Source organism: Lathyrus oleraceus, chromosome 2, assembly GCF_024323335.1.
Source record: "Lathyrus oleraceus cultivar Zhongwan6 chromosome 2, CAAS_Psat_ZW6_1.0, whole genome shotgun sequence".
NCBI lineage: Eukaryota > Viridiplantae > Streptophyta > Magnoliopsida > Fabales > Fabaceae > Lathyrus > Lathyrus oleraceus.
The window spans coordinates 398,990,418-399,062,506 of record NC_066580.1 but is presented as its reverse complement, the minus strand read 5'-3'; the positions used below and the strand labels follow the sequence as shown (position 1 = coordinate 399,062,506).

General features: G+C 38.3%; 1 protein-coding gene across 1 annotated transcript; it reads left to right on the top strand.

Annotated features, from left to right (window-relative positions):
• The first annotated feature begins 45,049 nt into the window (after positions 1 to 45,049).
• Positions 45,050 to 46,321, top strand: LOC127123423 (uncharacterized). Its single transcript, XM_051053642.1, has 3 exons — positions 45,050 to 45,600; positions 45,697 to 45,994; positions 46,250 to 46,321. Exons 1-3 carry the CDS (start codon positions 45,050 to 45,052, stop codon positions 46,319 to 46,321), a joined length of 921 nt encoding a protein of 306 aa, XP_050909599.1.
• The last annotated feature ends 25,768 nt before the right edge of the window (positions 46,322 to 72,089 follow it).

Genomic DNA, 72,089 nt, shown 5'->3' with positions numbered 1-72,089 from the left:
CCACTGTGCTCTTGGCATCGACTGGGAATGATGAATTAGAATCACACGTTGTGCTCAAGAAAGTCTTCAAAACTGAAGATCAACAGGATATAGCTACTTGCCATAATCCCTATTTTTGCATAAATTTCCCCAAGGTGGGGTACTCAATTTATCGGGATGATTCTTTCTATTTTTATGTCTCTAATTTTTGCCTGGATCGCCCTTTCAGGTTCAATCCACCGAGACGCTCATTTTTGCCTAAGCCGCCCTTTCAGGTTTTCAACTTAGCGAGCTATTCTTTTCTTTTTAGGCGAAGTATTTCTTGACTGCATATGTGTTCACAGGACGAGTGAACTCTTCACCATCCATAGTTGTAAGAATCAAAGCACCTCCTAAAAAGACTCTCTTAACAACATATGAGCCTTCATAATTAGGAGTCCATTTGCCCCTAGAATCTGGTTTGAAAGATAGAATCTTCTTGAGCACAAGGTCACCTTCTCTGAACACACGAGGTCTGACCTTCTTATCAAAAGCTTTCTTCATTCTCTGCTGATATAACTTACCATGACACATGGCAGTCAATCTCTTCTCTTCAATTAAATTCAAATGGTCATATCTGGTCTGACACCATTCAGCTTCTATCAACTTGGCTTCCATCAGCACACGTAGTGATGGGATCTCAACCTCTACCAGGAGCACTTCTTCCATACCATAAACAAGTGAGAAAGGGGTTGCCCCTGTTGAAGTATAGATGGATGTACGATACCCATGCAAGGCAAATGGGGACATCTCATGCCAATCTTTGTACGTCACAACCATCTTCTGGATGATCTTCTTGATGTTCTTGTTTGCAACTTCAACAACCTCATTCATCTAAGGTCTGTAGGGAGAAGAATTATGATGTGAGATCTTGAAGTCTTCGCAAAGAGCTTCCACTATATTGTTGTTCAAGTTTGATCCATTATCAGTAATGATCTTACTTGGCACACCATATCGGCATATAATCTGATTCTTGATAAACCTCACAAGAACTTGCTTGGTTACATTCGCAGACGATGCCACTTCAACCCATTTTATGAAGTAGTCAATTGCGACCAAAATGAAACGATGTCCGTTCGAAGCTTTAGGCTCAATCATGCCAATCATATCAATCTCCCACATGGAGAAAGGCCATGGACAGGAAATGACGTTCAACAGTGTCGGAGGAACATGAATCTTATCTGCATAAATTTGACACTTGTGGCATTTCTTCACAAATTTACAACAGTCAGATTCCATTGTCAGCCAATAGTAACATGCTCTCAACATCTTCTTTACCATAACATGTCTATTGGAATGGGTACCAAAGGAACCTTCATGTACTTCAGTCATCAATAGGGATGCTTCGTGTCTATCCACGCATCTGAGCAGAACCATATCGAAGTTTCTCTTGTAAAGCACATCCCCATTCAGGTAGAAATTGCAGGCTAATCTTCTCAAAGTCTTCTTATCTTTCCAAGATGCCCCTGACGGATAAATCTGTCTTTGGAGAAAACATTTGATATCAAAATACCACGGCTTCTCATCTTTGACCTCTTCAACAACAAATACATGAGTTGGCCTATCAAGACGCATCACAGTCAAATTGAGAACTTCATTCCAATATTTTACCACAATCATCGAAGCCAATGTTGCAAAAGCATCTGCCATCCGGTTTTCATCTCGAGGGATATGATGAAACTCAACCTTTGTAAAGAAAGTTGAAATCCTCCTCGAATAATCTCTATATGGTATCAAGCTAGGTTGATTCGTCTCCCATTCACCTTTGATTTGATTCACAACCAAAGCTGAATCTCCATAGACGTCCAAATACTTGATTCTGAGACCAATGGCCTCTTCAAGCCCCATAATGAATGCTTCATACTCAGCCATCTTGTTTGTGCACTTGAAAGTCAATATAGTTGTAAACGGAAAATGCATGCCTTGAGGAGTAATAATCATTGCCCCAATGCCATTACCATATTGATTAACAGCTCCATCAAATACCATGCCCCAACTGAAACCAGGTTCTGCCCCTTCTTCAAGCAATGGTTCATCACAATCTTTCATTTTCAAGTACAAAATTTCTTCATCGAGAAAATCATAATGTACTGACTGATAATCTTCAATAGGTTGGTGAGCCAAACGGTCAACCAAGACACTACCCTTGATTGCTTTTTGAGATCAGTATTCAATATCATACTCTAATAACAACATCTGTCAACGGACAATCCTCCCAATTAAAGCAGGCTTCTCAAAGATATACTTGATTGGATCCATTATGGATATCAACCAAGTGGTATGTTTCAACATATATTGACGCGGACGCTTAGCAGCCCAAGCCAATGCGCAACAAGTCTTTTCAAGCATAGAATACCGAGTCTCCCAATCGGTGAATTTCTTACTGAGGTAGTAAATTGCATATTCTGTCTTTTCAGTCTTATCTTGCTGACCAAGAACACAACCCATACTTTCATCAAGCACAATCAAATACATGATCAATGGTCTTCCTTCCATAGGTGAAGACAGAATCGAAGGCTCAAGCAAATACTCTTTGATACTATCAAAAGATTTTTGGAAGTCTTCAATCCAATCACAAGACTGATCTTTCCGAAGAAGCTTGAATATAGGAGCACATGTGGCAGTCATGTTTGAAATGAATCTTAAGATATAATTCAAGCGGCCAAAAAAACCTTTGGTTTGCTTCTTAGTTTTGGGCGCATGCATCTCTTGTATTGCTTTGACCTTGGTAGGATCAACTTCAATACCCTTCTCGCTGACAATAAAGCCCAACAACTTAACAGAACGAACACCAAACGTACACTTATTGGGATTCAAGCAGATTTTATACTTCCTCAAATGCTAGAATAACTTCAATAAATGCTCAACATGTTCCTCTTCATTAATGGATTTGGAAATCTTATCATCAACATAGACTTCGATCTCTTTATGCATCATATCATGAAAAAGAGTAGTCATTATCATTTGGTAAGTTGCATAAGCATTCTTTAAACTGAAAGGCATCACTCTATAACAGAATGTTCCCTAGGGTGTAATGAACATGGTCTTCTCCATATCTTCGGGTGCCATCTTGATCTGATTATAACCGGAAAATCCGTCCATAAACCAAAATACTTTAAACTTAGTTGTATTGTCTACCAACATATCAATGTCTGGCAGAGGGAAATCATCTTTCGGACTGGCTTTATTCAAATCTCTATAGTCGACACACATACGTACTTTTCCATCCTTCTTCGGAACAGGTACAATATTAGCCACCCATTACGAATACTCAACAGTAACAAGGAAACCGACATCGATTTGCTTCAGCACTTCCTCTTTGATCTTCACTCTCATATCAAGATAAGTTCTCCTCAACTATTGCTTGATGGGCAGACATTCTGGCTTCAACGACAATCTATGCTCCACAATCTCATTATCTAAACCAGACATGTCTTGATAGGACCAAGCAAACACATCTGAATACTCTCGGAGAAGATCAATCAACCCCTTCTTAACCTCTGGGCACAGTCGAGACCCAATCTTGACTTCCTTCACATCATCTTCGGAACCCAAGTTGACTAGCTCAATCTGCTATTCGAATGGCTAAATGGATTTTTCCTCATGCTGAAGTAGACGAGACAGTTCATCAGATACTTCTTCATCACTTTCTTCCTCAGCCTCAAACACAGGGAATTCCAAATTTGGCGAAGGAGTAGGATCATTGTATTCAATGGGTTTAGAAACCAACCTGCATAATGATTTGATATTTTTATTTTAGAGAATTGAATTGGTGACCAAATATTATGCAGATGGAAAAATTATATTTATTGATTTATGTTTTTTTGTTATTACCATTTTCAGAAAAGCAAAAAGTAAAAATAAAACATCATAGATGTGGATGAATAGGATTAAATTTTATTGATGATCAAATTTGAAAATGCCCAAACAATTTTCACTTCTCCCTTAGGCATAGGAGAAGGATTTTCAAAAAACAAATTAAAGAAATTACTTAGATTGATGCACAATAATAGGAACATCAACAGCAGTCCAATTGTCGCAAGCTTTTCCATGCGTCACAAAATTGGTGCAGTCTTCGTTTTCATCACCCTCGATCACAGCAGCTAAGTGTTTTTCATTACCATGAATAAACCCTCCACTACGGAAACTGGGTTGCACATTTTCATCTCTAACCACAGATGAACCTCGTTGGAAACCCAAACCAACTCTGCTCTTATTATCGGTGACCTCTACCATATGTCCCCATTGGTCATAATACCATCTTCAACAATCATATGAGCATCTTTGAATGAGGACATAGGTGCCCCAACTCACTTTTCCTCAGCAATAGATAGAGCTTAGAAAGGAGTTCCAATCTCATCCTTAGCTTCTACATAAGAGAAATACGACAGGTGGCTTACCAATAAAGCCTTCTCCCCACCGAAAATAACCAGCTTACCATTCTTGACAAACTTCAGTTTCTGATGTAGCATTGAATTAACGGCTCCTGCCTCATATATCCATGGCCTTCATAACAAGCAGCTATAGGCCGGGTGGATATCCATTACCTGGAAAATAATTTAGAAATCACTCAGACCTATCTTCATAGGAAGGTCCACTTCACCAATCACCGTCTTGCGAGAACCGTCAAAAGCTTTGACGATCACACCACTATATCTCATCGGAGCTCCTTGATATGACAATCTTGACAAGGTTGATTTCGGGAGTACATTTAATGAAGAACCGGTGTCAACCAATACATTTGACAGAGCATCCTCCTTGCAGTTCATTGAAATATGTAGAGCCAAATTGTGATTTCTGCCCTCCTCGGGGAGTTCTTTATCACAAAAGCTAATATTGTTGTAGGAAGTGATGTTAGCCATAATATGATCGAACTGATCCACCATAACATCATGCTCCATGTAAGCTTGTTCTAAAACTTTTTACAATGCTTCTCTGTGCGTTTTAGAGTTCATAAGCAGAGACAACACTGAAATCTTGGAGGGAGTTTGGAGCAACTGCTCCACCACATTAAATTCTCTCTTTTTAATCAAACAAAGCACCTCATCATCATCGTTAGGCTTCAAACCGATGGATTCACCAGACTAACATCTTGGAGCACTAACAGGATCTACTGTAGGCACTTCAACCTTTTTGTTGACTGAACCATCTTCCACATTCTTTGGGAACACCGGTCCAAAAACTCGACCGCTACGGGTCACCTTCGTAACATCATCAATGCTTACAACAGAACTGGTCGTAGGCAAAGGAACCTCTCGACCATTCTCTAACATGGTAGCATTATTCTGATACGGAACAGCTTTATCGAATGCATACGGGACGGGGCCCGCTAACCGTATAACCAACAACGATACCGATCTATTGCTGACATTGTTATTGCTGCTGCTGTTGAACTGGATTATTACCCTCTCTGACGTCTTGAATACTGGAACTATAACAATCACATCATCATCCACGTGACAGGACTGGAGAATATGAATCATACCCTCATCCATCAACCTTTGGATGTCTCTCTTCACAACCACACAACCTCGGGGGTTAACACTGCAAATTGCACAACCATCATGGTCATGCTCACAATCACTCACCAAACAGATATCCTTGTGCATCGTGACCAAGGACCTTCTAATGAAGTGGACATCAAATACCTTGAACTCCCTAGGACAGCCATCTACCATGTTGACAAAAGGGTTACCATGAGCAGGTAGTGGATTAGCTTTGACATTAGGCGCACGATCCTCAAAGGACACCATTCCACTCTTTACCAGCTTTTGGACTTCATACTTCAGGGGGTAGCAATTCTCGATATCATGGCCATGAGCCCCTTGGTGAAAGGCATAGTGAAGCTCTGGCTTGTACCACCTTGGAAGTTGTTCAAGAATCTGTGGCGGATTTATAGGTTGCAAAAGGTTCTTGAGAACCAATGATGGATACAATTCAACATAAGACATAGGAATTAGGTCGAAAGAGACCTTATTCCTCTCAAAGTTTTATTGTTGTTGATGATTGTCGATGTTGTTGTTGTAGGTGTTTGTTCGTTGCGGTGGTTGTTGTTGACGTTGTTGCTGAATTGGTGTTGACTGATTATTAGAAAATACCAGAATGACAGATGATACTTGATGATGGTGTAGACGGGATTGTGGATTCCTTCTATTTATAGCAAAACCAATTGATATTTGCACACTTGAAATGAAATCCAAAAATAGCATTGTACATTGCATGGGTGCATGGGCGTGTAACAAGCCCATGAAATCACTTATTCTGATCCATAATTGAGTACAAGCCTTACTGAGATCATGTTGGAATGTTATGCGTTGGTGTATGGAATGTTTAAGTTCAATTTGTGCCAAATGATCATTCATATTCAAGCCATGTGCAACCCATTCAAATCTTGTCCAAAATGGATGAAATTGGACTTTTTGGAAAGGTTAGATTAAGAGGAACAAATTTTATGGTGAACACCTTTTCATTTGAATCTTGGATCATGATGAAGTTTGAGGTGGAAGTTGGGAAAATCAAACATGTTAAAAAAAATTCTAAGTGTCAAGCCATATGTTCGCTTATTCCACCTTGGCTAACTTTTTATGTGAACTTCAAATGAGAAAGGTTCCTTCATCAAAATTGTAGCTCTCTCAATGTCCTTCAAAATGGTAACAAATGTGACCTTATTTGGATTTGATATGGAGGAGTTATGCATTTTTAAAGTTGAGGAAAATCATTTGTTCAATGGCATTGGTCCAAAATGACCTATAATGTATCCTCATATCACATGCACATAAAAGTTGAATTTGTTCTTCCTACAAACATCAAAATTTAAGTATACATCTTAAATTTGATTGTGCAACTTTGAAATCTTTCATATAATAAAAAATGAGCAAGTTATGGTCTTGGGAAGTTGACCTCCAAATTAGGGTTTAGACAAAATGACCTATAATCTTTCACCATAAAAAATGACTTTCCAAGCAAAACTAGCTCTAGACCTCAACATGAAAGTTGTTTTGTAATGTCATTTATAGTAACTTTTCTCTGGGAATCATTTTCATATGACAAAAATTATAGGAGATAGGGTCTAGGGAACCCAGTTTTGATCATATGAATTCCTCTGGTCAACCAACTTGCTAACTTGCAATTCTCTTGACTTTTGGGGACTCATGGGAGATCATATATGCATAAAATGACGAATTTTGAAGTATCCTTTAATTATTTTATCAATTGTTGAAGAATCTTGTTAAAGAAGTTACACCAGATACCCAGATGAATTAGGGTTTCCAAGGAAAACCATCTCCAAACTCTTGATGATTACTTTGATCAAACTAACATGTGAAGCTCATAGGGATTCATATATGATGCCTAGAGGAATATTAGACCACTTCTTGATTGAGCTCCTTGCATTTAGGGTCTTAAACCTTATATATGAGCTTGATGAATCAAATGTGAGCATGTGCACTACCTACAAAAGAGTTAGACAAATACAAAGACATATTTTTGGTATTTTGGTTAGTAAATGATAAAGATGAAAAGTATGATACAATCAAATAGTGCTTGGTGATCTCTCCCAATACAAACCCAATGAATGAGGGGTAAGGAGAATGCCAAGTTGTGATCCCAATGCCAATGCACATGATGAGAAAGCATGAGGGATCTTAGGGTCAAAATTGGGGTCTTACAGATACAAGAAGTGTTTATTTGTTGAGTGGAGGAAATTAGGGGGGGAATCTCAATTTAGGGGGGGGGGAGAATGTAATATCCCATATTCCCTTAAATGCTCAATTAGTTGTCAGTTGAGACCAATTGAGTTCCTATGTACTCTATCTTTTGTCAGTTGGAACAATTATAACTCCTATGTGCTCTAAATGTTGTCTGTTGGGACCAATAGATTAACCAGTCAACTCTGAAGAGATTAATTATTAATAAAAGAGACAGACCAATATTAATAAGTACAAGGGAGGATAGCTTAGTAGCATTAATAACTGGTCAATTGATACTAGAAGACAAAATATCAATGGAGATATTTTGTATTACTACCTAATATTATAATAATATAATATATATATATATATATATATATATATATATATATATATAATATATATATATATATATATAATATATATATATATATATATATATACATATATATATATATATATACATATATATATATATATATATATATATATATATATATTAGTTATATATTATAAATTTGTATGGTATAGAAAGAAAGAGGAAAGGAAGAGATAAGAATAAGAAGGAAGAGAAAGAGAGATATCAGAAAGAAAAAAGAAAGAAGAGAGAAAGGGGAAAAGAAGAGAAAAGGAGAAGAAGGGAGAAGAGAAGGAAAAAAGAAGAACTTATGGAGTAACAAATAATATTAAAATCATATTCATCCCCACCACCATCTTCTCATCTTCATCATCATCATCATCACCAACTTCGTCTATATTTCATCATCTTCATCATCAAACCAATGTGAGTTCCTAGATAGTTGTAGCTTGGGGGAAGGAACTTCATGGAAGTGGGATTAGGTTTTGTGAATTTGTTGTTATTCATGATTCTATATCTCATACCATGATTCCTACATGCTTTTGAGTGAGCTATGTTGTGTTGTTGTGTTGTTGTGTTATTGTGTTTGAACCATGATGTTGTGTTTGGTTGTTGTTAATTATTGTTGGATAGTGATTAAAATTCATGAATTTATGCTAGAAAATATATAGACATGAATGGGTATAAGTTAGGATGGTTTTGGGATGTTAAATATAGAAGAAAGAGTGTTTATAAGAGGTATTTTTGGAATTTTTGCAGGTGTCAATCGATTGGTTGCATAACCAATCGATTGGTCCTGTCTATTTTGTGAAAAATACTTTACAGAAACTTCATGCAATCGATTGGTTCAGCCTTGTTTTGCCAAAAACCACTTATTTCATGTTTCTAAACCACCTTGGATGTATTATAACTTATACCACGATGTGAATTCATTAGATTAACATTAATCGGTCAATTTATATGAGTTTGTGTATGTTTTAACCTAGAATTCCGACTAGGTTAGAATGATCGATTAATGAGTTTGATAATTTATATTGATGAATGAATGGATGCGTTAGGAAGCTAACATAGAGGCCTATTATAGGGAGAGATGTCCATATGACTTATTCCACTAAACTTTCCCTTTTTGTCTGATGAACCTCCATCTTAGGGTGGTCAGACATACGTTGTTTGAAACTTGGAAGTGGCATGAGTTAGATTGCGACGGGTTGAGTGGTAACCTTGCATATGGACCTGGTAGAATGTCATGTCATATTGTGGACTTTAATTTATGCTATATATGTTGTTGGTTGTGATACTTGTGTGTATGCATGAATGATTATGAGCTTATGATTTGTTGATTATATTGGTTACACAATAAAATAACTAAAACTTATGAGTGAGGTAAACCTAGAAGAATGCTAGGTAAATGAATTAGAAAGATAACTTAAGTCATGAAATGATTTAGATAGTGATGCTTGAACATAATCATAATGTGGTGTGTACAATGAACAAGTAGTCACAGAATGATACGTTAGCATGATTTGTATGGAACATGTGGTTTATGTATGAGAATGAATCATGTTATGATGCCATGAGAATTGATATGATATCATGAGAATTATTTGATATTTGGTAAGGAACATTTGTTCAAAAAGTCCTATTTACTGTTGAGAATTGATCATGTATTCGAAATTAGTTGTGATTGTACACATACCACTTCAAGAGCTTAGGTAAAGTGATAAGTGGGGATGTGGCACCAATGATTTGTGCCTCAATTGGGTTTGAGCCCCAACCATGGCGGACATGGGGGAAAGGTGGACACCTAAGTGGGTTAGAGGCCCATACGGTGAAAGATACCCTAAGTGGGTTAGAGTCCCATACGGGTGACGGTCGCTTGAACTGGTGATTAAGCCTCATAAAGGACCCGATATCCACCGTGAAAGTCGAATCATACGAGCATGCATGAACCGGGCCTGGCTTAGACGTACGTCCGTTCGGGAATTGACGTTTCGTAAATCCGAATAGTGATTTGTTGAGTGGGTGCACTCAAGTGACATGTTTACATACATTGCGATTATACCTTAGTTACTCAAGTTCTAGTTACAAGGTGTGAGTGATGTACAAGTAACAGAAGGTGAATACTTGAGTTAGAATCGAGTAGAAACCCTGTAGAGCCGAGTGGAACCATAGGATATGGGAACTCACTGAGATTATTATCTCATCCCATTATTGTTGTTATTTTTCAGGTATTCCTTGCAGGTTGAATTCAAGAGAAGCTGTCTACTGATGTTTCAAGGGATGCAGTTATTGTGATCTTCCGCTGTGGAGTTGTGTACAATGAAGATATTGTACATAGTTCTTAGATTTTTATTATTTAGGCTTTATTGTATGACATGTGTCATTCATGTTTTTGTTTGGAAATATGTATATAATGGCGCCTTTAGGCACTTATGTTGTATCAGTACCAAATAATAACACTTGTATGATATTATTCTAGATATATATTATACGGGTTGTTACAATTAGGCACCTTAGGATTTATGTTATGTTTTTCTCTTGTGTTCTTCTACTTTCTTTTGCCTATGTACCTATTTATTTAATCCAATGAAGTTCTTGCTAATTGTTTTTGGTTAAAGTCTTTTTGAGTCTGACAAAAAAGGGGAGAAACAATTTAGCAGTCTTCTAATGAAATTGTAGTTAAGCATTGCAATTTATCCTTAAGTTTTGATTATAACAAAGGATGAAATATTTTGGTATCCTAACAAAATTCTCTAAGTGTGCAGGGCTCTAATGATTAATGCATCTGAAGAAATAAAGTCTAAGCATTAAGCAAGTCCAGAATAGCTGAACTAAAAGCTGAAAACGTTGCTCTGATGAATCAAGGCTCTGACCTTCTGAATCTGAAAGATCTCTCATCTGAAGTCTCTAAGGCTCACGACATCCGAGGAACGTAAAGTCAAAGATTAATCAAGAGCTTCTAATGAAAACATCATACAATCATATGAAGAATACAAGATCTAAGTGAAGTATCTGAACTCCGTGCACTCTGATTCTCGCTTATCAGATCAGATCAAGACTTAACAATGAAGCATTCGAAAAAGGGCATGAATCTATAAATGGAGAAAATTAAATACTTTCTTAAACTGCTATGGAAAGCACAACAAACTTAATGATAATTAAGTCCCATCATTGGCAAGATATCAACATCAATGCCTCATCCAACGGTATCATCTTCAAGCACTACAAAAAGGTTCAACCATCATCATACCAAGATACGAAAATTATTAAACAAGAATTCTACTCATCCAAAGTCATATACTCACTAATTCTTGCTTCACATTTTCACATGAGTTTTTGCTTATTAGTGTGAGATTAAATTGTTCTTAATGTGTTCATTCTTGCTTACCTAGAAGCATTAAACACCTTATTGTATTTCTATAATAATTGTTGTAAAATTTCCTCAAGTGACTTGTAAAGTCTGTAGACCCCAGAGGGCTAAGAAATTATTGCACTCTTAAATGTTGTTGTAACCTTTCAAGATTAGTGGATTAAGTCCTTTTTGAAGGAGAAATCACCTTGGTAGGGTGGACTGGAGTAGCTTTAAATTTCAAGCGAACCAAGATAACTTCTGTGTTGTTTGTCTTTAAATTGTGTGTGTAGAAACTCCAAAAGTTTTATTGTCTGTGAAAACAATTCAAACCCCCCTTTCTTGTTTTTCTCTACCTTCAATTACTATATATAGGATTCCTCATTTGAAATTCATAGCCCATAATTTTACATGGAATGTACATGAGGATTGGCTAGGCAAAGGCTTACTATTTGTTGTTAGTCTAAGTGTGAATTATACAATACTGAACAAAATCATAATCTCTAACTGGGATCCTACCAATCATAGTTTAGGTATCCCTTATTCCCCCTCTGGATGGCTATATGAAATAGACATTAGGGCAATATTTGAATTTGGAGAATATGTTTTTTATTAGATTCTGAAGCAAGCAAAGTCATTTTTTATTAAGTTACTTATAACTTTTCCATATCTAATTTCTGATGTATTGATAAAGATAAAGCCTAACATATTGAGTGTTGTGGATGTTGTTGGTTTTAACCCTAGTTCTTTGAACTTTAGCTACATATTGTTTAATTGGAATCATTACCCATACATTATGCTCCCTAAACTTTAAAACTTTGATGTTGCAAATTTGACTACAAAGGCAACCTGCCTGAGATTTCCCACATGTCTAGAACTGCTAGAGGTCATGTATTATTGGAACTAATGCAGGTTTCCAAGACTTTGAAGTAATTGATTGTCGTCTCTACTGTGAGGAAGAACAAGGTATATGATCTAATCGAACTGATGAATCTGAAGGTATTTGAGAAGTCTACTTCCTAGGCTGCATAACAAGCTGCCGGAATTATGCGAGAGATGATGTAGAGAGTTAAGTTAATGAAGAAGATGTGGAAGCCAATGTTGATGAAAAGGAGTATGAATCAGTCTCCTCAAGTGACTCAAAGGAATGAAGTTCTTTAAGTGCATAACTTTTTTTGTTTTCTTTAATTATGGTGTTGTATGCTCTTACGTGGGTTCTTTTGTTCTTTTTGGTATTTTCCCTATAGGCTAGATAATGGATCATATTTCCCCATTGATGGGCTGGTTCCTTTTTTTTCTTCTATATGACTTGTGTCCATCCTATGATGTTGATCTATGGGTATTTCTGGTAATAATACCCCTTTGCCCATTTTGAAGCAATAAGAGGGAGAATAGTTTAAGTATAATGATAAAGACAAATTTATGTAAGATAAGCTCTTAGACTCTTAGAAAATGTTTGATGTTCTGTCTACATGTGCATTTGCAAGCTTTTGTTATGCCTACATGTTAAGCTTTTGTTATGTGTGTTTTTGGTGCTCTCTTATAATTTTTTAATCATGTTATGAAGTATGCATGTAACATTATGCAACATATATTGCATGTTGTATTTGTCTGATAATTGACCAAATGGAAAGATTGTTGTTACATTTGATTGACGTTATTTTATAGGAAACATGTGGAGCAATATGTCATGACATTATGTGAGACGTTCTGTCTCTATGAGCTCAAACTTGGAAGCAACATATGGAGCATAATGTTCCACAAATTATGAGACATTCTATCTCTCTCGGAAGCTACTGAGCGTTGAGTAAATCTCATGTATGAATTAAGATTTGTTTCTATATTTGTTCAATCTTGTTTAAATGTTGGGTAATACCCATTTTCCCCGGTCATATGGGGTGAATTAGAAAAATATCCCTATATAAAAACACAATTCTTCTATTTTGACCCCTTAATAAATTTGGTTAGCATAATCTTTGACGTGATGCTTCATGTGATTTTTTTTCATTTTTTATTATGACGTGGATTGCAAATTGACATTTTCTTTTAACTTTTCAATTTTTTTAAAATGCCATGCTGGCTTTTTATTGGCTTTTTCTTTTAATTTTTCAATTTTTTTAAAATGTCATGTTAGCTTTTATTTTATTTTATAATTATTTTTAATCATTAGTATTTGAAAATAACAAAAACAAATGAATTTTGCACATGGAATTGTACCCACAAACTTTTCTTTGCAAAGAAGACAAATAACTATTAATTCAATATGTTGTTTGCTTTAATAAACCAAAATAAACACAAAAATGTCCAAAGGTAGTATTGAAACGCATGCACCCTCCCTAAAATAGGGAACTGTCTAACCACTAGACTACTTATTTGTTTCTTACAAAAATTATTTATTACACGATTAATAATGATTAAACTATTAATGCAACTAATATTTATATGATTAATTGATTAAACTTATACTGCAATAACAATGATTGATAAACTATTTATTTAATTTATTCAATATTAATGATAAAATAATATTATATAATAAATATTTATTACATAATATAAGAAAAAAATATTGATTTAAAATATATAAACATTTTAGATTTAAAATTTTCAAACACTAAAAATATATTTCAAATATTAAAAATACATTTCATAATATGAAAAATTATATTTCATTAATTTGATTTCTATACCGTGTTAAATTACATATACAAATATACAGTGTTAAATTTCTTTACAATATTTTGTAAAGTTTTAATTTCTTTAAATCTTTTTAATTTAAATATATTTTTCTCCTATAATATATTTAATATTAATCCTATAATATATTTAATATTACTCCATAAATATGTAATAATTTGGTTGACTAAAATAAGGCATGAGACATCCTGGAGAAATCGTTTAGAGGTGCTGAGAAGGTGAAATATGTGAGGTTAGAAATTCACAAAAGAACGTGTGAATTGCTTCAGATGGAAGAAAGTGAAAGTGTGACTGATTTTTTCACCAGAGTAACGAGATTGGTGAATTAAATCAAGACGTGTAGAGAAGTGTTGACAACAAGATCAATGGTTACAAAGATCTTGAGGCCACTAACTCCAAAATTCTATCATGTGGTAGTAGCCATAGAAGAATCGAAGGATTTGTCAAGCATGACAAAACAAGAGCTCCAAGGGAATCTTGAATCTCATGAACAAATAATGTCTGAAAGATCTGCAAGCAAGACAAAGAGTGATGTAGCTATTCAGGCACAATCAACAAAAGAAAGAAAAGACAAAGTAAGATGGAACTATAACAAAGGTAGAATATGTTATAACAATTTGACTGGTAGAGGAAACTAACAAGAAGGTAATTCATCAAATCAAAGACAATCCTTAAACCAAAGCAATCACATAGGTGGTGGTGCAGGCAGAGGAAGAGGTGATGGATGAAAACCTGATACAATTCATATTAAGTGTTATAACTATCAGAAGTATGGACATTATGCAATTGAATGTTGAGGAGACAAGAAATAAAATCAAGAAAATAATGGAAGACTTGCAAAGCACAAATAAGAAGAGATGTTGTTGATGGTCACAACAAAGATGAAGAAAGATTCAAGGACCAATATTACTTGGACTCAAGTTGTTCATCACACATGGCTGGAAGGAATGATTAGTTTGTCAACATAAGTCCCTCGATGAAGAATAAGGTGAAATTCATAAATGACAATACCATGACTGCTGAAGGTATTGGTGATGTCCTGATCATGAGGAGAGATGACAAAATGTCAATAATTTCCAATGTATTGTATATACCTGGCATGAAAAGTAATTTTCTCAGCATAAGGCAACTGATCGAGAAGAATTATACAATGTTAATCAAAGATAAGATGATAAGTGTTCTCGACTCAGGTGGTAGGTTAATCTTGAAGGCATTTATGTATCAGATCAGAACCTTCAAGATTAAACTTATTGTGATGGAGCACAAGTGTAAGGCAACTCCATCTATAAGAGATGAATGTTTATGGCACTACAGACTTGGCCATCTCAACTTCAAAAACATCAGAAATCTGAAGATAAGAAACACGGTTTCGGGATTACCAAAAATTGACATTTCAAGTGAGGTGTGTGAAGAATATGTTCATGAAAAGAAGCACAAGAAATTTTTTAGAAAATATGCAAGAGGAAAGTCGAAGGAAATTCTTGAAGTCATATATTCATTTGTGTGTGGTCATATCCAAGTAGGTTTGATTAGAGGTAACAAATACTTTGTCACATTCATAAATGAATTCAGTCGAAAATTGTGGACATACCTAATCAAGAAGAAAAGTGGCGTGCTTGAGGTTTTCACAAAGTTTAAATCTAAGGTGGAGAGACAAAACGGTTGAAAGCTCAAGACCCTGAGGACTGATGGTGGTGGAGAATATGTGTCAAAAGATTTCGACACATTATATGAAAAATAAGGGATTATGCATGAGGTGGTGTCACACTACACTCCACATCAAAATAGAATTGCATAGAGGAAAAATAGAACCATCTTTAACATGATGAGGAGTATGCTAAGAGGCAAGCACTTATCTAATGAGTTATGAGTTGAAGTTATATTGACTACAACATACATCTCGAACAGATGTCTGACTAAGAAGCTAAAAGGCATCACACCAGAATAATGTTGGTCTGGTTTTAAGAATAGCTTAAGTCATCTGAAGGTGTTTGGATCCATAGAACATAGACATGTATGATCGGTTGAGAAGAAAACTTGATAACAAGTCAAGTCATATGATCCCCTGATAGGATATCACTCAACTGGTGGATAAATATTGTTCGACCCAGTGAACAAGCAAGTTGTAATCAATAGGGATGTGATTACAGATGTGCTGAAGGATTGGGATTGGAAAGACAATGTTGAGAATGATTCAGTGATAATCTTATATGATGAACGAGCTAGTGAAGCTGACAAAGAAGTTCAACAAGAAGAAGTTAGAGGTCAATCAGGCACAAGCATACCTCAAATAACAAGAAACATGTCTACAAGGTTGCAAGAATATGTGATTACATCAGATGATGTAGTCGATGATGAAGCTGAACTTGTTCATTATGCTTTCTATGTAGATACTGAGGCAGTCAATGTAATTGAGGCATTGAAGGACTCAAAATGGATGCGTGTGATGAATGAAGAACCTAAGTCCATTGTAGTTAACAATATATGGTCACTAGTCGAACTTCCACAAGGCAGGAATGCAATTGATGTGAAATGATTTTACAAAGTAAATCTGAATCTAAAATGAGAAATAACCAGACACAAAGAAAGACTTTTAGATAAAGGATTTCTTCGAATATAAGGAATCGAATTTGGTGAAGCCTTTGCACTAGTTACTAGAATCGAAACAATTAGTTTGGTTGTTGGTATTGCGAACATGAACAACTGGTATATATGTCAAATTCATGTGAAATATGCATTCCTGAATGACCTCTAGATGAAGAGTTTTATGTAGCACAACCAGTTGGTTTTGTGAGGAAAGGGTAAGAAGGAAAGGTATATAGGTTGCATAAAGCCCTATATGGACTCAAATAAACTCCAAGATCTTGGAATAAGAAGATATACAATTTTCTAAGAGAGAAGGAATTTGTAAAGTGCACAACTGAGCATGGAGTATATGTTAGAAGAAGCAGGAGTGAATTGCTTATACTATGTCTCTATGTCGATGACCTGTTGGCAACATGTGGCTGTAAGAAGAAGATCGAAAACTTTAATAGGGTATGAGTAAGGAGTTTGAAATGTTTGATATGGGTAATATTTCATATTTCCTTGGCATCGAATTCTACAAGAGTAGTAGAAGCTTGATGATACATCAAAGAAGATGTGCAAGCTAGATACTTGAGAGATTTGAGAGGGAGGAATGCAATGCAACCTCGACACCAAGTGAAACAAGATTTCAGCTCACAAAGGACCCATACGAAGATGAAGTCGATGCAACCCAGTATAGAAGACTCATTGGATCACTAAGATAACTTTGTCACACAAGGCCTGATCTAGCATACAGTGTAGGCATGTTGAGGAGATTCATGCAAAGGCCAAAGGTATCACAACTTGCATCCACAAAGAGGATACTAAGGTATCTCGAAGGAACTCTCAACTGTGGCATATTATTTCCTACAGCAGATGAAGGAAAAGAATAAAAACTAGTGGGTTACACCAACTCAAGTTGGTGTAGTGATGTTGAGGATAGAAAATCCACATTTGATTATGTGTTTATGTTAGGTGGTGCACCAGTTGCTTGGAACTCAAGAAAAGAACCTGTAGTAGCGTTGTCATCGTGTGAGGTTGAGTACATAGATGCCTCTCTCTGTGCATGTCAAGTAACATGGATGATGAATTTGGTCGAAGGAATTACATGAAAGAATCATGGAGCAATGACCATGAAGTTCGATAGCATTTATGCTATCAATTTGGCCAAGAACCTGATAACACATGGAAAAAGCAAATATATTGAGATGATGTTCCATTATCTTTGAGAGCAAGTAGCAAATGAGAAGCTAAACTTTGAACACTACATAACTGAAAATCAAATTGCAGACATCATGACGAAGGTTGTGGAAGTCGAATTATTCAAGAGACTAAGAACAAATATGAATGTAGATAGCTTGGACACAATGAATTAGGTGGTGTGCTAAATATGTAATTCTTTGTGTTAAGCATACTTGTAAGATTCACAAATTCGAAGTAGTTGATAGAGTCGAATGCAGTTCTTAGCATTTGATTGTGCTTATATTTGACAGAGAGTCGAAAACAACAAAATAAGTAGTCAAAGTTGTGTGCATTCGATAGGTAGTCGAAATGCATGTTGAACTTAGTAAAATAAGATTAGTTAGAGATTATTTAGTGCGTAAGTAATCTCAATTATACATAAAGAGACATCTTTATTTGTATGAAAGCAGTTCAGTTAGAATAATTTAATAAAATTTTTCTTCTCCCCAAATCCTAATTTTTATCTCCTCTCTTTTTCTCTCAAATTATCTCATCTTATCAAATCTTTGTGCGGTGGAATCATCTTACAACCAAAGTGTGGTCGAATCATTCAAGTGAAGAGTGAAGAACAAGAAGAGCAATCAGTTAGAAAGATTGATTCTCGTTCAATCAAGATTGATTCAGATTATCTCTAAGAATAAAGTTAATTCCAACCAATTCTTCGCCTAATTCTTCATCGCCTAACACTAGGATTCTTTATGTATCTTTTCAAGGACGATTGCGACGAAGTAGGTGGCGGTGTAGGCAGAAGGGTTGATAATGGTCGAGTCATCGTCAGACATCTGAACTAGGTTCTATGATAACATTTTAGAAATGACAATTGATGAATTGCACTCTAGACTAGTGCTTGAAATTCTATTTTAAACGATCGTAACATAATTTGACACAGTTTTTATAGACTTCTTAGCAAAAATGTAACTAACTTCTAAGAAGTTGCAAGAGGTCTGCTAGCTGGAAAAAGAAAAAAAATCAAACATTTTACATTTTAACTCCTACATATGTAAACAATTTTTTATTTTTTATTTTAAGAGTATTATAACAACATAAAGTCAAATTTAAAAATATATCTAAATCTTTCAAAAGAAATATTTCTCCCAAAAGCACTCTTTTAATACAGTCTCCAAAATTCTTTCAAAATGAAACACTAATAAAATTGTATTAAATAAGAGTTTTAAGAGATTTTCATAAAGATATATTATTATAATTTTTATTTCAAATCTATTCAATAATTTTACGAAGGTAAATTCGTTATTTGATACTTCTAAATTAATAATTTTTTAAAATTTCTCAATAAAATTCATTTATTATTTTCTTTTTTTATGCACACAACTTCGAATTAAGAAGTGTATTCAAAATTGTGATGAAGTAATAATCCTAACAATATTGATTTTTTTTTAATAAAATTCTTTATTGGAAAAAAAAGATAAAAAGATATACCTTAACTATAAAACTAACAAAAAAATATAATGATTACTCTTTTATAAAATCTCTTTCTCAAAAATTAAATTTTGTTTTTACTTTTCTCTCAACTCCTCTCTTTTCAAAATACCTATTTTTTTTAGCTTTATAGTATTTTTCATTCATTTTAAATTGTCATATATTCTATTGAAATTTGGTGATAAAGTTATAGACAAATGAAATTTAGTTAGGGTGGAGGACGATGATAAAAGGAGATGATGGTGATAGAAATAGGAGTGAGAAAATTATATACACAAATCAGCAGGCAGCGCCCACAATATTGAATTGCATATCGCATTCGAAACCGCTATGTATTTGTCGATTTCCTATGATTTATGGTCCCACCCTCTCGTTTATGTAAATCAATGTGTGTACGTTAGTTTTAGACACGTTCTGAAGCATGCAAGATCTTCTCAATAATATTTATAGGGAGGGTGGTGGCCCATGTTTTGTGTCATGGGTGCAAAATATTTAATTTAAATAAATTATATGTTTATTTATTTTAATCGAAATATAAATTATATATATTTTAAAGAACTTATTATCTAATTATTTTTAGAAAGTGTTTTTTAATTAGATATAATTTAAAAATGAATAAATACATTTAAATATGAAGCTTATTAATTTATTCCTTCAAAAAAAAATTGGATATGTGCGCAAGTAATTTTCATAGAGATTTGTTAAAATAGGCTACCCATTTTGATCACTATTATAAATAAATAAAAAACAATAGATTCATTGAATAAGTGATGTATTTGATCATTATTATATATCAAATACATTAATTATTCAATGAATTTAAATTTTTTATGCTGCTTATAATAGTGACTAGAGGGTGTGTCATATCCCAAAAAATTTCATACTCTTTCAATTTTATCTGACTTATTGCTATGTTCCTCTGCAAACATAATTCTCTTATTAACCAATCATTTAGATTAAATCATTTAATCATCGGTATATTTATGTCATAATCATTTATGTCATTAATTCACGAGTACATGCTTCAAGTGTCATCATTTGATTCAAAGGTCATGATTTGCAAGTTTGTTTTAAAATGTACTCTTAACTCTTTGTTTTAGACACCACAAGACTTTGGTGGATCATTCTCTGGGATCAATTTTCTAGGGAACACTAATCCTTGATTTATGATCTTTTTAACTGCATCATGGCATTAGACATTATGTTACTTAGTGACTATATGGGGCCTTGATTTATTTGGCTTATGGTATGGTATTTCATTTTCAAGTTCAAGGTCATTACAAATACAAATGGAGGGAATGGGTTCTAATTTGAAGAACAAGACACATGTTTCACATTCAAAAGACAAATCTCATTATCCATTTTATTACAGAAATATTCAAATTGTCATTAGAAAGACAAGATTACATGCCCATATAATTAAACATTCTTGGCCTACAGTTGACTTTTAGTCAACTATTGACTTTCTAGTCAAGGAGATGACCAAAGTCAACTGACTTAATCCTAAACCCCTAATTCCTACATTTTCCTCATCCCATCTTCAAGTCTTCCTCATCCCATCTTCAAGTCTTCAATGTTATGATCTTGGTGCATTGCTTAACTATGGAGTTCTTATTGGTTAGGCTACCGAAAAGAAGATGCATCTTGTTGGTATAGGTAGTAACAATTAATCCTTATATGTCTTCCTTCAACCATGCAGTCTCATACCTACACAACCTTATGATCTCTCTCATTCCGATGTGAATTCAATTTTTCCCTAGAAGCTGATAGGAGTGTCTCATTACCATACCTCATGCATTGACAACCACTCCCTCGCCCTCTAGTGTAACATGTAACCACTGTAACAACCCAATTTTAGTAATTATTTCTTATATTATTATTATTTTATTTTATTTTATTTATTTGGAGTGTTAAGTAATTAATTGGTTGTTAGGTAGTATAATAATTGATTATATTAATTGATTTGGTGTGTTAATTAATTATTTAGTTGATATGAGATATAATTGAATAATTGATTATATTAATTAACTTGGTGTGTATATTGTGTTGGTTTAATTTATTTGAATTAAATAGAGATATTATAATACTAGGTATTATTTGGCCTAATAATTAAATTAGAGGTATCATTCTTTAAGCCCAAATATAATACTAGGATATAAGAGGTGAGGAGAGTGAGGAGTAGGATTATTTTGATCATTTGACGGCAACAGAGAAAGAAAAGAGGAAAAGTAAGGGGAAGAGGGGAAGAACAAGAGAGAAGCTAAGGTTTCCAGAAAATTGAAGAGGTAAGGCGGAGAATCCTTATTATTATGGTTTAGTATGATTGGGTCAATGGGTAGAAATACGTTTACGTTGAAATCCCTAAATCTCATGGTTTTTGGAATTGTTAGGTTTTGATGAGTATTCTTGATTGTGGTGATTTAATTGTGTTAAAACTGTGAATTAACGTTATATACTTAGAGTATTGTATGAGTTATAATTTTCTGAAGGTTTGGCTTTTTACAGAATCGAAATCGGAGGTCCGAAAGTCCTCCAACGATGAAAAACGCAGAAAATTCTGCATTCTGTTTTGTGTTAACCGGTTACCCTCCGAGCATTAACCGGTTACTTGCTAAAAACCTGCCCAAAAATTCTGCATTCTGTTTTGTGTTAACCGGTTACCCTCCGAGCGTTAACCGGTTACTTGCTAAAAACCTGCCAAAAAATTCTGCATTTTGTTTTGTGTTAACCGGTTACCCTCCGAGCGTTAACAGGTTACTTGCTGTTGAAAAATGAAAAATTGAGATTTTAAAAGTTGTATTCATTTTGAAATGCAATCTAAGTGTGCGTATTTGATAATTAGCCTATATTTATGAATGATATATTGTTATGAATGTGTATATGTACCATTGGTGGATAATTCATAGAGTTGAATTATGGTGATATGTGAAATGTTAAGATGGTATAGATGATCTTAATTGCATATGTGTTGGTATTTGTACATTCATTCATGGCATGGTCGGCTTCATGGTGGAAGCGGTGAAACTGTGGGTTCACATGGTATTAGACGTTGATCCTTGAATGGAATAGGCATAGCAGACGTTGATCCTTAATTGGAAATAGACGTAGTGGCTTTGATCTTGTCCGGATCGGAAGCGTGGCTTGGATTCTAGATATTGAATCGGAAAGCGGTGAAACGTTGGGTTCACACTGCGGTACCACATGCATAGAGTCACATGTCTTGCATTGAGTCACATTAGAGTTGTGTGATAATTAAATGTATGCATTGATGTGATTGTGATGTGTGTATGAGATATGGTAATTGAATTTGGTGATGTTTTGATACATAACTTGGCAAAATATGTGATTATGTGATAATTGTAGTTATGTGTATATTTGGGAATATAGTATTGGATTTTAATATTATACTCCTTGAGTTTTGATGGATGTTTGAAACATGTGAAATAAATGTTGGTTAGTATTAATTACATGGTTATACAAGGTGTGATGAATTTCGTTAATTGTTGATTTAATCATTGTGCTTTATTATACTTCTTCATAATGATTTGAATTCTCACCCTTCTGTTTGAATGTTGCCTTTACATGGGCATCATGCAGATACTCCAGAGTAGTATTGCTGAAGTAAGTGGACGGTAGTTCACTCAAGATTAGCTGGAGAGCTTCGGTGCTTTGTTTTAGAGACTAAGTAGTGAGTCAATGCTCTGGTCATGTAACACGGGGTAGATTAGTAGTATTGAACTCATATCTGATTTGGATACGTATTATGTTATTACTTATGGACATGTTTATTTGAAATTCGCTGTTTGGGAGGCCCCAGTGCCAAATATCCTAGATATGGTTTTAGTTTATCTTGAAGAGATTATTGAGAGATGATCATGGTACGGGACATGCATCATTTTATGAAATGCATGGATATTCATTATTTTCCGCTGCGAACGCATATTCTTGAATATCCATGATAATTGAAATGTGCTATTTTAAATGACCAGGTGTATTGTATATTGATGATGAATGATGTTTGGTTTTTGAAAGCTTTTAGTTTTTGAAAACGTCGATGTGACGCCCTTTTGTTTATATGCGTGCTTATTTACTCTGATTATATGTTAAGTATTTTGGGGTAGAAAAGGGGTGTTACAACCACTCTCTGTCCTCTCTGGCCTTGGGTGTTACATGTCCACCAACTTCCACTTGGTTCGTCCCCGAACCACATCGTATTGGAAGAGGTCTAGCTCTGATACCATTTGTAACGCCTCAAACTACTTTCAGGATTACCGAGTGACCCCACAAACCAACACAGGTCTTTTCAATATGTTTTGTCCTTACTCACACGTTTTTCGAGAAACTTCCCAGAAGGTCACACATCCCAATACTAATCCAAGTCAAGCACACTTAACTATGGAGTTCTTATTGGTTAGGTTACCGAAAAGAAGATGTATCTTGTTGGTATAGGTAGTACTAATTAATCCTTATAAGTCGTCCTTCAACCATGCAGTCTCATGCCTGCACAGTCTCAGGATCCCTCTTATTCCGATGTGAATTCTTTTTTTCCCTATAAGGGGCTAGGAGTGTCTCATTGTCATGTCTCGTGCACCGACAACCACTCTCTTTCCCTCGGGTGTAACATGTTGTTGGTGTAAGCCCTAGAGGCCAATACTTTTGGTACGTGTATAGAGTTATTTATTAATAATAAAAGGATTTTTCTTTATTATATGTGTCTAATAAAGTCCCTAGAATAGATAGTCTGTTTAATGTATCAAGTGTGACTTAATCATGAGATCACATTAAACATAAGGACACTATTCTTAAAGTATCCATAGTCGAGCTTTATTGTGAAGTGGGATAACATTAAAGCATTAAGACTATTATGTATATAGATTGATGATCACATCTCATGGATCATGGATAAAGAGTTATCAAGTCTTAAACATAGGTATGAATATTAAGAGTAATATTTATACTGGATTGACCCGCTATGAGAATATTATATAGAATGTTATGCAAAGTGTCATAAGTTATTCTCATGGTAATAATGGTGTATGCCACCCTTCGACCTGAAACCACTATGGACCCTAGATGTAAAGTTAAGTGCCTTATTGTTGATCAAACATTGTCCGTAACTGGATGACCATAAAGACAGTTGATGGGTACTCTACAAAGCATGCTAAGGGACATGAGTGACCTAGATGGAATTTGCCCATCCTGCGTAACAGTATAAATGTCTATGGGCCCAATATTTAACTGGACAAGGATGACACGGTCTATGCCTTGTGTTCAATATAGACATAAGGGCAAAAGGGTAATTGTACACATAAGTATTATCACAAAAGGATTTGTCACATCACATGACATTTTCGTGTCTTGGGTAGCAGTGATGTGTTGCTAGATACCGCTCACTATTTATTATGTTAAATACGTGATTTAATATAATTGCCAATGCCACGAAAACCTACAGGGTCACACACAAAAAGACGGATTGATGAGAGATAGAGTAACTAACGAATACCGTAATGTACGGTGCACTTAAGTGAATTGTAGAACATCGTAAGGTACAGTGTACTTAAGTAGAATACGAAATATGGTAAGGTACCACGCGCTTAAGTGAATTTGGCATATTATAAGATATGGGCCATATACACTTGAGTGGGCTTTTTAGCTTGCAGCCCACACAAATGGTTCTATAAATAGAACCCTTGTGTAGAAGCATTGGTGCAGTTGCAATTTAGTTTCTCTCTCTCTCTCTCACTCAAAGCCTTCAATCGTAGCAGCTAGCACTGAGATTGAAGAAATCCGTTCGTGTAGACTGAGTAGAGGCGTTGTCATCGTTCAACGTTCGTGATCGCTCCGTAGATCTGCATCAAAGGTTACAATCGCCACAAGAGGTAACCATTCTATCACTGATCATGCCCATTCGTAAGGATCACTAAAGGAGAAATTTTAAATTCCGTTGCGTTTTGGATCGCTCTTCTCCTTCACATGTAACCACTATCTGGCCTCTCTGGCCTCGGGTGTTACATGCCCACCAGCTTCCTCTTAGTTCGTCCCCGAACCACATTTCCCCTAGAAGGGGCTAGGAGTGTCTCATTGTCATATCTCGTGCACCGACAATCACTCCCCCGCCCTCTGGTGTAACATGTAATCACTCTCTGGCCTCAGGTGTTACATGCCCACCAGCTTCCTCCTAGTTCGTCCCCGAACCACATCGTACTTGGAGAGGTTTGGCTCTGATACCATTTCTAAGGCTCCAGACTGCTTTCAGGATTATCGACTGACCCCACAAACCAACACAGATCTTTTCAGCATATTTTGTCCTCACTCACACGCTTTCCGGGAAACTTTTCAGAAGGTCACCCATCCAAATACTACTCCAAGTCAAGCACGATTAACTGTGGAGTTCTTATCTGTTGGGCTACTGAAAATAAGATACATCTTGTTGGTATAGGTAGTACCAATTAATCCTTATAAGTCTTCCTTCAACCATGCAGTCCCATGCCTGCACAGTCTCAGGATCCCTCTCATTCCGATGTGAATTCAGTTTTTCCCTAGAAGCTGCTAGGAGTGTCTCATTGGCATGCCTCGTGCACCGACAACCACTCCCCCACCCTCGGGTGTAACATGTAACCACTCTTTGGCCTCTCTGGTGTAACATGTAACCACTCTCAAACTGAAAAGACTTGTGTTTGTTTGTGGGGTCAGTCAGTAATCCTGAAAACAGTCTGAGGCGTTACACATTCCATAAATATCATTTGATGCCATACCTACCCACAAAACTCCACATGTCAGCAATATATAAAACAAGTCACTTTGCATTTACTCTATACATAAATATATACACAAATGTAAGGCCAAACCAATTCCCGTGTTGCATACATATGACAGGTGTACATTAGCTTAAACCATAAACACATTGAAACATGCCATACATCAGTAACTTTACTTCACTAACCTAACTATAACTAACTCAACTTAATGTTTAATCAAACTAACATAACTCACATTTCAAACAGAACCTAACCTTTTTTCTCATTGAAACTCATTCTAACCGATAATTCCTTAAGTAATTAACACCTCAATATTAATCTGGTCTAGCCTTGATTTCATATTTATAGAAAACTATCTTTAACGGCCTAATAATTTCATAAATATAACCTACTAACATGACTAACATAATAGCTCATTCAAACTCAACTATCTAACAATCTGACATGCATTGAATTAACAATTATTTCTAATTTGCATAACATTCTAACCAAGTGATGTATCAGCCAACACGCACAACCAATTCTAACAGAATTTTTTCCATCCATTGCTACTAACTACTTCACTTAATCTAACTTCACTATTAAAATTAGACTAGTTCACAATTCAAACTATCAATTAACTTCAAAATTCAAAGCGCCAACTAACACTAACTCGGTTTTAACATCACCATTCATTGACACTTTCACCAATCTATCACAAGCCAATGCTAACTCAATATAACACTAACACACATCATACTTCACTCTAACTCACTTCCTATTTCTCACGAACTTCTTCACTAACTAAATTCAAACTTAACCATTAACAATTAACTCACTTCAAATTCAATACAAATTGTGATAACTAACTAACTAACTGTAACTATCATTAACTAGCAGTTTCTAACAGACTTTAACTAATAACAACTAACTTCACTTAATTGTTCCTAACATAGTCATAACATCTATCAAAATTCCTTCTCAAGTTCACTTGGAGTTAACCATGCCCTAACTCCATTAACAGAGTTGTCCAGATCCTTCCCGAGTTTGTTACATTCAAACTCTATAAATTCTTCCACTCTCCTGTATTCAGGAGCGATCACAATCACTCATTGAATCACCACTCTTCAATTCTCAACATCAACACTCATCAACATTCTAACAACAATCACAATCATCACACTCCATACTCTCTAAGAATTTTCTCTCTCTCGCTCTCTGCAAACTCATCATGTTCTCATCACTCTCTCCCTTTTAATTTGTCTCCCTATCCTAATCACAAAAACACCAGGCACAAAAGAAGAAGAAAAATATTCATGCTAAGGAAAAATATTGTGACTTGAATTTCACAGCTTTCTCTATAGATTTCTTCATTTCTTCATCTATGTAGAGTATCAACTTTGGCCGAGGAAATTTTCGTACTCTTTGGTAGGTGAAATCTCTTAATCCTCTTGATCAATTCTACTTTCCATAATGAGGATTCGAAGGCGTTGTTTCAGCTTCTTGAATGGGTTGTTGGGAGGTGTTGCCACACTTTTTCTTTTTATTCAGAGGTGGCAGTGCACTCTCTTCAATACAATCATCTTTGAATATGATTATATCCTTAATGCGTACTCTCATCTTCTTCTTCCCGAAAAAAGATTCACCTGAAGTAATGTTCACCTCTAGCGGTGCAGTACTGGCCTCAACAATGTGGATGCTCGCATTTGTTGTTGGTAGTGGAGGAATTGGAGGAGTTTGTTGGACATCACTAATGTCAAACTCGCTCTCTTTCTGGGGAGACTAATGGGATTTGAAAATATTACTAAAAAATAAACTTAGTTAAAACAAATGATAGAGTAATGGGTACAAACCAAAATCTACTCATCAGAGGAAGCGTCAGCGCCATCGCCTAAATATCTTGGCTTTGATGGTCTTGCAGAAGTATATCCATTTGTTGTTTTCTTTCCCTAAGAAAGCAGACGTGGATCAATAACATCAACGAAATAGAAAAAAGAAAAAAAAAGAAGAAAGAACTAAAGAAAGGGTTAGTCTTTTTATCCTTGGAGCCTTTGAAGTACTGGTGCCTTGAGAACCAACCGTAGAAGCCTTTGGATTAGTAGGAATACTTTCAAAGGAGCAAAAATAATGTGTTATCCAAAAAAGATCCAAGGTAAATAATAAATCATTTCAAGTTCAGTCGACAAAAGTTACCTCTTTCTCTCAAGAAGGAAAAAGCACCAACCAGACTTTGTGCTATGAGGGTATGGTCAGGCACAATCTTCCATTGGATAACACACCATTCCTCAAACTTTTGAGTACAATGATATGAGGGTGTGTAGTCAAAATCGTGAAGGAAAACTTCATTCTTTTTGCAATATTCATGATTTCCTTTAAGCCACTTCTCAATAGCATTATCAGTGGAGCATAAGAAAGCTCCGCCTATAGGAATGCAACACTTGGGAAGCAACTGGCTCAGTCCAAACTTACTGTTCACTAGGTTTGGATGGTAGGGAGCCTCCCTCAAGCTTGTCTTAGAAGAATTAAGTCTCGACCACAAAACAATGGAATTAAAGAAGACAAATAAAGTGTTGTGTATCTCATCTTCCTCCCGTCGGGATGGATTAGGGAAAGGTTTCTTAAGCCAGTCGGGACCATATTGTCGAGTGGAAAATGGTGTCATCTTTGAAGTTAAGTTTTGGAACCTATTTGGAAATAATCTTCAAAGATATCTATGGAGACTACCTTCCCATCGTCGGGAGTAAGCTTAGCCAACCTAAGTCCTTCGACCCCTACTTCTAGGTTAGGAGGTACTTCGGTTTTGAGAGAAGGTTCAAAAATGGAATTGAGTCACAATTGTAAAAGCCATATAGGGCCACCTATTTGAATGTTTGTGGTTCTCCCTGTTCTTCAGGTCTTCATAAGTCAACCCTAGTGACTCATAGAGGCCCACGAGGATTAACTTGCTCAGGTAGATCTTCCTTCCTTCATGAAGTTAGGTAGCCAAGGAAACATAATTCCTCGCTACTTGTGTATATCGAGTGCAGAAGACATACCTAGAGAGCCAGTAGGTGAGGAAGGGAACATGTTCATGGTCAGTTATTCAGTTTGACGGATCTCGATGGTCCTCCATGAATGAGTTATAAGTAGTCCTAGTAAAGTTGAAAGCATGTTTAGATTTTTTTTCTTCTTGAGGGATGGAAAGCCTCTCCAGTTGGTCGAAGGCCAATTACGGCAACAATGTCGAAGAGGGTGGGACTTTGAAGGAGAATAGCGATCCAAAACACAGTGGAATTTAAAATTTCTTCTTTAGTGATCCTTACGAATGGGCATGACCAGTGATAGAATCATTACCTTTTGTGGCGATTGAAATCTTTGATGCAGATCTAAGGAGTGATCACGAACATTAAATGGTGACAACGCCTCTACTCAGTCCACATGAATGGATTCCTTCAATCTCAGTGCAAGCTACTACGAATGAAGGCTTTGAGTGAGAGAGAGAGAGTGAGAAACAAAATATCATATGAACAAATGCTTATGCACAGGGGTTCGATTTAAAGAACCACTTGGGTGGGCTGTAAGCTAAAAAGCCCACTTAAGTGTATGTGGCCCATATCTTATGATATACCAAAATCACTTAAGCACGTGGTACCTTACCATATTTTGTATTCTACTTAAGTACATTGTACCTTACAATGTTCCTTATTTACTCTATCTCTCATCAATCCGTCCTTTTGTGTGTGACCTTGTACGTTCTCGCGACATTGGTAATTATATTAAATCACGTATTTAACATAATAAATAGTGAGCAGTATCTAGAAACACATCACTGCTACCCAAGACACGAAAATGTCATGTGATCTGACAAATCCTTTTGTAATAATACTTATGTGTAAAATTACCCTTTTGCCCTTATGTCTATATTGAATACAAGGCATAGACCGTGTCATCCTTGTCCAATTCAATATTGGACCCTTAGACATTTATCCTATTATGCAGGATGAGCAAATTCCATCTAGGTCACTCATGTCCCTCAGTATGCTTCATGGAGTATCCATCAACTGTCTTTATGGTCATCCAGTTATGGACAATGTTTGATCAGCAATAAGGCACTCGACTCTACATCTAGGATCCATAGTGGTTTCAGGTCGAAGGGTGGTATACACCACTATCACCATGATAATAACTTATGACACTTTGCATAACATTTTATATAGTATTCTCATAGTGGGTAAATCTAATATAAATATTACTCTTAATATTCATACCTATGTTTAAGACTTGATAACTCCTAAGTGTCATCCTTGTCCAATTCAATATTGGATCCTTAGACATTTATCCTATTATGCAGGATGAGCAAATTCCATCTAGGTCACTCATGTCCCTCAGCATGCTTCGTGGAGTACCTATCAACTGTCTTTATGGTCATCCAGTTACGGACAATGTTTGATCAGCAATAAGGCACTCGACTCTACATCTAGGATCCATAGTGGTTTCAGGTTGAAGGGTGGTATACACCACTATCACCATGAGAATAACTTATGACACTTTGCATAACATTCTATATAGTATTCTCATAGTGGGTAAATCCAATATAAGTATTACTCTTAATATTCATACCTATGTTTAAGACTTGATAACTCCTTATCCATGATCCATGAGATGTGATCATCAGTCTATATACATAATAGTCTTAATGCTTTAATGTTATCCCACTTTATAACAAAGCTCGACTACGGATACTTTAAGAATATTGTCCTTATGTTTAATAGGATCTCATGATTAAGTCACACTTGATACATTAAACAAACTAGCTATTCTAGGGACTTTATTAAACAAATATAATAAAGAAAAAGCATTTTATTATTAATAAATAATTTGATACAAGTACCAAAAGTATTGGCCTCTAGGGCTTACACCAACAATCTCCCATTAGCGCTAGAGCCAATTAGGCATACCCTTAATGTCCATAGATCTAGTATGGCCATCATGCTTTTGCTGCGCAAGAGGCTTTGTCAGTGGGTCAGCAATATTGTCAAGTGTAGGTACTCTGCTTACTTTTACATCTCCTCTATCTATTATCTCTCGAATGAGGTGATAACGCCTAAGTATGTGTTTGGATCGTTGGTGAGATCTAGGCTCCTTAGCTTGTGCGATAGCACCATTGTTATCATAATAGAGATCAATGGGATCCACATTGCTAGGAACTATGCCAAATTCACTAATGAACTTTTTGATCCAAACAACTTCCTTTGCTGCACTTGAGGCAACAATATACCCGACCTCGGTTGTAGAATCAACAACTGTATCTTGCTTTAAACTTTTTCAGCTCACAGCACCACCGTTTAAGCAAAACACATAACCAGATGGCGATCTAAATTTATCCTTATCTGTATGGAAGCTAGCACCGGTGTATCCAATTACAACAAGCTCTTCCTGAACTCCATATATCAAGAGTGAATCCTTAGTCCTTCTCAAATACTTAAGTATATTCTTGACAGCTACCCAATGAGCATCATCGGGATCATATTGGTACCTACTCGTTGCATTTAAAGCATACGAGACATCTGGTCGAGTAAATAACATGGCATACATGAGAGATCCTATTGCAGATGCATATGGAATCTTATTCATGTGATCCCTTTCTTCCTTAGTTGAAGGGGATTATGTTTTTTTATAGACATAAGCCATGTTGCATAGGTATGAATCCTTTCTTGAAATCATGCATATTAAAGCGTTTCAGCACTTTGTCTAAGTATGTACTCTGACTTAGGCCAAACAGTTTTTGTGATCTATCTCTATAGATCCTGATTCCTAATATATAGGCTGTTTCACCTAGGTCCTTCATAGAAAAGCATTTCCCCAACCAAGACTTTACTTATTGTAGGGTAGGGACTTCGTTTCCAATGAGTAATATGGCATCTACATATAATACCAGGAAGACGATCATGATCCTATTAACCTTCTTGTAGACACAAGGCTCATCTTCATTCTTGATGAATCCATATTGTTTTACTGTTTCATCAAAACGAAGATTCTAGCTTTTGGAAGCTTGCTTCAATCCATAGATTGATCTTTGTAACTTACATATCTTTTGGGCTTCTTCTGGTATGTAAAATCCTTCAGGATGTGTCATGTACACATCCTCAAGAAGATTCCCATTAAGGAAGGCAGTTTTGACATCCATCTGCCATAGTTCATAATCATGATATGGAGCGATATCAAGTAAAATTCGAACAGATTTAAGCATTGCAACTGGTGAAAAGGTTTCACATAGTCAACCCCATGAATTTGTTTATATCCTTTTGCAACCAGTCTTGCCTTATAGGTATGTACCTTACCATCCATGTCAGTCTTCTTTTTGAAGACCCACTTGCATCCTATAGGGTTAACTCCTACAGGAGGCTCTACCAAGGTCCAAACCTGGTTTGCTTACATGGAATCCATTTTATATTTCATGGCTTCTAGCCACTTCTCAGACTCGGGACCAATTATGGCCTCTTGGTAGGTACATGCTCATCTTGATCCATGAGTAATACATCACCTTGATCAGTTCTGACATATCTATATCTCTCAGGTAGGTGACGTATCCTGCTTGACCTACATTGGTCTTGTTCTACTTGAGCATGTTGCTCTTCCACAACTACTTGTGTTTCCTGCTCTAATTCCTCTATAGGTGTATCAATGCTTTGCGATTCTTGAATTTCTTCAAGCTCTACTTTCCTCCCACTGATTCCTTTGGAAATAAAATCCTTTTCTAGGAAAACTCCAGTTGAAGCGACAAACACTTTTCCCTCAGAAGGATTGTAGAAGTAATACCCTCTTGTTTCTTTAGGATACCCCACAAATAAGCATTTGCAGATTTGGGCTCAAGCTTAGTTGAAATTTGTCGTTTCACATAAACTTCGCAACCCCAAAACTTCATGTAAGACATATGTGGTTTCTTACCATGCCACATCTCATATGGTGTCTTCTCAACCTTTTTGGATGGAACACGATTAAGTGTGTAAGCTACTGTCAATAATACATCTCCCCAAAAGGAGTTTGGAAGATCGGTGTGACTCATCATGGATCGGACCATATCTAACAAGGTTCAATTTCTTCTCTCAGATACACCGTTCCATAGGGGTGTTCCAGGAGGAGTAAGTTGGGATAGAATCCCACACTCTTTCAGATGGTCATCAAACTCTAGGCTTAAATACTCACCACCTCGATCTGATCGAAGAGGTTTAATATTCTTACCTATTTGGTTTTGTACTTCATTCTTGAATTCCTTGAAATTTTCAAAGGACTTTGATTTGTGTTTCATTAAATACACATAACCATATCTACTAAAATTATCAGTAAATGTGATGAAGTACTGAAAACCTCCTCTGGCTGGTATGTTCAATGGTCCACATACATCAGTATGTATGAGGGCCAAAATATCATTAGCTCTTTCACCTTTTCCTATGAATGGAGACCTTATCATTTTTCCAATTAAACAAGATCTCCATGTCTCATATGATTCATAATCAAAAGAGTCCAAGAGTCCATCTTTATGGAGTTTGGAAATGCATTTCTCATTTATGTGGCCTAATCGACAATGCCAAAGGTAAGTTGGATTTAACTCATTAGGTTTCATCCTTTTAGTATTAATGTTATAAATAGGCATTTCAAGATCAAGGGCATATAGTCCATTGTTCATTTGTGAAGTAGCATTGAATATATCATTCAAATAAATGGAGCAACAATTGTTCTTTATTATGAATGAAAAATCAAACTTATCCAAACAAGAAAGGAAAATAATATTCCTGTTAATTGCAGGTACATAATAACAATTCTCTAATTGAATTATTAAACCAATAGGTAAAGTCAATACATAAGTTCCTACGGCTAAAGCAGCAACCTTTGCTCCATTGCCAACTCGTAGGTCAACTTCACCTTTTGCCAAATCTCTACTCCTTTTTAGCCCCTGCATATTGGTACAAATGTGAGAACTGCATCCAGTATCTAATACCCATGATGCAAAAGTAGATAAATTAATTTCAATAATAAAAATACCTGAAGTTGAAGTCTCTACTCCATTTTTCTTATCTTCCAGGTACTTTGGGCAGTTTCACTTCCAATGTCTGGTCTTACCGCAATGGAAGCAGGTGCCTTCCTTTGCTATGCCTCCACTAGGCTTCAAAGCAGGAGCAGTGGGTTTGGGTTTGGCAACTTCCTTGCCTTTCCCTTTATCACCCTGCTTGGTGGGTCTTTTGTTCTGTCTCTTTCCATTTCCGATCATTAGAATGGACTTCCCTTTTGACTTTAGATTTTGCTTAGCAGTTCTTAACATGGCTAGCAGCTCAGGAAGAGATTTGTCCATATCATTCATATTGAAATTAAGGATAAATTGATTGAATCTATCTGGCAACGATTGCAAGATCAAATCAGTCGCAAGTTCCTTTCCGAGGGGAAAACCCAAGCTCTCAAGGTTCTCCACATACCCAATCATCTTGAGCACATGGGGACCTACAGGGGCTCCCTCAACTAACTTGCCTTGAAAGGGGCTTTTGAAACTTCAAACCTTTCATGCCTTTCCTGCTTTTGATAGAGCATCTTCAGGTGTTCAATCATATCGAACGCTGCCATGTTCCCATGTTGATTTTGCAACTTTGAGTTCATGGTAGCTAGCATGAGGCAAGCAGTTTCATTGACATGCTTTTTATAAGCATCTATTTCTGCCTTAGGTGCAGAACTAGGAGGTTCCTCTTCAAGAACAGGTTTCTCCAAGACATACAGCTTTCTATCATGTTTGAGGATAATCCTCAGATTTCGGTGCCAATCCAGAAAATTTATCCCAGACAATTTTTCCTTATCAAGGATTGATCGCAAAATGTTGTTAGAGGTGTTTGTTGTCATGGTAATCTACATGAAAATAATGAAAATATAAGTATCAATAACATATTTAATTAGGTCTTTAATTAAATATGCTCCCACTATTTTACTCAAAACAAATGACCCTCACCATTTGATTCGGAAAATCCCGTTGGAAGATTTTATAGTGGGTTGAGATCCACATTTCACTTTGTTTTAAGTCCACGTAGGCGGATTACACAAAACTAGATTATTTAGGTAGGAACTCCTTCCAATTGTATCTAATACAACTCTCAAATATTTTAGTCGGGTGAATAACTCCTTATTCCAATCCATCACATGGATCATTTCCAACTTTTGCTTCTAAACATATATAATCTTATTATAATTTGTTTAGTTAAGTTTGACCCATTGTTTTAGCAATTGGATATTACAATTATCCCATCTCACCTTACTAATATAGAATATGCACCTCGCGTAGGCGAAACCTACATTATTCGATACTAGTCTTGATGAGTGCTAAAACTTAGAAAGCATAAACTTAATATTTAATTTGAGAGAATTTGCAATTATTCTGATCTCAACGGCTTATTTATCATATAAATTATCTCTCATATGCATCAACATACATACAAAATGAAACAGTTATGGCCCCTAGCGCAATTGTTCTCCCAAGCCAATGAGAGAACCTAAGCTAACCTAATAAAGATCTAAGCTTCTCCAAGCAAGATCTTCAAGGTTGTCCTCATTTGATATTGTATTCTTCTCTTTCTTCATAACATTACATTACATAAAAGAAACTTGTTTTACATACGAGGGAGTGAGATGAGAAAAGAAGTTACATTAAGAGATTAAAAGAGAGGCACGACACACAGGTCGTATTTTAAAATCCTAAAACAAAATAAAGGAAAACTAAGGCCATAACCGATCACCACAAGACAATAATAATAAACACATTATTATTAATTTAAATTCTATTAATTAAATAAACCAAATTAAATTTAGATGACCGATCACACTACGCAGAGTTAGCCGAGGGTTTTGCTGCCCGACACAAAATTTTAATGAACAATTCATTTGAAATCGACGTCGTTTTTCGCATTAACACTTGATACTTTAAAGCATAACTATTGCGCAGTCACAACCCTAATCGCATAACTCTTTGATAACACAACCCTTGTACTGTCATGAACCCTAATACAGCAATTCCATACCTTCAAACACACCTCGATTGTTAATTTAGTATGATTGATCAATACATCATTGCTTCACCATACTAATGTCGGATCAAGAAGCAAATGACCATCGATCGCTCAAAGGAAAACAACCATTAAGTGTTTGAATGAACGAAACAAAAATAGTATATCATATATACCGTATTTTGCATCAGAATTACTTATATCATATATATAACTTGATCGATCTTAATTGTGTAACCTATGGACGATCGATGTATCGCTGCTTCACCATACTAACGTCGGATTTCGAAGCATAGTCAACATCAATCATCCAAATCATACACACATGATGCCAAATTTAATTACTCGTTTATTCTTTGATTCATTCTGTCTTTTAATCGTATTAATACATAAAATACAGAAAATAAACAGCTATCAAATGCATGGTTTTGTAAGTGGCTCTGATACCACTGAAGGATAATAATGATAAAAAACGCATCGAAATTTAAAATATCTCCTTTAGTGATCCTTACGAATGGGCATGATCAGTGATAGAATTGTCACCTCTTGTGGCGATTGAAACCTTTGATGCAGATCTAAGGAGTGGTCACGGACGTTGAATGGTGACAACGCCTCTACTCAGTCCACACGAATGGTTTCCTTCAATGTCAGTGCTAACTGCTACGAATGAAGGCTTTGAGTGAGAGAGAGAGAGAGAGAGAGAGAGAAAAACAAAATTTCATATGAACAAATGCTTCTGCACAAGGATTCTATTTATAGAACCACTTGTGTGGGTTGTAAGCTAAAAAGCCCACTTAAGTGTATGTGGCCCATATCTTATGATATACCAAAATCACTTAAGCACGTGGTACCTTACCATATTTCATATTCTACTTAAGTACACCGTACCTTACGGTGTTCCTTATTTACACTATCTCTCATCAATCCGTCCTTTTATGTGTGACCCTGTAGGTTCTCGCGACATTGGTAGTTATATTAAATCACATATTTAACATAATAAATAGTGAGCGGTATCTAGCAACACATCACTTCTACCCAAGACACGAAAATGTCATGTGATCTGACAAATCCTTTTGTGATAATACTTATGTGTACAATTACCCTTTTGCCCTTATGTCTATATTGAACACAAGGCATATACCGTGTCATCCTTGTCCATTTCAATATTGGGCCCTTAGACATTTATCCTGTTACGCAGGATGGGCAAATTCCATCTAGGTCACTCATGTCCCTTAACATGCTTCGTGGAGTATCCATCAACTGTCTTTATGGTCATCCAGTTACGGACAATGTTTGATCAACAATAAGGCACTCGACTCTACATCTAGGGTCCATAGTGGTTTCAGGTTGAAGGGTGGTATACACCACTATCACCATGAGAATAACTTATGACACTTTGCATAACATTTTATATAGTATTCTCATAGCGGGTCAATCCAGTATAAATATTACTCTTAATATTCATACCTATGTTTAAGACTTGATAACTTCTTATCCATGATCCATGAGATGTGATCATCAATCTATATACATAATAGTCTTAATTCTTTAATGTTATCCCACTTTACAACAAAGCTCGACTACAAATACTTTAAGAATAGTATCCTTATGTTTAATGAGACCTCATGATTAAGTCACACTTGATACATTAAACGGACTAGCTATTCTAGGGACTTTATCAAACAAACATAATAAAGAAAAAAGCCTTTTATTATTACTAAATAATTCGATACAAGTACCAAAAGTATTGGCCTCTAGGGCTTACACCAACAAACTTACCATCTCATAAGGTAAACGGAACATGTTAGTCGACATGTCCTAGAAGCACATGGAAAATATGAGCATGTGAGAGTTGTATAAGGGACCCACTCTTGACGGTTGGATTAGATAAAAAATGCCTAAATTCCTCCAAAAGTGTCTATTATTTTTTTCAACCATGTCCATCCATTTCATATATTTAACATCCTTAATTGGAGGAGAAGAGAGAAAAACACAATTCTTGAAGAAATTAAAGTTGAAAGGTTTGTCAATGAATACCAATGGTTTACATTTAGGATAAGTGGGGAAGAAGTCTTTCACCACCTGAGATTTCTTGATATACTCGGGTAATGGTCCCATGAATGCATGCACTCTACCAGCAAGAACATATGGAATGAGAGCAGAGCAATACCATAAATTCCTTCCTTCATCATCCATGGGAGTTTCAGGAACATAAGTGTGGTCGTTGACATATAAAGGTAAGTCAATCCCAACAGCGAAAGCTGGGTGACACTGGGTTGGGAGCTGCATTGTGATGAATGAAGTTACAGAAAGGAACTTGAGGAAGGAAAGGTAGGGTTTTTATTTTATTTTTTGTGCTTTAGTTTCATAAAGATTTAAGTGAGAAAAAATTGTTGAAGGCAACACGTTAAATACCCAAAGGAAAAATGGTTCAGTTTCCCCCCAAGTGATTTTAGCCACGTGGCATGCCTGAGTCGCCAAATGGTGCCATAAAAGTCATCTTGAAAGATGAAATGGAATTGGGAGTGTTTTAGTGATTTCATTTTTATTTAAATCTCCTAGGAAATATGAGATGGTCATCATGGATTTGCACACACGTATGTGACATGACATTTTTGTGTAAAGTGCCTATAACAGCCACAATAATAATTAATTACCATGATGTTCCATTGAAATGATGTGTACAGAGTGAACAGGGTCGAAGAGCTACAAAAATGTCACCTTTATTTATTTCTATCATGATCAAAAGTGGCCTTTTCGGGGGGCATCTGTTGACTTGAGATTTTCTACTTAGTAGGAAAAATCAAGTCAATGATGCATGTTATGAAGTGCTAGGAGTTAGCATTGATGGATATCAGTCGATAGTGATGACACATCGACTGGAGCTTCTCGGATGACATCTTGAGATATAGTTTGGAAGAATATCAAGATCATATCTTTAGAATTAGTTTAAAGGAGTCTCAGAAATAGACCTGAGTAACTACTCGACACCATGTCGAGGAAGGGCCTTCCGACAGACTCAGAATACTTAGAAGATTGAGGAAACCAAAGATGGAAGAGACTCAGGGAATTCAGTAAATACCTTCGAAGAGCAAGCAGTTACTAGTCTCTAAGGACTTAGAGACCATGGGATAATGGTTTCAGCAGTTCCAAGGCCTTGATGGCGTGGAAAGATGTTAGAACAAGAGTTGCATGTATTCGAATGATGTGTTAATTTTTGTGGATGTAAAATGTCGAATGAAGTTATTCTTAGTTTAGTATATATAACAGACTCATGTATTGTAATAATGGTCCTAAATTTTCACATACACTTTCTATAGAATTGGAGTACCCAAGCCAAAAAACGAAACCATTTGTGAGCAATTATGTGAGTTGGGGCCCTTTTTCTTTGTACCTTTTATATTTCCTTAATTGAAACACTTTTTATTCTTGTCATTTACTGTTATTTATTTCAAGTTCTGTTTACTTTAATTTAAGCTTTATTGTCTTTAAAGCCTACTTTCATATTGTCTGCAACCAGACATTTGTAGTTACATCTTACACTTATGTCATAGTAAAAGTTTTCGCACGAAACCGATCCCGAGAGTTTTCGAGTTAATCTCAAAGAATTTCAATCTCGTGATTGTTTACTAAAAACACTTGTGAATAGTTGCTTCTACTACTGTTACTGTATGCTCTGATGATGGATATTCTTCTGTTTTTGCTATTTGTCTAAGTATGTTTTTGATACTTAGCTGTTTTATGCTTGACAACATAGAGTTTACTCAAGTTGGTTCTGGTCTTTTGGGCTGCAACATCTGGTCTTTTGGAAACAGACAAATGGTAGTTTCAATTTGTTCAGAGCCCGCCTATCCAAGATTATCTCCATAATAGAAGATCTACAAGTCAAAGAGAAGAGTTTGTTTGGATGCACTAGTGTAACATGCTGGACTCGATGTTCCAAAATGTGTTGTTCAACATTTGGCCTTTACAACACACTATGTTGAATGTTGTTTATTGCGCATTTTCTTATTGGTTTTCTAATCATATTTGATGCAGTATTTTTAGCACTGTTTGGTTGATTTGTTTGAGAGCTAGATATATTCAAATCAGATTTAAATGTGATTTAAATTTGAAATATAAATAAATCATGCCTTTTTGGATAGATTTTAGGAGTAAATCATATCCAATTGATTCAACTATTTTCTAGAGGAATTAAATGCAAATCCGCAAGGAGAAAAAATCCCATAAGACATTGCTATATAAGGAGACTCATTCTTATTATTTGTCAAAGAGTTTTGGTGCATAAGAACTAGGTCCTTTGTGCTAGGGTTTGAGTCTTTGTTACTTGTAATCCAAGCTAATGCGCTAATAGGATTACTGAAGAATATAATTGTTATACATCTCTATGTTTTAGTAACTTGGCATAGAAGATTTATCTTAGTTGAGTTGTAATTTCAATATTTTTTCTTGAATTATAAACACAAATCACAATTATGTGATTGAGAAGAAAGTAAGTAGGTTCTCATATTTAGGGGGAGTCATTAAATATAAAGTCACTAGGATTAGGAATAAGCTTTGAACAACATAGGGTTTATTCGTTCTTGTAAGACTAAGTGTAATAATTCCAAGTAGTGAATTTCCTTTATTGAGTAGAGTGTCCCCCAGACGTAGGTGTAGTTTCACCGAAATGAGTTACCAATCTCTTGTGTTTTTACAGCTTTCTGCATTGATTCATTATTGTTGTTAAACTGTTTTTGATCTTGTGTAAGAAGTTGGACAAGTTATCCCAACATCTATCCCTTGTGGAATAGAATTTTATTCTTGTTCATTCATCATCTACTAGTGAATACTTTCATGACGTGAACAAGTTATCGTATTGGAGGTCAAGGTATGGTAAATTCCTAAAGGTTGTTTTAGAGCACTATAACGACTTCTGGAGGAGACAAGGGATAAGGTCACCTTTAACCAGTGACTTATTATTAAGTTATTGGGGTAAGGCTTGTGCTGAAGCGAATTAATTGGTTAAGAGATTTTCATACACATGAATAAACATTTGGACACTTATGGAGGTTTAGATTAGGAAACATGTAGAATACTCTATTTTTAAGGTCTTCAATGCTTTGCTTATTGATGATCAAGCTAATTCAACTTGGATGGTAAGATTGTGATTTGTGTCTTCAATGGCTTTCCAAGAGGTTGTAAGGGTTATGAGCTATAGGAAGTGAAACTTTGAGGATCAAAGTTTACTAGTCATAAATATATTACTTTTATTAAGTCCTTTAAGAGGAGGAAGAGTAAATAGACGGAGATGAAGATTTCATAAACTATGGGGGGAAGACTCAGTTTGAGGCAGAAGTTCCTACTATGGATACTAGTGGTAGTGATGGAATGATTACGCAAGCCTCTAATTATCATTTTCCTTGTGATAAAATAAGGAGAGAGATTATATCATCTTAAAAATACCATTATAATGGTCTTGGTAGATATGCTTTGAATGTGACTGAAGGGTTGCCAAACTAACAAACAAGGATCTTCAAGGAGGCATTAGAAAATAAGTGAAGTCAAATATTGAAGAATAATATATGTGGGCTTGTTAGTTAAATATATATATATATATATATATATATATATATATATATATATATATATATATATATATAATATATATATATATATATATATATATATATATATATATATATATATATATATATATATATATATATATATATATATATATATATATATAAACACTAAATAAATAACAAACTTGTATCACTATTTTTTTTTAAATAAAAAATATTAATTTTCTTAAAAATTATATTACTTACCGTAAGTGATACAACATTATTTTGAGAAGCATAATTATTTTACGATAGAAATTGTTAGAGGAAAACACTTGTAAAGACTATGAAGACACAATTATTTTATTATGTCCATGGCACAAAAAATCTTAATGTCGACGGGGTTAAGGGCTTAGAGTATTGTACTTTCTAAATGTAAGCGATTTCGATACGTAAGCTCAATGTCGACAGGGTTTTGGGATCATGTGGCACTTTCTCAATCTAACGAGTTATGATACAATTATCTTCTAAGGTTAATAATCGACTTAGAGATATTTAATGATGATGCACTTTAGGCTCGGTTTTGTCAAAGTAAGGGTGCCGCACAATCTAGCTAATGGTTTTGTCAAAGTAAGGGTGCCGCACAATCTAGCTAATAATTGATATTTGCGAATTTGAAACGTTGAACATATTTATGTTTGCTTATGGATGATAATTTGATCCATATCTATAAAGAATTCATAATTTCTTTTAATAATAGATAAGTAAAAATTCGCAAAACAAACATCAATCTAGATACGTGTAATTCCTCATTAAAGTAAGCAGATATAAAATGTGTGAATAAGAGTATAAATAAATTAGTATTCAGGTTGAGCGTGACCTCGCTCTCTTTATATAATTGTCAATACACAAATATCTATAGTATTATTTTTTAAGTGATTAAAAAAAGTCTAATATTTTAAATAAATTAAGGGTTATTAACTGACAATATAATTTCTTTTTACATTATCGGTTATATATATATATATATATATATATATATATATATATATATATATATATATATATATATATATATATATATATATATATATATATATATATATATATATATATATATATATATATATATTAAAGATTTTACCCTACCACCACAATATTATACCTGACATCTCCCTTGTTATGTGTTTTTATCTATATAATCTTACCGGAAATTTTAAAAGTATTTCGGAAATTTTTAAAATTGAACAAAAAAAGTCGAGAATCTCACCATTAATATCGACAATTTTGTTTTTGTTATGTCAAAATATCATAAATTTCATAAATTTCGGTATATTTTGATATTGCAGTCTAGAAATTTTAAAATTCCGATATGTGCAAAAAAACTCCGTAAATAATAGAATTCCAGTATAACTGGGGTATTTAAAAAAATTGTTGAGTTTTTTGCATTAATTTGTTAAGTAAATATTCAGATAAAATAACTACCCGATTAAATATATATATAATTCCAAAATTTGCTACATATATAAATGCAAAACAAGTTACGATAACTTCGTCTTCCTATTGTCTAATGCGCTCTGAAAATGCCGTTTCTCATGCTCTTGCCTCTTCAGTAAAGTTCTCTCACCAACGGTCAATGACGGGAGACAATGGACAATTAAGTTTTAACTTTACCTAAATCCGATGATTATTGTTGACAAAACTAATAACAATGATTTTTTTCCTACTTGTATACATAGGTGGAGCAACTACAAGAGGGAAAAAGGGATGCTTTGAGTCATGGTGTTACCACGAAATATTCCTAAGGCAGGTTGAAAGCACAAGTAATGAAAAAGCCCTATGAATGTAGGGATCATACCCTACCAAAAGGTAGAAAGATGTTGAAAGCAAGCAAGAAAAATAAAGGACGAGGCCGACAGGGAAAGACGACTCCGTCGGCAGGCCATTATGTCGACCAACACGAGGTTTTGGGACTTAAAGAATTCTAATCAAATGTGCAGAAGACAGCTTCGCCCTGACGTCTGGGCGGGAGAAATTTGAAATGTTAAACAAAATAGCAGTTCCAAAAGAAATAAAAGCGCCATAACGTGGAGCAGTTAGCAAGACATGGGTGCGGCGGTTATACAGATTGTGGGTCATAACATTTGATAGTTTCCAAGAAGTTAGCTTGTTCTAGTTTAGTATAAATAGGAGTATCCCACAAGGGGCTAAGGGGTGTTCACTTTGTACTACGAAATCACTTGCAAGAAAACTTCTCATTCCCAGCGCGAGGAAGCAAGAGTTTCTCTGAGAGTGTTATGTACGTGAATCACCATATTTATTTCAATGCAACTTCCCTACTTTTCCATTGTTCCCGTTGAACATTTTATCTTAATTTCTTTTGTTTTTGAGTTATCATTTTACGTTGTCGTTTACGCTGTCGACACTGACTCTATCATGATCATAGAGTTTACCAAAAGCGTGTTCGTAGTATACATCTTTTGAATGTTATAGAGTTGTCGGTCACGAGTCACCTACAGGCGATAACATTGTCTAAAACCATTCGTGTGGAAAAACCCTACACTTGTTCGACACTTTGTTGGGAGCCGTTCCTCACAAAGTCATTTCGTCGAAAGTTTGAACAAGTCTCACTTGCACTAACACATGTCCTAGGATCAACTGGTCGATCCTGCAAGTAACCCTTTGTTCTAAGACCAGGGAGGACCAGCGGTTGTTTACCAATTTCCACAATAAACAAAATGGCATACCTGGTGGGACGGTGCTAGAGCAGTTGCGAAATTACATGAAACTTAGAAGTGGCAAGTTATATAATAAGCCACGAAGTAGTGTGAAGATGTCGGAAACTAACACTGATGAAGTTCCACGAGAGACTTTATCCAATACGGAAACAGTAGTTTCACAGGTTGTCACTTTGCCGCCGATGACAAATGCAGCCCTAACCATGTCGACTACGGGTGCGGTTGGAACATCAATTCCTCAGCCTTCACCGGGGGTTCAGGATCAACGATAACGACGTTCAGACCTTATGTGCCTCGCTTTGGCACCACAGATCCGCTTTATGGAATGCCGTATTCCTTAATGCCAGGATATCAGTCGACATCCAGTGCAACACTGTTTTCAGAAACAAATCCTCCCTTGCAAGGAACAACACAAGGGGGCAACTTAAGGAGCACTACTCAGAACAGAACCATGCCGCTGTCGAACACTTCAGTAGCGATGTTGAGACAACAGATGGACGATAGTAACCATGAGTTGGTTAACATGTTGACTAACCAGATGGGCACAGTCTTCAATCCACTAATACAAGAATCTTCTGGAACGAATAGGCAGGTGGCGAACCAATTGACACGTTTGTGCAAATTTCTGGGGGCACCGTCCCGACAGATAACGCCAATGATTAGACTGACTGTTCCTATGCAGATAGAGATAGGGGCAGCAGAGGAGGAGACAGTCCACGAAGGACAAATCATTAGACCCCTCCAACATCAAGGTGTCGAATCAGGAGTGGTGGGACGTAACCAGGTGGTAATGGTCAACCGACAGCAGGATGCTGATCAAATCGTTGATCAACACCGACAAGAAGACTTAGCGGTGGAAAATAATTTGACAACTATTGTCAAAAGGATTATGGCTAGAAATGGCATGAGTGCTACATTACAAAGGCCATTATACGTGTCCCCGTTAGCTGAATTCATTCTCCAAAGCGAGGCACCCAGGGGGATGAAAGTACCTAAGTACCCAAAATTTGGGGGAGAGTCTGGTGAATCGACAATAGCGCACGTCGCCAGATACTTAACAGAGTCAGGGGATCTAGCTCATAATGAATGCTTAAGAGTAAAAAACTTCCCTTCCTCTCTAACCAAGGCAGCCTTCACATGGTTTACTTCGTTGGCCCCAAGTTCCATCGACTCATGGGCTAAACTAGAAAAGAAGTTCCATGAACAGTTTTACGAAGGACACTCCAAAATTAGTTTGGCGGAATTGTCTAGTATTAAGAGAAGGTTCGCTGAGAGCATAGATGATTATCTGAATCGTTTTAGGTCTTTAAAGGCTAGGTGTTTCACACAAGTGCCAGAACATGAACTAGTTCAAATGGCCGCAGGAGGATTAGATTATTCCATTAGGAAGAAAATAGATCCAACTTTTGTGAAAAGTATGTCACAACTGGCTGATAGAGTCCGACATCTAGAACGACTGAGGCTAGAAAAAATTAGGCACAATAAGTCTAAGAAAGAAAAGGTAGCGTTTTTCGAATACGACGCGACAGACCCAATACGTGAGGCAGATTATGCTTCATCGACCGAATTAGAAATCGACGTGGTTGAACTAAAGCCAGGGGTCCGCCTATGAGTGTCGCTCATTGCTGCATGCGCAAGGCAAGAATCCTGTTGAAAACAACCCAAAATTCCCTTCGAAAACTTACACTTTCGACGTGTCGAAGTGTGAGGAAATTTTTGACTTATTAGTCAAAGATGGACAGATGGTAGTGCCGCCTGGTACTAAAATACCACCGTTGGAACAAAGACAAAAAAGAGGGTTTTGTAAATATCACAACTATCTTAGTCATAACACCTCTAATTGTTACCTTTTCAGGGATTTGGTTCAAAAAGCGATTCAAGAAGGCAAGCTGAAATTTGCTGGCCGCAGGATGAAGATCGACACTGATCCTCTTCACTAGGAGGAAGCCCTGTTCGTGGAACCAGTCGAGATCAAAATGGTCGAGATCAGCGAATATGATGAGGCCAACATGCTGAAACAAACTGGGGAAAGCCCAAATGTCGAGATAGCTGAAGTTTACCCAAGGGCTGATGAGGACTTGGTGGATTTTCTGTACCGCTGCAAAAATAAGGGTTCACAGGTGCGCCTGTGCCCAAGGTGTGGAGCTGTCACTGACAAAATAGCAACAGAGAATTTCCAGAGGCTACAGCTGGGTAAGAGCAAAAGGAATGTGCCAACCTGGGGTTACCAGAATGAAAGAGGCTCAAAGAAGGTTGTGGGAAGTAACTCAATGAGGCCCAAGAGCTACGTGCCGTCGGCCAGTGCTCCTAGAGGTACTTGGATTAGGCCTCAGGAAAGACAAGATGCCCCACAAGGGTTTGCTGCTGAGGCTAGAGGAGGTCTAGCAGTTAACTACCAGCGTGAATTTAAGTCTGAAAAGAGGACTCATATCTCTAAAAACTATTTCGGAAAGAATCCCATGACGAGGACTCAATGGAGACGATTTCAGAGGCGTAAACAGGTTGAAAGAGACGCTGCAAGAGGCATGACCAGTGAGGCAAATGCTGGGAAGAAAATGGTTGTGAAAGTCGACACAGCGGCGAAGGAACGGATAAGAGAGTACGTCCGTCGACCAGCAGAAAAATGTTCTGATGAAGTGACTGACGACTTCAATTCAGAATCTGAAGCAAGCCTCGACATCCTGGTCAACATGGTGTCAATCCTACCACAATAATACAAATGTGTGACTGAATTCGAAGGGTCAGGGGATAATGATGAAGCTGAAGAAATGGCTTTGCATCAACTAAGATGTTATTTTATGCTGAATGATGGTGCTGCTGAAAGCCAAGAGGCAGTGTTTGAAAGACCAATGATGAACATGAAAAACCATCTGAAACCACTACTGATCAGGGCAAAGGTGGAAGGCGTAACCGTCAATAAAATTTTGGTCGACTGTGGTGCCACGGTCAACATTATGCCACACCATATTCTGAGGAAGATTGGCAAGTATGACACCGACATCAGGTCTAATAACGTGGTTTTGTCGGACTATGGAGGGAATACGAAAAGCACCATAGGAGTAATCATGGTGAATATTACAGTAGGTTCTGTGACCAGACCGACACTATTTATGGTGATAGACGCAAGGCCAAGTTACAACTTGCTACTTGGCAGAGAGTGGCTACATGGCGTCGGAGTTGTGCCCTCTTCAGCACACCAAAGACTGGTGATTTGGAGAGAGGATGGGGTAGCCTAAAACATCGAGGCCGACCAAGGATATTTTATGGCCGATGTGAATAATGTCGGCAAGAAGGAGTTTGAAAGAAAGCTGGCCAACATCTCTCCTTGCTTCCCAGCTGAGGATGTTCATGCTAATCTAAGTGAAGCTTTCGTCTCTCTAACTCTACATGAGACTCACGGCTTCATTTGGGATGTGGAACGCCTAGATGATCCACCATACACGGGTATCCGACCGACAGGCTGGGGGGATGCCAGTGATGATGTCTGAGTTAGAAGCTTTAAGAAGGATTTCGGCATACGTTGCCGAAAACAAAATAAAGTCGGCCATAGAGGCTGAAGAAAACATGGTTGTTGAGGCCTATGCGTTGAATAAAGGAGGACATATGGCTATGGGGCCAGAACCCCCAGACAAACCAACTTTGGCCAAAGGGGACTTCGACATGCAGCGTCTGGATTGCATTTACGACAGTGAACCTTTGGGGTTCGAAAAAGACCCAAAGGCACTAGAGAGAATCCGACCAAAAGACCCCTTGAAAGAAGTCGACCTTGGCGAAAATGGCGAAAGAAGGCCAACATATATAAGCGCCAACATCGACAACAAACTAAAGTCTGAGGTAATATCCATACTCAAAGAATTTAGAGATTGTTTTGCTTGGGATTATAATGAAATGCCTGGTTTGAGTAGAGATTTGGTCGAGTTAAAGTTGCCCATAAAAACTGGAAGAAAGCCAGTGAAACAAACGCCCAGGCGTTTCGCCCCAGAGATTATGGCGAAGATAAAAACAGACGTAGAAAGATTCTTAAAAAGCAAGTTCATCCAAACTGCAAGGTATGTCGAATGGTTGGCCAATATTGTGCCTGTCGCAACCTGAAAAATACAGTGCGCGAAAAAACAACCGGCGAAAGAAAATGACAGAAGAGTCGCCACCGTGCGTTATTCATCCCAAAGGAGGGAAAGGAAACGCTCGAAGTAAACCTGAAAAAGGAAAGGACAAGACGGGGTCTTGTAACCAAATCTTGGGTTCGGGAGTCGGTTATGCGAAGGAAAGGTATTAGCACCCCTACGCATCCGTAGTACTCTACGGGATCCACTTTTGTAGTTCTTGTCTAAAGGGTGTGGGTTTATCTAATGTGTTATTTACTAAAAAAAAAGGGTTAAATGAAAATGACTCGCGCGGATGTCGCATCCACTGCATACGTATCTCATCTGAGTATGAGAATCAGAGTCTTCGTAGCTCGGCTACCTAGGGGTTAAGGGTAATTGTGCTCGCTAAGACATCGCGTCTTATGCCTACGTATCTCATCTGGCCTGAGAATCAGAGCAAAACGTAGTTCGGCTAACTATGGGGTTATGGATTGGGTTTTGGACGAACGACGTCACTACGCAATCTACCGGATGCTCGACCTTTGGAGACTTACTCGCTTGTAGTCGAAGGAGTTAACGTGTTGCTTTGGGTTTTAGGGTTTGGGATGCTCAAGGGCAAAAAGGCAGTCCTTGACGAAGGAACCGCGCTACCTGCATGGATACGAACACATACAAAACAAACATGTATAAAGTAAATGTGTTAACAAGGGGCTCAGAAGTAAATAAACAAAAGAAAACAAATGGCTCCTATCGAGGTCTTCCAGCTAAGAAAGCGATAAAATGCGGAAAAGAGGTAAAAGTACCACACGGATAAAGATCCGAAGTAACAGCAATTAAAGGAGTAAGAAACCCAGGGATCTCCCAAGCTGATGCCATCAAAGAAAGGTGAGTCTGTACAGGTAATCGAAATGAACCTCCAGGGGGTATCCCACAAATAAAGTGGGAAAACCACGCAAACCATCTATGCAAGAGTCTGTGAGCCCTCACAAAAACTCAACAAAAGGGTTAGTGAAACACAATAAGCATTTTTTTCATGGATAACAGTATGGTTTCAGAAACCTCAAACCCTGTGGCATACATTTCAGAAATCATGTGATTAAACATTCAAGGCATAGGTTTCACCCATTCATGCATAATTAAACCCGTGGGCAAAAACATAATGAAATTCATCCATCATACCTCATACATTCAGATGATCCAAATTAAGAGCATAAAATCATGGGAATGAGGCAAACCTGATGGGAGAGACCGGTTGAAATCAAATGGCACGGCTGGGTTTGCAAGGCAATGTTAGGGTTTGCGTGAGATGAAAGTGTGTGAGTCATATTGAATTTTTCAGAGCTGCCTGGGGGTTGCTCTGAGTTCTCTGTCAGGTTTCTCTCCAGGTTTTGTCAAGGGTTTTGTTTCAAGGAAACCTCAGAGTATTTTGCTTCTCTTCCTTTTTCCCCAGGGTTCTTCTCTCACTATCTTTTTCCCAGACAGGGTAATAGGAATAGAATGGAATTTTGTTTCACTGAAACTCTGAATTTATAACCTGATTTTTGTGGTTTTGTGGGCTCAAATGAGAGAGGTCCAAGTCCAAGTTTTTTCTATTATATATATATTTTTTTAATTATTATTATTATTATTTTTTTGTAAAAGATTATTATTATTATTATTATTATTATTATTATTATTTTTTTTTTTAAAGTTTCTTGGATCTAATTCTGATTGACATGATGAAATGCAATATGAAATGCTAAATGAATGAGGAGGGCAAATTTTGGGGTGTTACAGCTGCCCCTATTCAATCATCAGCTAACCCGAGTAGGATGAAAGCGAACAGCTTATTAGACAAACGGGGTGAGCTGTGATTGAATACCAAAGACAGACCGAAAATTTACGCTCCGAGAACACCACAAAAACGCGGAAATACACCGCGCTGTTTATTTTTCTTCCGATCCTCTGGCTGGATCTGAATCAGTCTTCTGGCTTAATCTGGAGTTTCGATCCTCTGGCTGAACCTATACTCAATTTTGTCCTCTGGTTGGATATTAATTTTGATCCTCGGGCTGGATACGATTTTGATCTTCTGGCTAGATCTTCTTCGATCTTCTGGCTAGATCTCCTTCGTTTCGATTCTCTGGCTGAATCTATTTCCTTTGATTCTCTGGCTGAATCTACTTCGATCTTTTTGCTAGATCTGAATTGTTTCGATTCTCTGGCTGAATCTATTTCCGGTCTTCGGGCTAGACCTGACTTCGATCTTCTGGCTAGATCTTCTTCGATCTTCTGGCTAGATCTCCTTTGTTTCGATTCTCTGGCTGAATCTACTTCGATCTTCTGGCTAGATCTGGATTGTTTTGATGATAAATTCCCATCATTAGGATCCCGCATCTGAGGCATGCGCTGGTTGACCCTCTTTTGAAATCTACACCCAACCTTCATATTAGATATGCAACTTCGAGAATATTCCACTTTTGGGCTTCGTACATATTCTTCGGGCTAGAACATGTTGTAACGACTCCTCAATTAGACTTGGGCTTGCTGGGGAAATAAAGCTTGTAGGCGACTTCACTGGGGAATCTTCAAATTGAGCCTTAGGCTGGCTTACTGGAACACGATTCTCAGGCTGAATCTTCGAAATGACCCTCAGGCTGGAACACTGGAACACGATTCTCAGGCTGGAACACTGGAACACGATTCTCAGGCTGAATCTTCGAAATGACCCTCAGGCTGGATCACTGGAACACGATTCTCAGGCTGAATCTTCAAAATGAACCTCAGGCCGGATCACTGGAACATGATTCTCAGGCTGAATCTTCGAAATGACCCTCAGGCTGGATCACTGGAAAACGATTCTCAGGCTGAATCTTCAAAACGACCCTCAGGCTGGATCACTCACGCTTGATCCTCTGGCTGGATCTCATGACCTTGGTTGTAAAGTAATTCTTCAGTCTGCTTGGAAGAACCTGTTTATCAGCTTATGTGCATGCTTGATATGATATGCATGCAAATGCAAATGTTATGCATGGTGTAAAAAGAATTCTGCTTGGGGAAGCAAACTCCGGTAGGGAACAGATCGCTGTATCAATCCTTGAATGCTCTGTGGGGAATGATCCGTCTGCCGGGACCAATGAGCCACCAAAAATAAATTGGCTGCTTGAAAAGTTGACCTTGCGGGGGGAGTATCAACTATGGAAACTTTGTTCGGCGAGGCTCTGTGAGGAGAGTCTGTGGGGAAAACACTTCCTGGGGAAATGTCGTAGGAAACAACCTTTGCTGGGGATATGAACTTGCTAATCGCCCTCAAGCTGGGGATTAACAAATCTGTTAAAAATAATCTGCTAGGGAATGAGATGAACACTGGGAACACCACCCTCTCATCTGTTGGTTATGCAACCACTCCGCTGTTGCTAGGAAGATACAGTCTGACACTGTCAACTCCGCTGGGGATATATAGTCTGGATACTGTCAACTCTGTTGGGGAACATGCTCTGCTGAGGAGAGACTTTGTCAATCGCTTGGGGATGAGGATTCATGACTTGGCATCCGGTTCCTGTGACCTGCAACCAAAAATACACGTATGCCTCGGGGGAATTACTCGGTTTGAATTCACCGTCCGGGATTAAGCACATTCAAAGCAATTTTAAATGTTTTCCTGTGCAAATCATCTGCAAAAGCCACCATTATGTTCATATGCAATATGTTTTATCAAAAATTCGGACATTTTTGCAAACAAATTGATAAATGAAAAATAAAGAGGCTCTTTAACTGAATTATTCGACTCTTACTGGGGAGAAAATTTGTGCCAGGAATAGGCAAGGGTATCAGGAAGCTGATCCCTGAAAAGAGGTGATCTCTATAAAAAGAGAACTATCCTAATGGCAATGGGGATACGGGGTCCCACCGAGTTTCGACTCTGCTATGGCTCGTATGTCCTCAAGACGCTCTGCTCATCTTGCTTTCTGAAGTGGAAGATTAGTCGATCTTTAACCTTTGAAGATTTCCGGATTGAATGAAACGGTGATATAACACTAATGAACTCAGATCACAGTCATTCGCTTATTCCCTAACTTTTGCCTGGATCGCCCCCTTTTCGGGTTTTCAATCCACCGGGATACCCATTTTTGCCTGAGCCGCCCTTTTGGGTTTTCGACTCACCGGGTGTACTCTTTTTTTATATCCCTAATTTTTGCCCGAACCTCTTTATTCCTTTTTTTTGGTTCGTCGGGATGCCCTTTTTTTGCCTGGACTATTCTTTTTATCGTCCAGCGGGTCTATTTTATGCGAAGTATTTTTTTAACTGTGTCTGAGTTAATAGGGGACGGGAATCCTTCGCCATCCATGGTTGTTAGCATCAAAGCTCCGCCACAGAATATCCTTTTAACCCCGTACGGACCCTCATAGTTCGGTGTCCATTTGCCCCTGTGATCTGTGTTGGGAGGAAGAAATCTTTTGAGTACCAATTCACCGACTTGATACCCCCGAGGGCGCACTTTCTGACCAAATGCTTTCTTCATTCGTCTCTGACCGAGATACGTCAATTCTGGGTACGTAGTTCCAGCATAGCACCTTTTCCCGTTGGTTTGATTGATGACCAAAGCTGAATCCCCGTATACATCCAGGGTTTTAATCTGTATATTGACGGCTTCCTCAAGTCTTAGGATACAAGCTTCGTATTCGGCTTCATTGTTGGTGCAGGGAAAAGTTATTTTGGCACCAAATGGCATATGAACCCCCTTCCGGTGTGATCAACACTACACCAACTCCGCGACCATTGACGTGGACCGCCCCATCAAACATCATAACCCATTTGGATTCAGGGTCAGGCCCCTCCTCCGGGAGTGGTTCCTCTCAATCTTTCGATTTGAGAAACATGATGTCCTCATCAGGAAAGTCAAACCTCATAGGTTGGTAAACATCAATCGGTTGCTCTGCAAGATAGTCTGACAAGACACTTCCCTTGATGGCTTTTTGTGAAGTGTATTGGATGTCATACTCTGTCAGTATCATTTGTCGCCTAGTAACCTTTCCGGTAAGTGCTGGCTTTTCAAAAATATACTTGACTGGATCCATTTTTGATATCAATAGAGTCGTGTGAGTCAACATATACTGTCTTAGTCGGCGAGCAGCCCATGCCAAAGCGCGGCAAGTTTTCTCGAGCAATGAGTATCTTTGTTCATAGTCGGTAAACTTTTGCTAAGGTAGTATATTGCATGCTCTTTTCGACCGGACTCGTCATGCTGACCGAGCACACAACCCATTGACCTTTCTAACACAGTCAAGTACATGATCAACGGTCTTTCCTCTCAGCCTGTAGACTTGCCCCGATCTTGATCTCTTTCTTGTCGTCTGCGGTACCGATGTTGACGGTCTCAATCACCTCCTGATAGCTCGGTCCTCCTGTTTCAACCATCTGGCTAACCCTTCAGGCAATTCACAATCTTCCTCAACCCCTTCTTCGGCTTAATAGATAGGATTGTCGAAGTCATACTTGGCCATAGCAGTGTCGTTAGTAGTGAGATCCGGGTGGTCCGCTCTGCATGATGGAGGATCATGCTTTACCTTAGAATGAGAGATTTTTTTTTTGGAAAGAAAGAAAAAACGAAAAAAGAAACATTGCCATTTTTTTTGTAAAAGTAGAAAAAACTGAAAGAAAGAGAACACAAAATTGTTTGCAAAAGCCTTCCTTTATTGATGATAAAAATAATTGCGAAATGTAACTAAATGGATGGCCCTACAAATGAGCCGTTACACCTTGGGAAAAGTGTAAGACTTTATTATGCATGTAATAAAGGAAAACAATAAAAATCACTCTTTCAGTAGAGTAACCCGGACGGTTTTTTCAGACGACCAATTGTCGAGCTTTTCTCCCGGGACACACGGGCGAATCCAGCTATCTAAGTCACAGTCGCTGTCAGCCTTGTCTTCGTCTGCAACATTGACGATGTGGGGAGAAACCAAACCCCCGCTGGAGAGAGTACCGGTTTCATTCTTCTGAGATCCCGGAGCATACCCCAATCCAAACTTGTCTTCTTTGATGACTGGCTCCACAAATTTGCCCCAGCCTTGGGCATTACCAGCTTTAACCACTTTGACAGCTTGCTTGTATGAAGAGATAGAAGTCCCGACCTTCTCAGACTCAGGTGAAAAGACAGCTTCGGGCGCGACCTCATTGATGTTTATGGCTTCGAAGCCCTGACACAGCATCTCGTGCATCTCGCCGTCCATCTCTACATACTTAAATGTAGACAGGTGGCTAACAAAAATATCCTCTTCACCACAGACAGTGACGACCTGACCTTCTAGTTCATATTTGAGCTTCTGGTGGAGGGTAGAAGTAACAGCACCGGCAACATGAATCCAAGGCCGACCTAGCAGACAACTGTAGGTAGGCTGGATATCCATCACATAAAAGGTGCTCTTGAACACCTGCGGTCCAATCTTAACTGGCAACTCAACTTCGCCAAAGACAGCTCTCTTAGAGCCATCAAAAGCCCTCACAACTAAGTTACTTGGCCTCAGGATGGTGTCATCGCAATCCAACTTCATTAAGGCTTTCTTTGGAAGAACATTCAGAGAAGATCCTGTATCAACCAAAACATGGGAAAACATCACCCCTTTGCACTCCATTGTGATATGCAAGGCTTTGTTGTGATTCTTGCCCTCAGATGTCAGGTCATTATCGGTGAAACCTAGCCCCCGGCTAGCGTTTACATTGGAAACTACCGACTCCAGCTGGTTAACAATTATCTCCTGTGGGACATAGGCCATATTCAGTACTTTCAACAAGGCTGCTCTGTGCGCCTCAGAGCACAGCAATAGTGAGAGAATGGAGATCTTTGAGGGTGTTTGATTTAGCTGGTCGACTACCTTGTAGTCACTTTTCTTGATAATCCTCATAAACTCATCCACTTCCTTCTCGAATGCGGTCTTAGGAGGATCTTCCTCAGTAGTAACCTCTTCGGCGGCCATCTGTTTCCCTTTAGCCTTGGCAGCTGCCTCGGCTTCAGTATTCGCGCGTAATGTTGATGGTGCAAATAGGCGTCCACTGCGAGCGAAGCCACTAATTCCTCCAACATTGTCTACAGCGGAGCTACCAATGTCAATGTCTTCTTCGTTAACTTTCCGCCCCTGGCAGTAGATATCAGCTCCATAGTGCCACGGGATAGCACTGTCTTTCTCATACGGAACGGGTCCTGGTATTGTGATGGTGATCGGACCAACCAAAGTCGGTTGAGGGTTGTCAGAGTAAATTGCAACTGGTGCTGAACTTTCGATGTTCACCGCTGCTGGTTCCGTACTTTCTGGGAAATATATTGTTGTCGGAGCGAGTCTCTCGGGAACATATATTTCTTCAGGAGTGAAATAAAACGTCACCGTCGATACATCATTCTTCACTGGACGGGCCTGATCGAACTGAAGACAACCTTCATCTATCAGTTGTTGAATACCCCTTCTCAAACTGTCACATCCGTTTTCAGCAGCTTGACAATTTCTGCATTCTTCCCCACAGCCCGGGAAAATCTGTCCTTTCAGAAGTCGGTCTTTAACCACCGATAGCAAAGTCTTCACCTTAGTCACATCAGAAACCAAATTCAAAGTTTCCCCACTATTAACAACATTAATCCTCTGCCCGCCGTGAGCCGGCATCGGGTTCTGGATAACATTAGGCACCTGAGCAAAATTGATAGCCTGGGCATCTCTCAAATCTTGTACCTTTAACTGGAGAGCCTTGCAATTATCTGTAGTATGGCCAGGTGCGTTGGAGTGAAAAGCACATCTGGCGTTGACATCATAACCTCTAGGCAAATTATTGGGATCGATTGGTGGGGCCAGAGTTCTCAATGTAACCAGATTCATGTCAATCAGCTTGGGAAGTAATACTGAATAAGGCATTGGGATTGGCTCGATGACCCGGTCCGTCTGCCTTGGACGTTGTTGATAGTGTCTCTGCTGACCCGGATTACCTCCTTGTTGTTGATTGTTGTACCTGGGTTGTTGTTGCAGATGATATTGCGGTTGAGGAACAGGTGTTGGAATAGTGACTGCGGCCACTTGATCTTGATAATAATTAGGGCGTCCTCTACCCCTGCCTCTGCTGGCATACACAACGCTTGCCTCGCCTTCTTTTCTTCGCTGACCGTTGCCAGCAAACGGTCTCTTGGGACCTGATGAGTTGGAAGCACTATTGTCTTGAATTCGGCCCATCTTCAACAAACTCTCGATTCTTTCTCCAGCAATTACTATCTCTACAAAGCTGATTGACGGGCAAGCAGCCAATCTCTCAATATAATTTCCTTGAAGAGTGTTCATGAACATGTCCGCCATCTCCCTTTCAGACATAGGGGGTTGGACGGACGCAGCAATCTGTCTCCAACGCTGAGCATACTCTCTAAAGGTTTCCTTGGCAGTCTGAGACATACCTTGCAACAAGGTCCGATTTGGAGCCATGTCCAAGTTGTATTGATATTGCTTGACAAAAGCCTCTGCCAAGTCTTTCCAGCTCTTGATGGTAGTAGGAGACAAATGAGAATACCATTCACGAGAAGCTCCAGTTAGACTGTCTTCAAAATAGTACATCCACAGCTTTTCATCTTCCGTGTGAGCTCCCAACCTTCCCAGATAAGATTGGAGATGAGTGCGTGGGCAAGAAGCCCCGTTGTATTTCTCAAAAGTAGGGGGTTTGAACTTGTGAGGAATCCTTACTCCCTGCACCAGACCAAGATTTGTGACATCAAAGCCTAAGGAATTTTGAGACTCCAAAGATTTGAGCTTCTCAGCAAGCTCATCCATACGGCAAGTGGTCTCGAGGGCCTCGTCATGCAAAGAAAATTGATCATACTGATAATCTTCAGTAACGGGACGCCCGTTAATCCGAATTCCTTGATTCACATTGTACCTTCCGCCAATACCATTTCCAGCATTCCCTGTGTTGCCAACATTACCCGGGTTTCCATCAGCATTTGCGTTACCCGCGTTACTAGTGTTCACAGGGTTATCAACGTTCCCAGGGTTACCAGGGTTTCCCTCAGCATTTGGTATCTCCACCTCCGGATCGGGTCTCGGTTGCTCAACCAATTCCCTCAGCTTTTCCTGGCCTTCTGCCATACCAGTCATCAATGTCATGAACTGATCCATCCTTTCACGCATATCAGCCAGCTCTTTCTGTACTTGGTCCATCGCTAGCTGTGGACGATTTTCCTTTGTCGGGTACCTGTGGACTCGCTTGGGACCAATAACTGCCTGATACAGGGAACAAACATTAGACACTGCGGTGACACCTGCAAAACAGACAAGGGTTAATATGCATGGTATGCGATGCACTGCTTGTTCAGTTTTAAGGCACCCCCGTTTTGAAAGGGAATACCCTGCAAATGAATAAGCATGAGATGTTGGATGCAAATATGCAGATGATGTTATGCAATGCAAAGGCATGACAATCAGAATTGATGGATTCGCTTGAACATCTGTCAGGTTGCACTGCCTGGAGAGAAATTCACTGAGGAATATAATACAAGACCAAAACTCTGCTCCAGAAAACCGGGTTGGTTGGAGGTTAAGGTTTCCTGAATTTAGCCCGCCCCTCACTGGTAGGTTCTAAGAACAGAAGTTCGTCAGCTTCATCCCTTCAGTCGCGAATAATACGTTTACCACTGAAGGTTTGGTATTATTACGGGACAAAAGACCTCCATTGACTCCCCTCAACAGGATATCCTAATAGCAAGTTCCCAGTCTCGGGATCCTCAGATTGAGCAGCGAGAATGCGCCCACCAGAGCTAACATAATCACGTCTCGGAGGAGAGGCCTCGACTGAGTTCTCGGGAAATGGTCACCAGAGTCGACGATTTCTAGAGGAATATCCTGCCGTTACGGAACACCCGTAAGACATAATATATCCAAAAGAAACCTCGTCTGGGTGTGGTTCTTCACGAACGACTTAACGTAGCAACACGCCACGCAAGCCTCATGATTATCCACTCTAAAACCTGTGTGTACACTCAAGCCTGGGTAATGGGCTTATCTCTCATAGAACACCCCATCCCAACAAACAAACAAACAGATCCAACAGATACAACAGATGCATGCAAGTAGGTAAGCAAATAAATGTACAAAAGCATGAACACCCAATAAACAAGAAATCACACAAGCTAGGAGGGACTCGCTTAGGGAAGATGGACCTGCAAGAGGTCAACTTCTTTCAATCCCCAGCAGAGTCGCCAGCTGTCGCAACCTGAAAAATACAGTGCGCGAAAAAACAACCGGCGAAAGAAAATGACAGAAGAGTCGCCACCGTGCGTTATTCATCCCAAAGGAGGGAAAGGAAACGCTCGAAGTAAACCTGAAAAAGGAAAGGACAAGACGGGGTCTTGCAACCAAATCTTGGGTTCGGGAGTCGGTTATGCGAAGGGAAGGTATTAGCACCCCTACGCATCCGTAGTACTCTACGGGATCCACTTTTGTAGTTCTTGACTAAAGGGTGTGAGTTTATCTAATGTGTTATTTACTAAAAAAAGGGGTTAAATGAAAATGACTCGCGCGGATTTCGCATCCACTGCATACGTATCTCATTTGAGTATGAGAATCAGAGTCTTCGTAGCTCGGCTACCTAGGGGTTAAGGGTAATTGTGCTCGCTAAGACATCGCGTCTTATGCCTACGTATCTCATCTGGCCTGAGAATCAGAGCAAAACGTAGTTCGGCTAACTATGGGGTTATGGATTGGGTTTTGGACGAACGACGTCACTACACAATCTACCGGATGCTCGACCTTTGGAGACTTACTCGCCTGTAGTAGAAGGAGTTAACGTGTTGCTTTGGGTTTTAGGGTTTGGGATGCTCAAGGGCAAAAAGGCAGTCCTTGACGAAGGAACCACGCTACCTGCAGGGATACGAACACATACAAAACAAACATGTATAAAGTAAATGTGCCAACAAGGGGCTCCGAAGTAAATAAACAAAAGAAAACAAATGCCTCCTATCGAGGTCTTCCAGCTAAGAAAGCGATAAAATGCGGAAAAGAGGTAAAAGTACCACACGGATAAAGATCCGAAGTAACAACAATTAAAGGAGTAAGAAACCCAGGGATCTCCCAAGCTGATGCCATCAAAGAAAGGTGAGTCAGTACAGGTAATCGGAATGAACCTCCAGGGGGTATCCCACAAATAAAGTGGGAAAACCACGCAAACCATCTCTGTAAGAGTCTGTGAGCCCTCAGGAATAGAATGGAATTTTGTTTCACTGAAACTCTGAATTTATAACCTGATTTTTGTGGTTTTGTTGGCTCAAATGAGAGAGGTCCAAGTCCAAGTTTTTTCTATTATATTTTATTTATTTATTTATTATTATTTTTATTTATTTATTTATTTTTTGTAAAAATTTTTTTCTTTATTTTTCGTTTTATTTTATTTTATTTTTTTCGTTTTATTTTATTCTATTTTATTTTATTTTATTTTATTTTTATTTTATTTTTTAAAAGTTTCTTGGATCTAATTCTGATTGACATGATGAAATGCAATATGAAATGCTAAATGAATGAGGAGGGCAAATTTTGGGGTGTTACAGTGCCAGTAATAAAGAAAAATGGGTCTTTAAGAGTGTGCATTGATTTTAGAGATCTGAATGCTGCCACACCAAAAGATGAATATGCCATGCCCGTGGCTGAGATGCTAGTCGATTCGGCCGCTGGTTTTGAATATTTAAGCATGTTAGATGGTTATGCTGGATATAACCAAATTTTTATTGTAGAAGAAGACGTGCCGAAGACGGTGTTTTGATGTCCAGGAGCCTTAGGGACATATGAGTGGGTGGTCATGCCATTCGGCCTGAAAAATGCCGGAGCAACATACCAGAGGGTAATGAACTCAATGTTCCATGACTTCATTGAGGATTTCATGCAAGTCTACATTGATGACATTGTGATAAAATCAAATGGACAACATACTCACGTCGACCATCTCCGAAAGGCTTTCCTAAGGATGAGGAAATGTGGATTAAAAATGAATCCATTAAAATGCGCTTTTTGTGTGCAGGCAGGCGACTTCCTTGGTTTTGTGGTGCACAAAAAGGGCATTGAAGTAAACCAAAGCAAAACAAAAGCCATTATGGACGTCAAGCCTCCGTCGACCAAAAAGGAGCTGCAATCTTTTTTGGAAAAAATAATTTTTCTTAGAAGATTCATATCAAATCTAAGTGGAAAAACAAAAGCATTCTCCCCACTACTTCGACTGAAGAATGAAGAGGTCAAATGGCAGGATGCACACCAAGAGGCTTTCGACAAAATTAAAGAATATTTGACTAAGCCTCCATTATTGGCCCCTCATGTTAGGCATAGGCCAATGAGATTGTATATTGCAGCCTCACAATCGACTATAGGAAGTATGTTAGTCCAAGAGGATGAAAATTGTGTCGAAAGACCTGTGTATTACCTTAGTCGAATGTTGAATGATCTTGAAACTAGGTATACTGATATTGAAAAACTATGTCTATGCCTGTATTTCTCTTGTACGAAATTAAAGCAATATATTAAGCCTGTTGATGTTTACGTATCTTCTCATTTTGATATTATTAAACATATGCTATCTAAACCAATTTTGCATAGTCGAATTGGGAAATGGGCTTTAGCGTTAACAGAATACTCCCTGACATACGTACCCTTGAAAGCGATGAAAGGGCAGGTAGTAGCAGACTTTCTGGTCGACCATTCAATGGTCGAAATGGCGCAGAATTACGTAGATTTAGCACCATGGAGGCTATACTTCGATGGATCAAGGCATAAGCATGGAGCTGAGATAGGAGGAGTCATAATTTCTCCAAATGGAATTCCAACAGAGTTCAAATACAAAATCGAAGGGATTTACACCAATAATGAAGCAGAATACGAGTCATTGATCACCAGACTTGAACTACTGCTGGAATTGGGGGCAAGGAATGTCGAAATTATGGGAGATTCGAAGTTAGTGATTAAACAAGTATCAAAAGAGTATAGGTGTGTTAAAGAAAATCTGATCATGTACTTCGTGGTTACCATCAGACTGCTCAAGAGGTTTGAACAAGTAAATCTCCAACACATACCACGGCAAGAAAACAAAAGAGCAAATAATTTGGCACAGGAGGCCTCAAGGTGTAAAACGTCGAAAGACCCGGACGAAGAGATCCAAGTAAGAGAGAAAGTACGAGCGACAGTGTTGTCACCGTCAGATCTGGCGATCATGAAGCTAGGGGCAATAAATAAAAATCATTTTGAAATTTTGGCTGTCAACGACGAGAGAGGGGGTGATTGGCGTAAACCGCTAGTCGATTACTTACGTAATCCCGTGGGCTCGACAGATCGAAAGATAAAGTATAGGGCCCTTAGCTACGTCTTGGTAAATGATAAATTATTCAAAAAGACAGTCGAAGGAGTGTTATTAAAATGCCTAGGCGAAAGTGAGGCGTACGTGGCTGTGTCGAGCACACACAGCGGGGCGTGTGGGGCACATCAAGCAGGTTTGAAGATGAAATGGCTTTTGATGCATTCAGGAGTTTATTGGCCTTCAATGCTGAAGGATTGCATTGAATTTGCTAAAGGTTGTCAAGAGTGCCAATTGCATGGGGGCATACAACATGTGCCTGCAAGTGAGCTACACACAATTGTGAAACCTTGGCCATTTCGAGGATGGGATTTGGACGTTATAGGAGAAATAAAGCCAGCCTCGTCGAAACAACAAAGGTATGTGTTAGTCGGCATCGACTATTTCACAAAATGGGTCGAAGCCATAGCATTACAAAATGTAAACCAAGAAAATATGATAGATTTTGTCCAGAGTTACATCATTTGCAGATTTGGCATCCCAAAAACTATTACAACCGACCAGGGGTCAGTCTTCACTGGTCGAAAAGTGCAAGAGTTTGCAAAAGAAATGGGAATTAAGCTACTAACATCTACTCCCTATTACGCACAGGTAAATGGCCAAGTCGAAGCTGCTAATAAGGTGATCATCAGCCTAATAAAGAAACAAATTGGAAAGAAGCCAAGGAATTGGCACAAGACGTTAGACCAAGCCTTGTGGGCATGTCGAACGTCACCAAAGGAAGCGACTGGAACAACCCCATTTCGACTGACTTATGGGCATGACGCAGTACTGCCAGTAGAAATTCAGGTCCACGCGGTCAGGACCCAAAGGCAGTATGAAATACCTTCTGAAGATTACTCGAGCATGATGACAGACGAATTAGTCAATGTAGACGAATAAAGAATGCTAGCATTAGACTCTCTACAAAGACAAAAAGAGAAAGTCGCCTGAGCCTACAACAAAAGGGTGAAAGGGAAAGTGTTTGCTGTCGACGATTTGGTTTGGAGGGTGACCTTGCCTATGGACATAAATGATAAAATGTTAGGCAAGTGGTCCCCAAATTGGGAAGTGCCGTTTAAGATTTTGCAGGTTTTTTCTAATAATGCCTACGAGGTTGAAGAGCTGGCACCAAACAGGCGAACTTTAAGAGTGAATGGAAAGTACTTGAAAACTTATAGGCCTCTCCTTCAAGAGGTCAAAATTTTGGCAGACTAAAACAAATGTAAAAAATAAAGTTGGAGATAATTATGTTAGATACCAACGGCAAAGGCACATAAATAAAGTATACAGTGCTAAAGTCAAGATAACATTAAGGTGGCAAGAAGCCATTGTTTAAATATTACAAAATATGTAGTACAATCGATAGAAACGGTCAAAGCTGGCCGAATTTGGATTGGAAAGATTTAAGTTCAAAATTATAGTGCAAAGACATTGGCTCCAAAGTGTCGGCATGGGCTTTGAGTTTTTCAAGCGTTCCTTCGACGTTCATAAGCTCGTCAGCAACCTCCAAAGCATCGCTGGTGGTCTGCTCCACAGTTGCTTGGGCAGGTTTTAACACTTCATCGACGAAACGCGACTCCTCCTGGGTAATGGACTCCAATTCACCGTCCAAAATGGCAAGTTGACGCTGAAGGGCATCAATTTGTTGACGTATCTCAGTGACCCGTGTTTGTTTGGAGGTCAATTCTGTCTTCCGCTCCTCTATAGCCTTCAACATACTGGCGACTTCCGCGTCGGCATGCGTCACCAACTCCCATTTCTCTTTCACAGACGCCTCAATCTCAACAATTTGACGCTCAGTGTCCCAAACGATGTCAATATGACGCAACATAGGCACCAAAAGCTGTTCTAAAGCCGCCATCGCACATTTGGCATAATCAGAGAGTTGGAGATCCTTTAGCTGCGAAATTGCGCTCAGAAGCTCTGAACCGACAGTAGGTTCATGCATGAGCACGAAAGGAAGGTCAGAGTTCAAGGCGTGCATGCAATTTTTGTCCATGAGAGCTTTAGTTTTTGTCGCCTCAGGGCCCATTTTTCCAGAATGGAGTGGCTCAGAGTTGGACGAAACATCACGCAACTTCACCAGATTGCGGAGTCTGAAAATGGCCTTTAAAGTAGAAGGTTTAATCACCAGCCCTGGGAAGGTCGAAGGAGAAGCTGCCGACGGAGAATTGACCTGAGGAGAAGCAGTCGGCAATGGAGTAGCCTGGGAGGATTGTTGTTTGTTGGTGTCGACACCGACTGGCTCCCGTAAATCCTGCAAGGAAGCTGAGGAGAGACTCGAGTCAGAACTAATCGAACTGGAGTCCAGATGTGTTGCAGGACTAGTGACTGAGTCAAAATCACTGTCACTAATTTGGAGAGGAAATTCGATGGACTCACCAGCGGTGTCGACAAATTGAAAGGGACGATCTGGAAAGGAAACCGGCGACGCAGGAGTATAATCAGCAACAGGCTGAGTCGGCTCAGTAGAAGCATCAGCCTGCAGAAAGAAGAATTGAGTAAGAAAAGCGCAACAGAAAATCCAAAGGAATAAATAGGAATACGGGTAAATACCTGTGTCAATGCAGGGGAGACTGCATCCTAATTTGTGTTCCCCAAGGCAGTAGCGGGGGAGGGACCAATCGACGATGAAGCTCCCACGACTGGAGCAGGAGCCGCATTGAGGGTGGAAGCGTCGACTGAAGGAGTGGCGACATCTTTGACAAGAACCTCTGAAGGAGGCGTTACATGATGCCTCTTCTTTTTATGGTCACCACTTTTGGAAGGAGAATCATGTTTCTTCCTTTTATGGCCATGATGGCTTTTGGATTTATGTTGCGAGGTGTGCTGGAGACACGAAGAGAGGTTATAAGCAAATAGTCTAGCCAAAAGAGCAGACATGTCGACAAGAAATACCTCAGAGCCCGCGGGAGCAGAGCGCTTGAGTTTTTTGGATTTTTTGGAGGAGGGAGAGACAGTAGGTTCTGTCGAACGGGGTTGACCCTGCACATAAGTAAAACATTAGCAACCACGTAATGTTCCCCCTTTAGAAGGCAAAAGCAAATAGAAATGCTTTAGAGGAGCATACAGAAGAACTGGTTTTTCTCAAGACTTGGGAAATGGGGCGCCTATCATCGTCAGAAGATTGCTCAGGAGCAGCCTGCAAGAAGAGAAAGATGGCTAAGAATACAGTTAAGGTCAAAAGAAATAGTACTTCATCCAGAGTCGAACCTGAGCCTTCTGTGTCGAAGGAGTAGGTTGGTCAGCAGATGCAGAGCCTGCAGCTTTGAGAGGGAGCGCTGCAAATAAATGAAAGAAACACAAGTGAGCAAGGAAGTCCAGTTGGAAATGAGTGTTCAAATTTCCAAGAAAGCGTTACTAAGTTGCGTGGTTTCGAACACGCTAACATATCGAGGATCGATATGGAGCAGCCCTGAGTAGTCAGGCAGATAATACTTCGTGGGGACCACTTTGTCGGCCTTTTTTCTCTTAGAGGCGTTTTATACGTATGAAATGGGACAGTAGAACCACACCGGAACCAAATGACCAAAGGCCAAAGCCAATGGACTAGATGGCAGAGGAGGGAACTTTAGTTTTTCAAAATGAAGGGCATAAAAATATTTGTCTTTCACATGATCAGGGATTTTGAGTTTTGGAAGTTGATCAATTATTTTCGCTTTTAGTTCGACAGCCGCCTCTCGGATGGTCCCACGAAGATTATCTGGTCGATACACAACTTGGAAGTAGTTCTGGAAAGCACAAATCTGTTTGACATGAAAAGCCTTACATTTGGTTGACTTTGCCTGCAAACAAACAAAAGCCTCAGTCAATTCAGCAAGTTTGGCATCCGGATCACCAACATAAAAGGAAAAATAGGACTGCCACCAATCATGAAATTCTTTGGTGCAGTAATAGGCTGGTCGAAAAGAAAGGGAAGGAAGACGTGGTCGGTTTTTCCAAATATTCTCAAGTTCTTCTTCGACCTCACTCCAAGGTTGGCCGTAGATGATATTGGCAAGTAACTCTTGAGAAGAAAACAGAGGTTTGGGGATAAATTGGCAAAGACCAAACTGCCTGGCCACAAGATTAGGTAGGTAAGCTACTAGACCTGGATTGCAGCTGGCTGTCTCCGCCGACAAGAAGCGGGGGACTAATAAGCGCCTCCAAATGAGGAAGGTTTCAGTCCTATGTTCCCCGTCGACGGGAGGAAAAGGTCTGGTGATCCACTCAGGATCCTTAGTTAGACTGCTAAAAGGAGCCATGGAAGGTAGGAAGTCGACACGAGTCAACATGATGTTGAAAATGAGGCGAAACACTCGAAGGTCTGGAAAGTTTTTGTCGATGGGTGTCAAGGGGATCAACCGTTTCCAGATAACATGGCGTTCCTCTGGGGGACACGCAACCCTTCTCATCCCATAGGGGGCTACATCTTTGGAGAAAGTGGCATTAAGCCACAATTGCAGAAACCAGAAAGGACCATGGACCAATACGTTTTTCTTTCTAGAGTTCTCAGGGTCGAAGAGTCTAATCTGGCAGACAACCTCAGATAGAGACTCGTAGAGAGAGGCTAATATCAGTTGGCCTAAAGCGACATCACGTCCTTGGTGCAATTGAGTTGCCAGGAGAGCAAAATGCTTGGCTACCTGCATAGACCTTGGGCAGAAGACAAAGCAGGACAACCAAAGGGTCAAGAAAGCCACATGTTCCTCGTCGGTCACAGGACCTGCAGAAGTGGCATGATGGTCAATTAAGTTGTTGTATGTTGGTTTGCGAGAGTCACCAACGTCGAACTTCAAAGAAACTGGCGCTACAGCTACGCAGTCGAAGACCTCGCCAAACGGTCTCAAGCTAGTGATGGCAGCGATGTCTAGAAGTGTCGGCGTGATCATGCCACACTTAGTATGGAAGGATTTGGTCGAACTCTCCCAGAATTGAAGGGAGGCCAATAACATGCCACAAGACTGCGGAGGGCCACAACGGGCAATCTGTAAGAGGGTATAAATGCCTGTCTTTTTCCAGTGGTCGATTTTCTCCGTTTCCAACCGGTCCATCCAAGCACAAAACTTAGGACAATTCCTGGGAGGAGCGGTCCTGAAGTTCCTATCGATATATCGAAGGGAGAAGGGTTGTTGAGCAGAAATCACAGGATCAGAAATGTGACTGGCGGGAAAAAGGGAAGAGTCATTTTTGGTAACCTCTGGGTGTCGGTTTTCTGAGAGAGGACCTAGGAATGCTAAAGGTTCATTAGCCAGAGAGAGAGGAATCAATACTTGAGAATGCCAAATCTTCTCCTTTTCTTCTACCAATGGAGGCTCAGGGACATACTCCCTGCCATCAATGTTGATGGGGCATGAGAGTTGAGCAGCAAAAGGTTTGTTAGAGTTGGCCATGGAAGGAACAGAAAACTTCTTCGTATGGAGTGGAAGAGTTTTTTCATAGAAAAAGCAGAAGACAAATGAATGCTGAATCAAGGAAGCCAAAAAAGAGAAAAAAGAAAGAAGAAGGGGGTTTTATAGCACTTAAACCCTGAGCAAAGAAGAGGGAACAGTTATGCTTCCACGACCGACACGTAGACTCACGTTCCCACGCCTACAAACACGTGGAGGAGAGAAGGCAAACGAAAAGACAAACATGTTCGGTTTTGGAGACGTGAAGTGACGTAGACGTGATTTTGTGCGTCTCGAGGAGAAGTAGAAACACTCGCCATGATTGTCTGACGTCACCCACGTGGGATACACAGAGGTCCCACTAAGTAGAAGCGGGAATAGTAAAGGGTAAGTCGACAGTTTCAGAGATGCCATCATCTCATCAACGTCGACAGTCGAAAATGGCATCTCTGGGGGGCATTTGGTTACCACGAAATATTCCTAAGGCAGGTTAAAAGCACAAGTAATGAAAAAGCCCTATGAATGTAGGGATCATACCCTACCAAAAGGTAGAAAGATGTTGAAAGCAAGCAAGAAAAATAAAGGACGAGGCCGATAGGGAAAGACGGCTCCGTCGGCAGGCCATTATGTCGACCAACACGAGGTTTTGGGACTTAAAGAATTCTAATCAAATGTGCAGAAGACAGCTTCGCCCTGACGTCTGGGCGGGAGAAATTTGAAATGTAAAACAAAATAGCAGTTCCAAAAGAAATAAAAGCTCCATAACGTGGAGCAGTTAGCAAGACATGGGTGAGGCGGTTATACAGATCGTGGTTCATAACATCTGATAGTTTCCAAGAAGTTAGCTTGTTCTAGTTTAGTATAAATAGAAGTATCCCACAAGGGGCTAAGGGGTGTTCACTTTGTACTACGAAATCACTTGTAAGAAAACTTCCCATTCCCAGCGCGAGGAAGTAAGAGTGTCTCTGAGAGTGTTATGTACGTGAATCACCACATTTATTTCAATGCAACTTCCCTACTTTTCCATTGTTCCCGTTGAACATTTTATCTTAATTTCTTTTGTTTTTGAGTTATCATTTTACGTTGTCGTTTACGCTGTCGACACTGACTCTATCACGATCATAGAGTTTACCAAAAGCGTGTTCGTAGTATACATCGTTTGAATGTTATAGAGCTGTCGGTCACGAGTCACCTACAGGCGATAACATTGTCTAAAACCGTTCGTGTGGAAAAACCCTACACTTGTTCGAAACTTTGTTGGGAGCCGTTCCTCACAAAGTCATTTTGTCGAAACTTTGAACAAGTCTCACTTGCACTAGCACATATCCTAGGATCAACTGGTCGATCCTGCAAGTAACCCTTCGTTCTAAGACCAGGGAGGACCATCGGTTGTTTACCAATTTCCACAGTAAACACATGGACAGAGAGACAAATGTGAAACTGTATCTATAAACAATAGGGTGACCCATACCAGGAATCATCATCCATTTATCCATACCCTGCATGTAACACCCTAAATCCAGAAACTTATATAACAAGAATTAATCGACAATTTAAGGTGTCACCAACGATACTCCAACAATAATGATTAAACAATTATAACATGTAGCAGAAAAATATATCATAACAACTTCATCTTAAACTTCGTAATTAAAGTATTCAGCTAAAAATAACAAATTCAGCTTTAACTCGAAACATAACAAACTCCTTGTTCCTGATGATACAAGATCAGAGTATCAAAACCACTAAATTATGATAAAGCAATAAATAAAACAAAGAGTAACTCCAACAAGCCACCTTCCACACAACAATAACTTTACTCCTGAGTATGTGCAAGATGTCCATGATGGACAATATTAAGCAAATGGGTGAGAATCAACTTCAATATGAATGGTGTAAAGAATGCGAAGGTAGAGAAATACACAATATATCATACATCCAATACACAATCAACCACAGCATAATCTCACACTCATTCACAACAATATACACATATATATGTAATGTGACTCACGACACGACGTGACACTTATGCATATGATACCAACTCAATATTTGGTTCTGTCAAGAATCAGGTTCCCCCTTCTGAACCCGTGATTCCCCATTCTGAGCTCCAAGCCCCCTTCTGAGCCTGGGACAAGACACTAGTCCCCTCTTCTGAACTAGTGAATATCCTCTTTCAATGACACGACACAATGATGCATGTTCTAACAAATCAATGCAACAACAATAATAATAGAGCTTACTCCCCCCCCCCCCCCCCTTTTGACCATAAATAACATGCATTGACACATAATAGTAATACCTCATTCGAAATTACTATCCACCAATAATAACAAAAAATTCACACCAACAATACATCATTAATCACCATATAATCATGCATTTCAATAAAAATACTAATCATATTCTCATCATATAGCGACACAAAATAGCACTGTATCTATCTCATACCATAGCTACACCATATACGGTAACATGTAAGCAATGCAAATACCCTTCAATAACAAGTAATTCCAATACAATCAATTAATTAAATTCATAATAACTTTACCCATGAGTATCTACAAGATGTCCATGGTGGATAACATTAAGCAAAATGGTGAGAAACAAATTCAATATGAGCAATGTAAAGAATGCAAAGGTAGATAAATACACAATATGTCATACATCTAAAACACAAACAACCTCACCATAATCTTACGTCCATTCACAAAAATACACACACACACACACACACACACACACACACACACACACACACACACACACATATATATATATATATATATATATATATATATATATATATATATATATATATATATATATATATATATATATATATATATATATATATATATATATATATATATATATATATATATATATATATATATAATGCGACTCAAGACACGACATGACACTTATGCATGTGATACCAACTTAACATTTGGTTGTCTCAGGAACCGGGTCCCCCACCCCCCTTCTGAACCAATGAGCCCCTCTTGTGAGCTTGGGACAAGCCATTAGTCCCCCCTTCTGAACTAGCGAACATGTCTCTTTCAACGACATAACACCATGATGTATGTCCATACAAATCAATGCAACAACAATAATAATAGAGCTTATGCCCTCCTTCTAACCATAAACAACATGCATTGACATACAATAGTAATCCCTCCTGCTGAATTACTATCCACCATAATAACAACTAATGCACACAAACATTACATAATTAATCACCATATAGTCATGCATTTCAATAATAATACTAATCATATTCTCATTATATAGTGACACAAAACAACATTGTATATATCTCATACCATAGTTGCACCATATATGGTAAAATGTAAGCAAGTTCAATACCCTTCAATAACAAATAATTCCAACACAATCAATTTATCAAGCATCCAAACAGTAGCCATTCATCACCCAAACAATAGAAACACCTAAACAATCTGAACCAACCGTTCAGATAACGCAATAGGGACGAGAACACCCCTTCTAATAACATGGCAGGTAACCCGTCACCTGCTTCAAATCCCAGACTATCATCAATGATGATAACCATATTAGAAAGCCAAGCCTGGAGACCTTGGCAGTCTTCTTGTTAGAGCGCATATGCCTGTCAGCTTCTCAAGATGCATGACATGTAACTCGTCCGTCACCTTGCACCAGAAGGCAGAAATACGAATTTTTGTCATGTGATTCCTCATGAACTCCAAAATTTAATCCCCAATCATCCCAACATGCCCTAAAATTTATATCATGGGTTATAACATCATAAGAACATGAAAAATCATAGAATTACAAAATTCATTCACTAAATTCATCAAAATCATGTTTATGTTTAAACCTTCAACAACTCTAGCAATGACATAAATGCATATGTACATAAACAAGATATTATACATATAATTTAGTCACTAAAATTGAATAATTACACCGTAATTCACCAATTTTTAGAACATGTATAACAATCAACAATTCATAAGCATTCCACATAATCCCTAAAGAGAGTAATGGTCTCTCTTCTCTACCCTTCATGCTATACACTCATATAAAAGCCATTTCTCCCCCTGATGATAGTCCTTCATTGCATGAATTTAGTCGAAGAATCAGATCAAAAAAAGTGAAAGATGAGCTAAAATGAAGAAGAAAGACCAAAGAATGAATAAAAATAGCTAAGTATGAAGAAATTGGACTTAATGAAAATTTAGGTGAAAATGGGAGCAAAAGAATGCAACTTTGGGAAAAATCACGCGCAACATCGTGCGCGTGATAGTGACATAAAAGCTGCATCACATGCATGATGAAATTTGTCACGCGTGTCATGACTCATTTTTTTGGACTTTTTCTGACGCGTTTGATCCATTCTTAGCTCTTTTTAAGGGGAGATTCTACACTTTGGCAAAAGTTACGAATTTTGGAGAGCAAAGCATGATTTTTATAGCATCAAGGGTGATTTTTAGGGCATTGGAAGTCATTACTTATTTTATTCTTCATTTTTGGTATTGTAATCTGAGTTATGAGTAGCTAAGCTCCTATAGGTTAGGTTGTATTATGATGAACTTATTTTAATATTGTTGGGTGATATGTTGATTTGACTTTGTATGAGCCTTTTTATCTATAATCATATTCAATTAGTTATTGTTCTTAATGCTTTTTATGTGAGATACTATTTTGAAATTGATTATGGGCACATAGGGAATACTGACCATTAGTCTCTGTGTTGGATCTAGGGCAATTGTTGTAGTTATGCTGGTTGAATAGGAATAGGAGACCCCAAGTAGTGGCATATGGAATTAATGTTCTATGCATCGTCTAATCCTACTTACGCTGGTGGACTAGGGATAGGAAGCTCCGAGTAGTGATTAATGAGTTATTTCGTGAGGGATCAGTTATAGCAGCTTTGTTGAT

Excerpts from the sequence above, each read along its gene's own strand:
- LOC127123423 (XM_051053642.1), top strand. The coding sequence starts at position 45,050 with ATGATTAGACTGACTGTTCCTATGCAGATAGAGATAGGGGCAGCAGAG. Across the intron at positions 45,601-45,696 it reads GAAAAGAAGTTCCATGAACA|GTCTTTAAAGGCTAGGTGTT; the intron begins GTTTTACGAAGG and ends GAATCGTTTTAG. Across the intron at positions 45,995-46,249 it reads TGGTTGAACTAAAGCCAGGG|GGATTTGGTTCAAAAAGCGA; the intron begins GTCCGCCTATGA and ends TTACCTTTTCAG.